This window comes from Ambystoma mexicanum, chromosome 5p (assembly GCF_040938575.1).
Source record: "Ambystoma mexicanum isolate Mex_15411 chromosome 5p, UKY_AmexF1_1, whole genome shotgun sequence".
Taxonomy (NCBI): domain Eukaryota; kingdom Metazoa; phylum Chordata; class Amphibia; order Caudata; family Ambystomatidae; genus Ambystoma; species Ambystoma mexicanum.
The window spans coordinates 934488661-934560749 of record NC_090930.1 but is presented as its reverse complement, the minus strand read 5'-3'; positions in this window follow the sequence as shown (position 1 = coordinate 934560749).

The window sequence follows — 72089 nt, the reverse complement described above, 5'->3', positions numbered from 1 at the left end:
GTTCCAACATGCTGTAGGTTGAACGCCGTTGGAGGGACCGAAGTCCTAAGTATGGGAAAGTTAGGAGGTTCTAATATGCGTGTGAGCGTAATGGCCATTAAAGGTTATGAGGTGCCAACACCTGCGTTAGCTGTAGTAAAACGCATTCTATAATCGTCTAGAAACCATTATTTGGTCGCCCTCATGAACTCACCTAAGTGCAGCACTCTGGTCCACTGCACAACCCTTCCAAGTGCTATACAAAGGCCATCACCTGAGACTCCATCTAAGTGGAAAACCACACTCACTATCAATATAAGTGCAAAATATTGGCTACCCTCAGTGTGCATCTAATTGTGGTACGCTGCCCACTCACATATGTAATGTAATGTAATATGGCATTGGCCTATTCCCATTGCTATGGTCCCGAAGTGCTCTAGGTGAACGCCCTCGGGGGACCGAAGTCCGTGGAATGGGAGATTCATCAGAGGAATATAGAATGCGTGTGTGCATTTTAGTCACTACAAAAGGTAGGCAGCGGAAGCCAATTCCCTGCTAGCGACCCATATCGAGATGGCTTGTGTATTGGTGCTGTCTGGTTATAAGGATAGCATGAGAGTCCAGGAGACTGATTTTGTGTATTGAATGATATTCTATGTTGTATTTAACAGAAATACTTTAATAGAGAATTCAGCATGGAGATGGTTTGTGGTTTGTAGTACACTGCTATATGTCTCTGGTGGGGATGGGTTGTGTCTTTACTTTGTGTTTTGATTGGGAAAAAGAAATGCTGCAGGTGCCAAGAGCGAATGCCCCCTTCTACAAATGGCTCTGTAGGAATAGTGTGCAGTTGGTATCAGTGTGACCGGAAGTGCTTGGTGCTGAAGGATTGAGCACTTGTTGCGAGTGTGATATTGCATGGTTAATGTTAATGTTAAAGGTACTTAATTATGGAAGGGAACTGTGGTCTTCATATTATTCATAAATGTATTGTGTATTGTGGTCTCCAGTATGTGGCAAAATATACCAGATGTGGCCTCCAGACAGTACAATAGCTGGGGGTGCTGTCTGAAGTTAACCACGCAACTGCAGATGTGGCCTTGGAGATAAATCCATTGCGTTAGTAGAAAGGGAGAAGAAAATAAAGACTTAATGCTCTCTGCTGAGCTCTCATAACGCTGTGCTTGCAATAATAATTCACAGAGCCATGCCAAAGCTATTTGATGTATCCTTGTTTCTCAAGTTGGTAGCTTTGTCCAGCCAACATCTCAAACGAACAGATATCCTGAGTTAAAAGCACAATATAGATAATTTAAGGACCAAAATTAAGGTTGTCTAGAATGTAACGTTCACGCCCAGGCTGGGGGGCAGACGTGGCGTTTAGTGGTCTGCTAGCTAGGCTTGTGGGCAGTTAAATGCCATGTCTGCCCCCAAGGCGGGGAGTTATAGCTGTTCACACTTTTGGGATTTCCCGTGGTGTGGATATTTTTCTTTTTTTTTTCTTCCGTCGGGTGATGAGCTCTGCATGAGATCACATCACTGGTCGGAGTAAAACTAAAATTTAAAAAAACTGTCCACCGCTATTAAAATCGGTTGTAGGCAGCCATGGAGAACAGGTTCCAAAATGGTCGCCGTCATCCAAAAAGGGACCTAGTCCCTTTTCTTTTTTTATGGCAGCCATTTTTAGTGACATTTATTTTTCTATCTCTCCGGACATCGAATGCACAATTGTACCTGGGAAAAGTCGGATTGTGATTGGTCAATCTGGCTTTTCCATGTGCAAATAGTAATAATGTCTTAACTGATAATAACTTAGCGGTTGAGGAAAAAATGTGTTAAAAAAGATCAAAACCGATTGACATTTTTTATGGAACAATCAGATGGGGTTTCCATTTCGATGGTTTTGAATGCAAACAAACATGTCTATGGGAGAAGAGAACATTCTATGAAAGTCTTCTAAATGCCTCCTGGAATCTTATGAGGGGATGACATTCAAGAGGTGTGCCAAACTGTATTCTGGCCTGGACAGTCAGAAGTATGATTTCTTCCTGCCAGCAAAAGTTACTTTAGTAGCTTGAATAATTGTTTTTTGCCCACAACATGTGCAGAACATACATGGCGATGACAACCAAAGTTCCATCCTAACTTTCATAAAGACTAAACAACTTGGTAGTCACCCATAGCATGATACGCCACAACACCACCAAACTGGAATGTAAAAGATGCCAGAAGGAAAGAACCAGAAAACAGGTTTTCTCCTGCTTCACACCTGGAATTACATACTGGTGCATATCAGAGTCCAACATCTCTCCTGCATGTCAGGAAGGAACTGAAAAAGCTGACCTTCAAGGAGCATATGATTTCTTGTTGATCCTCCGATATAACCTCTCCCCCATGGATATTACTTAACCTCAGATCAACTCAATCTGAGCCCTCGTTGAAGCATGACTAATTTGATAAAGATATTGGAGAGGCAGACGTAGGACACACAACTGCCCATTTGGTGCTGCTGGATTGCTCCTACCAGTTCTTCAGCAGGCAACTATTTAGAGCAAACTTCTCTCAGGTGCAAGTATTTTTTTAAGAGGGGTCTGTGAAAGGCAATATAATGTGGGATATATTGACCCACTCAACTGCATTACCCCACATCAATAAGCTGCATTTGCGCAAGAAACAGCAACCTAGCTGCGCTGGCTCCTGTGCGCACCAGGACCTCAAAACTGCGTTTTGGCAGCAACAAAAAAAATGGCTGCACCATCCTGCCAAGCCCACTTCAGGCAAGATGGAACCAGGGGACACACTGAACAAGTATGCCAGTGTGTTCTAAAACATACAAAGGTGATCAAGTGAACAGGCAGCACTGCATTGCTGCAAAAGCCAAAATCCCCTTCAAAATGAAACATTTTCACCCTTTCAAAATAATGTTTTGTCGCTAATTCCATCTGTTCATTCTGAAACCACTGTGAGTAAAAAGGCCCTGTAATGGCCAGGATATTCCCCTGTGCTTCACCAAAACCAGGCATAATTCCTGAGTGACAGGCCCAGTCAAACCAGCTCTCAGAGAAATCAAGAAGCAACTTCACTCACACGGGAACACACGTTTATTCCAAGGTTGGCGGGGCGGTAATTCCCTCTTTCTCCATGGCCCTTCCCCATTCCCATTTTTGCCCCATAGGGCCTAATGGGAATGGGGAAGGAGCTACTTACGGTACCGCAAATTGCGGTAGCGTAATTAGCGATACCGTAATTGCGGTACTGTAATTAGCACCAAGGTCCCTTTGCGGGTCCCAACTTTAACGGCTGGTCTACACCAGCTGTTAAGGTCGGGTCCCGCAAAGGGACCTCGTAGTAAGGCAGTAAGGGTTAACGGTCACCGGTACCCTTACCGGTGACCGTTAACCCTTACCGCCTTCCGTGTAATGAGGCCCTTAGGGTACAACTTCCAATATGTCAGTTATGAGCACATTTTATAACAAGCAAAATGCGTGATGACAAAGACCTGGTTGCTTATATTGAGGAGATTGAAGAAAAATGGCAGCTCAGAGACAATTGCCGTGCAGAGACAATTGAAACAGACAATGGCAATGGAAGCAAAGGCATGGGCAGAGATTCAGTTGACCATAGTTCACCACTGTCTGTTGAAACAAGAGAAAGACAGAAAGAAACTCGAGGAAAGAAAGTTGGAGGAAGAAATTAGTTCAGAAAAAATTATGAATATTTTCATTGGAAGGAGCAGTGTTAACCAGTGGAGAGGGGGTGAAGAAGCTCAACAGGTACAGCCAATGAATGGCTGGTGGAAACTTTGCAGGCAGAGGAGAATATCATTATTATTATTAATTACTGTGTTATATACAAAAATGACTACTTTTCAACACTCATTATCAACAGATGGCATTGATTCTTCATTGTCCTGCCATATCCAACAATACTCAGTAAAATCATAAAAAATATAGTAAATTCTCCCACCTCACACACATACTCAATGGAGACCATCAAACATAGCTGTTAATTTACTCCGCAGGATAGTAAAGAAAATGATGCAAGATTCATTATTGCTGTTGATGAACATCAGCCACAACTCCTAATTTGCCACATCCTGGATTCCTGCTGCCAAACAAGCAGCTGCCTGCAATGTCTCAACTGCTTCACAGCTCATTAAGAGATGTTTGGCAGTTTCAAGCTGGAGATCCCTGCAAAGCCTGTAAAAATGATGGGTCTGCGGAATGTTAGTCGAGGCTCCAGTTATTTCAAGAGTCTTGACAAGGTTAATTTTAGTTATTAGGTAGTCCCACAACAGAGCATTACAATATTAGTTTTAATTCTTAGGTAGTCCCACACAAGAGCCTTACCCACAAACTGATGGATATATTTGGGGTATTGCTCACGTTGGAGGATTTACTCATAAAACGATATGCAGTTGCTCTTCACAGAGAGCTTTACAAGCTGCATGTCAAGGTATTGTTGATGGATACTAGTTTTAATGCCAGGTTTTTGTCGATGGTATGCAGAACTCATGTAGTGGCCCAGTTCCATAGAGAGCCAGTGGTCCGCCACCACCCTTATGTTAGCCAAATTGCTATTAGGCATAAATCTTCCTTTTAGCCTCACCGCTTCAGAAATATAATAATTTAGGGAGCCAGGTGAGGCATTAGTCAATTTCTGATAAATGTTAACAAGTCACCTGGAAATTTGCCTCACAAGGAACCAAATTTAATTCAAGCTGAATCGAATCTGCCAAAGCGCGCAATGGTAGGTGAAACAGCTTCTTCAATAATATGGACTGCAGCCTGTTTGGAGCTGGTATATTACCAAACACCCAGTTTTCTACTGCATACAGGAGGATTGGGAGGATCTTTGCCGAATACAGTTGGGCCAAAATTGCCAATGAGCATCCCCCTCCTCTACGGGCCAGTTTTGACAATTCACCCAGGACCTGCAAGCATTTACGTTTTACTTGCTCGAGATGATGGGTGTCCAATAGCTTATTATCAAACAGGACACCTAGGTACTTGTATTCATCAACCACCTCCAACTTTTTCCCATCCAACCACCAGTCCATAGGTTGAGTTTTGGTGTGTGGTGTGAAAAAAACCTTAAAGTGGTTTTGTTGATGATACTAGTTAGGCAGTTTATATCAGAAAATTCCTTTAATTTAATTAAAGGTGCCTGTAGCCCATCGAGGCTAAGATCTAACAAGACAATGTTATATGCGTACCCCATCCATTGGAGCGGTAGATCCCACAGTTTAGGTAGAGTGGAAATAGGGTTGAGCAGTGCAATGCCCATATCGGCCATACACAGATTGTACAACAGGGGAGCAAGAATGCACTCCTGTTTGAATCCTTGATAAATTGGAATCCAGGATGACGGCCTGCCAAATTTGTCAAGCCGGACTTTAACTCCCAAGGTTCCATCATGAAGTGCGATTATCATGGGAGCAGACCATCAGTTATGTTCTAATTGACCAGTCTATTCCAGAGCCTCGTCCTGTTGACGAAGTCGAAGGCAGCGCTGTAGTCGATAAATGCCACATACACAGGCCTTCGACGTATACCACATGCCTGCTGGATGGTTGTTATCAAGGCAAGGTAGTTAGTGGACGTACTCAGTCCCTTTTGTCTTGTTAAAAGAAATAAGCAGGTACTTCCTGCCCAGTTCAACAATTTGTCCAATAGTCAATGGGAGAACATTTTAGACAGTGCATCCATCATCGCTAACATTCAATAATTACTGGGTTCTGAGTGTAAACCCTTCTTCCAAACGGGAAGAATAATGCTGTAACACCATGACGATGTAATTGATTGAGCTTCTTCAATCCAATGAAAGAGCCAATCAAGGGCACCAGCTCAGTGGATGCAGTCTGATTTAATCAGAGAACTGCATATACCATCAGGGCCCGAACCTGTAGAGGATTTACTGCTCTCAATCGGCTTCATTATGTCCCCAGGGCTTTTAGAGTACACCCGTTTATCTGTAGACGTTTTCCATATTGTGGTCACAGTGTCACCATTTCCCAAGAATCTAGTAATATACTCGATCCAGGTAGCCTCCGTTACACCAATTACATCACAAGTCAAAGTAGAGTCACTGTCAATGCACCTCCAGAACTGGGGAGTATTGTTGGGTAGAGCGTGGCTCACCAAGGTTCACCAGCGTAGGCACTCAAATTCATACCGACAATGCCTCAGCCATTTGCGGTAGTTGTTTTTCATCATGCTTACTCTAGAGGCAAGTTCAAGGGAATTCAGTGTCACTCGAGATAAGGCCACCAGGGAGGAGCGCAACTCCTTCCTCTTTTTGACTATTAATTCATCAAAAAAGGTGTCTATGAGGCCTCTCGGTGGTCACACGTGCATTGGAGTTTCTCTTAACAAAGCTCTTAAGGATAATTTCCTGGATAAAAGTTCCAAAGTCTTTAATAGCCTAAGCCGCTCGAGAGATTGAAGTTACGAGCAACCTCTCCTCACAATCCCTGACATATGAATTTAGTGCCATATGCATAGGAACCACGACCAATGACAACCTGCGATCATTCCATGTTATGCGATTCAGGGAGGAATTAACTCTCAGCTTCCCATCTCATTTCGGGAGCAAGTGGAGTGGGTAGCTATTCATGCTAATAAGGAGTGGTAAGTGATCACTCTCTAGTCTGTGGACCACACCCATGTAATTTACCGGAGTACTAGAATTAGCCACAAAGGCGTAATTCAAGATACTACACATATTTTGGCCAATTCGTGTATACTGGGGTGGCGAGTCCGAAGGAGTAGATCCATTAACCATCAAAAAGCCAAAAGAATACAAGAAGTTTGCCCACTCAAGTCTCCTCTTACAGTAGCAGGAGAGCAGATCTTCCTCCACCTGATCAACCGTGGAAGAAGCATCTCTATCATCAAGGACTAGTTCCCTAGGAATTCTGGAGTTAAAATCCCCGCAAGTAATGCACATCAAACATCCAAGTAGGAGTTGGAACAGAGCCTCTGTTTCCGACATTACCAACCTGTGAGGCAACCAATAAGGAGGATCATAAATATTTACTATAATACGCTCTTTAGGTCCTCCCCCTCTTTCAAAGCTGCAGGAAGGAAATAAGATTTTACCCACAAGTAAATTTGTGGCGGTGGTAGCCACCATAAATAAAGGGCTCTTGATGGCTAACAATAATTCACATTTAGGGCAGCCCCTAGGGTGCTGGGCAGCCAATTTGTGGAGAGTTTGCCAGCGATAAATAATCAATTCAGTGGTGAGCCAAGCCACCATAGAATATTCATCAATTGGCTCCATCAAACTACCACTCTCCAGGAGGTAGTGATGACTACAGGTATTCCAACTGATGAGTCTGGCCTCTGGTGGAACACATGGGGCTAAAGGCCTAATGTCCTATGCTGGGCCACCAACTTAGCCAACCAGGCCCATTGGCGCTCTTCTCCCTGGCTATCCTCCCTGTTTCCTTCTCTATGTTGAGGACCCAGTAGTTTTGTGCATAATTATTTCCCACAAGGAAGAGGAAGTGCACTGAGAGGCAGATGGTTCGGATTTCAGGCTCCACAGGGAAGAGCATTTAAAGGGGGACAATCAAGGTTCAGAGGACAAGCTCAGCAGTTTTGGACATGTGGAAAAATGGAACACATTTCCAGAGCATGTAGAATCAGAGGAGGTATGCAACAGAATTGGGAAGATCCAAGAGTGGGGACAGTATGTCCTCCACCGTATAGTGCAAAACAACCTGATTATTATGCCCAAGATCACACACAGTATCAAACACAAGCACCACAAATGGAACCTGCACAACAGGGATGACCAATGGAAATGCAACAAGCACCAATGCTAACACAACAAGCCCCCATGCAGACGCAGCAAATATTGATGCAATCACAAGCACCCAAACAACAGAATACAATGGCATCATGAAACGCAAACGTAGTGCCCAGACGCCTATGCGCAGAATAGGGAGTGAGGCCGTGGTGGTAGGGAACCCTTTCACCGGCACAGGGATGACATTATACCCACAATAGGACAGCCTACAGAGAGGAACCAAGAGTCGGGGTAACCATAGGTGACAAAACATTTTCCTTCCGTGTAGATACAGGGGCAACCAGGTCCTGTGTTAGGGAGGTGAAAATATCCAATGATAGGTATTGCCATGAATGCACAAGGTTTTTCTGGGCAACAAGTACGGTTCCTTCTACAGATGACTTACCTACTACTATAGTAGAATGTGACCTTTATATGCCATTATTGTACTGCCGCATGACACCAGTCAACATACTGGGGAGAGATTTGAGGAGCAAACTGAACATGACAATAGGCCTCATTATGAGTGTGGCGGAAAGGCAACAACGGCACCGGTAGTGCAACCGGCGCCGTTGTTACCTCTCCACCACACTACGAGTTCTGTTCGCCGGTGCCGGACTGCACACCTGGTCTGACCAGGCGTGCATAGCTGTACCCGCGAGCAGAACTCATGATTGCACCAGCACCGTTATAAACGGAGCCGGTGCAACCATGCACCCGACGCCCATTCTGCCCCATGGGAGGCCGGCCATAATGGCACCCGCGAATGGGCAATTACTGCACAATGCACAATATTTTATATCAGCATTTTATGGCCAGAAAGAACAATGGGGGATGCAATTAAACCTGGAAATCTTATTTTATGGAGTAGACATTTTGTTAGCATGGCTTTCCAGAATAAGAGGCAAAGATTGTGGCTACCCACAGAGTTTTTGTTCAGACCAGGAGTGCCTATGGATTAGAAAGCAGGGCAAGTGATTATATTAGATTTAGAAGCAGCAATAGCGAGAGAGGACAGGGTGATTCTTCATGGTTTTGATGAGGAGGGAATACATTGGACAACTGTGATAGCTATTGATGAGGAACACAGATTGACTGACTTGACAGATGAAGACTTGTTTACAGATGATGACTCAGATGACAAGGTATTGTTTAACATAAGCCTTACCTATCAGCTAAAAATTGAGAACAGAGGAGTGCTGCAGAGAATGTCATTAGTAAAAAAATATACCATATTTTCTCCAGGAAAATTCCCACGGTTATCAAACATATTGTGGACCATATGATGTTGGCCTATTGAAAGGAGTAGGGTCACTCAAAATTAAACTAAAACCAGGAGCTATTTTTCCATAAGTGAGACAGTACCCAATGTCAAGAGAATCTGCAAAAGGTATTTATGATACCATTTCTGCTCTAGTGCAAAAAGGAATGCAAGTACTGTCAAAATCCCCATTTAACACAGCAGTGTACCCAGTAAAAAAGGTGGGGGGTTGTGATATTTTTTTCAGGATCTGTGCCCCTTAAGCAATATTGTTGAAGCAGAGTTTACAGTGGTCCCAAACCCAGCTACAATATTGTGTAATAACCCACCCAGAGCTCAGAGCTCAATATTTCACTGTGATCAATTTAAAAAATACATTCTTTTCAATCCCATCTATAAATAGTCTCAATACTTGACTTTGCTTTCCTGTTGCTGGGCCAAGTGCAAACATACAAGGCTTCTTCAGGGGTACTGTGAGACAACCTCAATCTTCAACCGAGTGCTCCAGATGGACTTAGAAAACATAATGTAGATGACATTTTGGTGTGCAGTGAGACAGAGGAACAGTACAGGAAAGATTCAATACAGTTGATGGCAGTCTTAGCAGAGAAGGGGTACAAAGTAGACAAGGAGAAATTGCAATATTGCCAGCAAGGAGTCCTGTACATAGGTCAGTTAATATCTCAAGAAGGAAGACAAGTGACCACTGAGAGAGCAGAAGTGATTATAAAAACAGGCAGACCAAAAACAGTGAGGGAAATGCAACAATGTTTGGCCTTTGCAATAACTGCTGGTCATGGGTCTTTGACTGCAGTACATACGTCAGACCACTCTTAAAAAGACTGAAGGAAGCATAGAAAGATGACAGTGACATAGCCTGGACAGGTGAAACGGTTGCAGCCCTTGATCAGTTAAAAATGGAAACATACACAGCACTTGTGTTAGGAATCCCTGGTAACAATGCAGAAGTCTTTCTATTCTCCAATGCAAAGGGGATATTAATGACAGCAGTCCTCCCACAAAATAATACTACCCTGGGATACAAACCACTAGCATTTTACAGTGGTATTCTAGATCCAGTAATAAGACGTCATTATCTATGTGAGCAAGCATTGGCGGCAGCAGCCTTTGCAATTGAAAAATCTGCCAGTATTACAATGGGTTGTCTAGTAATTTTATATGTCGAGCATGCCCTGTTCGCAAGCATTTAAAAGTCTAAAAGCACACTGACCACACAGAGAGCCTATAGTTATGCGGTAATTATATCAAATCCAGTGATCAAAATTGTCTGGTGCAGAGCAGTGAATCCAGCAAGATTCATAGCAGAGTCAGTGGAGGAAGGAGATAACATGCATGATTGCACCAAGTATACTGTTCGCCATGAAAGAAAATGTCCTAGGTGGAGGATCAGCCCTCTTCATTGACGGGACATCGTCAATTGATCAAAGCACAGGTGAACTACACACAGGGACCACAGCGGTAAAAGTAAGACTGAATGGCAAGTTTGAGATGGTGGTAAGTGCAAGATTGCTCCTTCATTTTTTGGCACACACAGCAGAATTGGTAGCACTCATTTTGGCACTTGAAACACACAAAGAAGAGGTGGTAACAGTGTATTCTGACTCTGCCTACGTGACGTCAACAGTACATGCAGGATTGTCACGTTGGAAATGGCTTGGCTTCTTAAGCACAGACGCCACACCAGTGCAACATGCACCACTATTGGACAGGCTCATAAACGCACTACAGCTCCCATCGGCCATCGCCATGGTGAAGTGCACAGAACCCAATGAAGGTGCAGATTTGGTTCCTCGATGCACCAACACTGCTGATTTAGAAGCAAAAAAAGCAGCATATTTTCCCAAAATATTCAAATTTGATACTGTACCAAATGAATAAACAGGAGCGCAAAACATGATATTGAAAGGGGGTTTTAATACACTACCCATAGCCCAAATTATTGAGTTGCAGGGACGAGCCCTACCAGAGGAGCAAGAATTGTGGAATAGAAGGGGGTGCTCATTGTCCCCCAGAGGTGTAATGTGGCAACAGGACAGCACCAGGAAACCACTTATGCCTCTGGGATTACTTAAAGTAGCATTAGATCAACTACATCACCCAGCACAAACAATACAAGAGTGTCTTGCAGCTGTGATCTCGGAAGACTGGTTCATGCCCAATCTGGTGGAGCATGTTGCCGCCTCTATTATAAATTGCTTGACTTGCCAAAAGTATACAGTAGGGCACACACTGTGAACAGTGAGAGGAGTAATAACCCCTCCTTCTGGACCCTTCCAGCATTTGCATATCAACTATGTAGATATGCTCCAAGTTTCAATGGCTACAGATATACTCTAGTAGTTGTTTGTCCTTTTTCCCAATGGATCAAAGCCGGTCCTTGCACACATCCTGACGCCACATATGCTGTTAGATTCCTAGTATGTGAGATCTCCCATAAGTGGGGACTAGGGGGTGAAGTGCTCCGGTCTGACAATGGAGCACATTTTGTGAATGATGTCTTTGAGCACATCACAATCCTGTTGGGTATCAAGCACAAATTCTCTTCTGCTTACCACCAGCAAGCACATGGTATTTGTGAGCATCTCCATGTCCTCCTCAAAGAACGCATTACCAAATTAAAAGTGACCCTGAAAAAAGGATGGCTCCATTGCCTACCCTTAACCCTATTTGCATTAAGCCACTCGAGTGCAAACTGATGCCCATGGTTTGTCAAATATATTTGGAAACAAAATGCATGATTATTTAGCTGCTATGAAGGCGAGTGTTGCTTGTATGTCTCAACAGCTTTGTGCATGGCAGGGGAGATCGAAGAAGACTGATGAAGACAATGAACAAATTGATCCTGCAACAGTTTTAAAACCCCTATTGTTGTAAACTGGAGACAAAGTGCTCATTAATAATGTTGTGCAGTGCTGGCACAACCTGTATTTTGAGGGTCCGTTTGTTGTGGAGGAGGTGACACCAACGGCTGTGAAGGTACACGGAAGGCGTGCCTGGTTCCACCCTGTGGTCAAAGTGTACGAAAAGAAGTAGTGGAACTATGTTCCCTGCTGGCAAGCCCCCGCTTCCCACAAACCCTGTCGCCACATCCCCTCCCATGCGCAAATCCCCCAAACAAATACACCTGGTGTTTAAAGGAATGTAAACCATACCTGAACTGCTTCTTTTTAAAATAAAACTATTGGAACTGGTTACACCTTGGTGACGTCAAATCCTACAAGACTCCCCTGCCGCAACTTCCTGAATCCAAAGGTGAAGAAGAGATGACACACGTCCAAACAAGGTCAATATTTATTTTCTTGTTAATAACAACAGAAGGAGAATTTAGTGGACATTTTTTCTAAAATTCATACATGCGGCCTCATCATGAGTTCGGCGATATTCTGGCAGATTTCCCGCCGAGCGCTTTTTGGGCTAACGCCACACTCCCTGGAGGAAAGGCCACCAGATCACGAGTACGCGTGCATGCGCACAGGGACATGGCGTTAACGCAAATAGCGTCTGGCGTAGAAATTAGCCAGGAACCCGTAAATCCATTGCACTCTGTGCTACCGCCGAGCCGCGGCTCTAATAGCATGCGGGAAACACGTCACCGCTGGAACGAGAAATAAAGCGGTGGCCATTTTGGAAATCACAACCCGCCGAATATCACAGCCCCTGCAAGCCATCCACCCCTGTGAAGACTGAACAATGTCTCAGGAGCGCACCAGGGGCAAGTCAGCCGTGGGCAGGGTCAGGAAACCTAAATTCAATGACCAGGAGCTGGCCATACTTGTGAAGAAGGTAGTGACCCACCAGGAAGAGCTATACAGTGCACTGCAGCACAAGACAAGTGGGCAGCGCCGAGCGCAGATCTGGCGGGAAATCAGCCAGAGGGTGTCTGCAGTGGGGCGCGTGCCCCGGGATGGGGAAGACTGCCGCAAGTGCCTAAATGACTTTCGAGTACGTGGCCTACTCTCCCAGCACAGGAGTGTAAGCATGGGGACTGGAGGAGGGCCTGCACCACCACCACCCGAGTTCACACCCTGGGAGGAAAAGATGACTATGCTCATCGATAGGGCACCATAGAGGGAGTCGGAGGAGCAGAGGTTGGCACCGGTTCCCAGCAGGCTGCAGGTGAGCCCCCCTAAAAATACATGAACCTGTAAGGGCCACACATGCAGACCCTGAGTGAATGAATGTGCATGCAAAGTGTGTGAGACACCGCAGACACCCATAACTGACCCCTTGTACCACCGTACTGTAGCACACCCTAGAGTCCCCTGTACGTGCACTGCATCAATACATGGGCCAGGTGACAGACATCCATGGCCATGGCACAGCTACGTGATGTGTGAGTGTGCATGAATAAAACCCAGCAAGATGGGCACCATGCATCCCCAGCAGGCATATGAAGATGTCACGCAAACATGTCTGTGCAGTGTCCCTCCACAGTGACACGTACCACCAATCACAACATGGGGAGTGAACAAAATGCAATTGCAATGCATGATTGACACTGTGTACAAACCCACTTGAAGGTATGATATGCATGATACTTATCTAGGCTGCCCTGAACTGATACCACACCATATGTACCGCACTGGGACACAGCAGCACCACCACCCCGCAAAGGGGCCGGCCAGAAACAACACAATGCCAGACCCATCCCACGTCACCACATAGCCCAAACAGATGGGTGCAGCACCCACAAGGCCACAGGGGGGCAGCATCTCATTCACCACAAGCCACCATGCAAACAATGTTGAGTGAGCCACCAGTGGTCTGAGCCTGATGAGGGACACGCAGCAACAGCTGCATGACAACCTGAACTGTTGACCTCACCCAGCTGCAGTGACACACAAGGAATGGCCACACCTTAGGGAAGCTCAGAGCCAGTTGCAAAAGATGCACACACCCCAGGTGTGCGTGTGCATCATGTCTGCACACCAGAGCCAAACGTCGATACACTGACCTATGGTACCCCAGAGGATAGGCACTCAGACTGCAGCAGCCCCATCCAAGGTGGCAACATGTCCCCCTACAGCCCCCCTTCCAGGCAACGCATGGCTGTCAGCCCAGTCCCCGTCACACCCGAAGTCCCACTCATCACGGGAGCTGCCGTGATGGGGCATCTGGATGTTATTGAGGCCAAACAGGCGAAAATCGAATCCATGGCCAAAGTGCACAGCCGCCACATCAAGGACATCTAAGTCCATGGCCCGAAACAATGCACGGACCCGGAAATTGGTGGAAGGATGCACCACGGCCCTGACAGGTTTCAGGCAAAGGGTACAGGAGTTGTGCGAGGAACTATCTGCGTATGCAGAGCAGGCAAGGGAATCAAACAATCTTCTCCACCAGCAGCTGCAGGTCACCAGAGCCATCCCATCGACCTCTACTATGCCCACGGAGTGGTCCCTGGAGCCTTCACCTAGGCGCCGTTCAATGCACAACCTGAGAGCCCGCTCACCAGAGGGGCCCAGACTTGGAAAGCGCCCGCAACCATCATAGATGGACATGGCACAGTTTTTGCAGGCCCTGAAAACATGCACCTACCTGCACTGTTTTGGGGAGTTCACTGGGGGGCAGGGGGAATTGTATTTTGGGGGTTTCACTGGGGTCAGGGGGGATTGTGTGCTGGGGAGTTCACTGGGGGAGGGTTGTGTGCTGGGGAGTTCACTGGGGGCAAGGGGGATTGTCAAGCATATCATAAATCACATTCAAAATTCATACAAAGCATGGATAGTCATGATTGTGATAAAGTGCTCTTTAATGTTCAAGTGATATGTGTCAAATGTACCCATCACCCGTATCAAAAATAATTCTCAATCAAGCCCTGTCTGGCCAGCCTCCACTCCCTCACCCCATCCCTGTGTACACCTGCACCAGCTTCTGGCACATCATCATCTTCACTCCCATCCCCAGGTGGCTGCACATCAGCATAGGGGGGCAGTGGCACATTCCTGCGACAGCAAATGTTGTGCAGCATGGCACATGTAAGTACGATTTTGCCAATTTTTTCAGGTGCATACATCAATGCCCCTCCTGTACAGTCTAGGCACTGGAAGCGTGCCTTCAGCAGTCCAGTCCATGGGCAATGTTGTATGCCGGCTAAGCTGGAGTGTGTGGATGACACACAGGGGTCATGAGCCATGTTTACTGGTGATATCCAGAATCACCTGCAGGGCGGATAATGCAGGTATGAGGAGAAGGTTGGTTCAGTGGGTGCACAAGGCTCAGTCATCAGAGACATTGGCAGCAGAATCAAGTTTGTGTTGAAGAGGTCATGCCATCTCATTGCAATGTTGGCATACACCTTTCGCCTTCCGGGACATTCATGGTCTGAGGTTGCCATGTAGCTGTGTATCAATGTATATGTGAGTGCTTATGTGCATTATACTCATGTATTACATGTGCACTATTTATCATACGGTCACTTACATGGTGGTGTGTGCTTTGCTAGGGGCAGCCTTAATTCAATGGACTACTTACTACTAGCACCACCCCTGTTTCTAAATGGAGGAGGGGACCCTTAAATCTGGTTGTGCATGCAACATGTTGTTAGCCCATGTGTCATTGGCATTTCCTTTGGCTGCTGTTGCGTTTGCTGATTGGCACCATTATGTACAGTTCTCCAGGCATGTGATTGGCCAATCAGGAATGTACATTGTCGTGAATCAAACTACTTGTGTGTAGCGCTTTTGTGGATTTGCCTACTTTCGCACACCAATGGCATGACTGTCGGGTGGCCATGGTGGGATGTCTCTGCTGTGTCAGGGTGAGAAGCAATATTGTGACGCACACAGGAGGCTTTGTGGTAGTTGGGCTTCCATATGTGACTGTGCTCCCACATGTCTTTGCCATTCAGACTGGGTGTGTTCTGCTGTGTTGAACATGTCCGAGGGTTCTCGTGCGAGGTATATTAATGGGAATGTTGCAGTGCTGGTGCTGCCTATGTCTCCTGCTGGCATGCAGGGATTTCACTGTGTATGTCCACCCCCATCAGATGTAATTTAACATGCATTTCGGACTACATTTGTACTCACCTAGCATCCATGTGTTTTGGCCTCAGTGCCTTTCCATGTATGCTGGCAGGTTACTATTGTGCAGGACCATGGCGTCATGGGTGGATCCTGGGTAACGGGCACAGCAGTGGCTGAAGGTGAGGTCAGGGCTACATGTCATCTGCACATTCATGAAATGGAAATTCTTACGGTTTCTGTAGCCTGCCTCATGTGCCTGGCGTGGTACTAGTGCTACATGTGTGCAGTTCAGGGCTGCTATGACATTCAGGACTTGGGCAATGGCATGAAACCGACCCTTCAGCTGGTTCACCTGTGCCTGTGTGGCTGGCAATGCAATGTGCTCATTCACATGGAGCAGCAGTGCATCCAGCACCTGTCCCAGCACAGCATTGAAGGTGGACTGGGCCATGCCGTGCATCATGGCAATGGTGTGTTGGTAGCTGCCAGTACCGAGGTATTGTAGCATGGACACAAGCTTCACGAGCGGGGACACTGCAGTGCTGATAGCTATACAGCTGACCCAGGGTGTTGGCCTGAACCTGGGGATGGCTGGCCGCCTTGCTGGTGCTGCTCTCCTCCTCCTTCTCCTCACCCGCAACACCCCCCTGTGCTCCCAGGGCCCTGGCCTGGTTGGCTGGCCTCTGTAGCTCCAGGCACAGCAGGTAGATGTCCACATCAAGGCTCCCGGCTCCAAATGGCAGCATGGCGTTTGAAAGTGTGTGTGTATGGGTGGGTCTTTTGTAGGCCTCAGTGTGCATTGTTTTCACCTGGGCCCTTATTGCTGTCTCCTCCCGTCTCCTGCTGGTGTAATGGTGTTGGCGAGTGTGTGTTGTGGATGGGGGGGTCCTTTGTGGACCTCTTATTTGCATTGGTTTCACCTGGGTACTTTTTGCTGTCTCCTGAGTTCTTTTACCTCCAGCATTTGGCTAGGGGTATTTTCAGCAGATCTTCTGCTGGTTTTATGGTGCTAATAGTGCCTACCCCAGACTCATGATTGATCTATAATAGCGCAAATGGGTGCCGGCGCTGTACTTACGCCGGATGTAATAGTGCTGGTGGTATTTGTGCTTGTGATCCAGCAGAGCGGTATTGGCGGTGCTAATACCGTTACTGCTGGATTTAAGGGTTACGGCCCAACTCGTGATGAGGCCCAAAGTGTAGTGCTTTCACAAGAAGAAAAATATATACACTAAATGTTCCCTTTGCAAGTCCTACTGTTTATGTTCTTTTCTTATTTAGTGAACATTTACCCTGCTTTAAGAGTTAAAAATACATCCCTCGCTGTTATTTTAGTGAATCCCAAAACGTGTTTTATTTCCTGCCTATATTAGCACCATTTTAACTGTAAACACTGACATTTTTGAAGAAACGAAAGGTGACATTTGAAAAAGGAAAATGGGGCTTTTCAATTATGTCAGATATTCACTTTTATCTTTTAGAAGAAACTATACTCCTACATGTTTACAAACGGTGAGCACATTGGCTATCATGCTTATTGCAATATTTCTTACATTTTGTGGCCTTCATTTTTATTATTTTTCTGGCTATGAGAGAATTGATACATCACAATGTCAACACAACAGCATATCAAATGCGACTATGATCACAATGGAAAGTGATGCAGTGATGCAGTGACGGAAAACATTCCTATAATGAATACTCTGATCAAAAGAATCAAATAAAACATATTGGATGGCTCTATATATGCAAATAGTTATATGTCTTATGCTGACCACATCACTAATAATTTGTGGTACAAACACATGAGCAGAGTGGGGAGAGGAACATATGACAAGAGCTGCTATGTGTGTTCCCTTATCCCCTACAACATTGGTGCTTCCAGATAATTCATAGCCACAGAAATACCCACACACGCATCACATTGCCTGACATATCTTGCAACATGAATGACAAAAGGACAGTTTCAGGGCACAAAGGCATCGATGCTCTGGGTAACAGAAGAAGATTCTCCACAGGTGGATCATTTCATTAAAGCATTATCCACAACAAGCAATGTTAATGAAGAACACGAGGTAATAAAATATATATTATCGCGCCCGAAAAGAAAGGAAATAATAACTGAGGATCACCAATTTTTAAATTGCATTGACAAAAAAGCAAAAGAAATTCCTGGGTGTTGGGAAAGAGGCTGCTTACAAATAGAAGGACAAATAAAATATTTACTCAAGAAGGATGGGTCGACAGATTGATTGGCTGTAAAACAGAGGTGCTCACAGAGCAACCATGAGTGGTTATTTGCAGAGTAAATGACGAATATCCTAAGGACTGGGTTAAATACATTAAAATGCTAATGTGGGTAGAGGATGAAGAAGACCCATTACACATACTCCCAGTGAAAAACACTTCTTTATGTATAAGAAATACGGAAGCAGAAAACGTAGGAGAAAACAAAGGGTGTAAGAAAATTAATGATCTGCCTGGAATGAAAGTAGGAACAGCTGTATTAATTGGGCCTGTGATTCAAAAGCTTATGTGAAAGTCTCTCCGAGTAGGGGACGTATATGTTCCTTGGGGACAATTGGCACACCAGCCCTTGTTGTTCCACATAAAAATTGCTGACTTTCCCAGAATGGATACACATTTGAGGAAGAGGAGGTCCCTCACTCATATGCGCAACAAGAGGGAAAATTGTGTTTCAGTAGTCAGAGAAGTCCCTCATAGACATACCAGATGAACACAGATTGTTCAGTACAATAGCAATGATTCTCTCTGCTGTTTTGCTCCACAGATCGCAGACTACTACAAATCTGAAGTGGCTGCAAATCACAAAAGGGGAGTTGTTGCAAACAATCAATACAACAGTGAAATGCTTTAACACTATAAAAGAGGAATTAAGTGTCATAATACTTATGACCTTTCAGAATAGTTAGGTCATTGATCTGATAACTGCCGTTTAGAGTGGCATGTGTGCAAAAATTGGCCCATCTTGCTGCACATACACACCCACCGACGATGAGGAAAGTGGCATCCTCACAGAGGCCCTAACTCTGTTAACGGAATTACACACAAAAATGGCAGATAATGTGGAAGACAATGCAGATGATGACTGGGTTAGCTACCTGTTCTCATGGATACCCTCCTTATTGGCTAACAGCTTCAAAATACTAGTGGCTATACTGGTACTAGTACCACTGCGCTTCTGCACCATGAGAATAGGCATAATAGGAATTAAATTAGTGATAGACGTAGATGTTCAAGTACACAAATATACACAAACTGATAAACCCTCACATCCACATAAGAGAAAGCTCTATTGTCCCTCCAAGTTCAGAATTTACTTATCCCCAGGGCCCTCGTAACTACATTGGATGATGGGTATTTTGCAAACCTGGATGGGGAGTGCTGCTTTTTGATATGGAGTGTAGACAAATGCATAATACGTGCAGGTAACCTGAGAGTGGTGACTAAAATATGGATACCCAAGGCACCCTGTGCAGAGGAGGGCAAGAATGTGGGTGTGATCAAGGATTGTACCAGAGGGGGGAATGTAAAAAGACAGATGAATATGTCATTCATGGCTACTGCCCCACCCCAATATCGTAAAAGTGACAAACGTTATGCATTAAGGTGACCATAACGGCCTTATCCCAGATGGATACAGGAAGAAATTGACCTGATGTAACTGAAGATGGTGAGAATAAGCAAACTCACTGTTAACTGACACACGTGCATACAATGACACAAAGCAAATATGCACTCATCATGAAGAAACACAGACACTCGGTCAAAACATGAATTTAGACGAAAAGAATATCGCTTGCAAACATATAGACATGAAAAACATAACATGAGCAATGTATAAGGTGAAATGCAACATAAACAATATACATGCATAGCTTGCTAACATAGAAATGCAACAGTAATGGGTAACCATCTTTTCTAGAATGGAAGTCACAGTACGCATTAAAACGAATAAAGACCTCGAGGCTTCATGCAAACCTAAACTGCAGAATTGACTGAAATACAAATTTGGGCAGGGCGCAGGCAATAGCTGTGCAGCCCCTTGCAAGGTTGCTGAAAGATTAGGGAAGGTTTGGACGGTTTAGAAGAGAACATGAGATAACAACTCACAAGGCACAAGACATATTTCTTTTAGATTAATTGAAGAACAACCAGCCTTTGAAAGCCAAGTACTGACTAATTATAAGCTGAAACTCCATAAGGAACGGATCAACCAAGTCCCGTTTTTCAAAAAGTGATAACACTTGCGTTCACATTAGCTAAAATCTCAATAAATGCCAGATGAAATAATTCAGAGCATGGTTCTCTCATACATGACCCATAATTCAAGAACAGTGTCTATTCATTAGGGTCAGACACAGGCAAGCAGCTGCTTTTGACTCTCCACATATTCTCAGAAGCAAGGCACCTAGTAAGGTCAACTAAAAAGAAGATACTCTGGCTCGTTGCCTAGGAATAAGGGATGGTATCTTTTTTAATTGAATAGAAGCAGTTCCCAGACCTTTCTCCCCCTAGTCCCATTTTGGCTCCTGTGTTGATGACCTGTCAATTGCTCAAGGTTGGAATGTAAGGTGCCAACTAATAGAAACTCTCAATGTCATGCCCCCCCAGTATATGTTGCATTAACCAATGAACTACTTTAAAGATTACATGTATTCTCTATTATCAGTTTAGAGGTGGTCTCAGATATACAGTAGCCAATTAAAAGACTAAAACATGTATAATGTGTATATAGTGTATTCTATTTCAGCCCCTCAACCCCATAGGTTTTTGTAACCAAGATTGTGATGTGACATCAATGATGACATATTTTCTGTTTTTAAACCATTGTTATGCCCTAGAGGAGCTGCAAGCTTCAAGAGTGTATGTGCGTGTTTGCTGTCCCTGCTTTATGCAGATTATTAATAAAACAGGTTTTGCCATTTCCCTTGACTATATCTGTTTTTGAGTCTGGGGATTCCTGGCCTACCATTTTCGCTTAACCTGGGGTTTTCCAGGCAACTTTACCAGTACTATCTCAGAATTTGATGTCCAATTCCATGCCATGAGTGAACCGCATGGAAAATCTACATTTATCGCCACCCTCAATTTAACAATGGGTTTTGTGCAAGTGTCGTTACCCCTGGCTGATTAGAAAAAGACAATCCTTTCCAACCTGCAGGGTTTCATTCAATATACAGTCCTCCCCTTTGGCCTGCATTGAGCTGCAGGCATGTTTCCCATGCTAATGGTCTGCCTTCTAACAAAACATCAAAAATACTCAGTGGTGTATTTGGATGACTTAATTATTAATTTGCAATATGTGGGACATACATTAATTCCATATGTGCAACCAACAGCAGACACTGGTCTAAAAGCAACCACATATTAAATATCTTGGATATCAGGAGGGAAATGGTGTGATGTGACCACATGGCCCAAAAGCGCAACCCTTCTTGTACATACCCTTTCCGGAAAGGAAAATTGATTTAATATCATGTTTTTGGGCCTGATCAGATACTCCTGAAGATTTATTGCCAAATGTTCATCAAGGGTAAATCTGTTGACCGACATTCTGCCAAACAATATTCCAAATATACTACAATAGACAGAACCACTTTGTATACCCCTTCACACAATCTGAAAAATACTTTGTACTCAGAGTCTGTGTAGATAACTGCAGACTGTAGGATTTAATACCTCTGATTACCTTCACCCCTTGCAACAGCATGCAACAATGTGCCTAACCTTGGTTTGATAAAGCATGCAATTACAATATCGGGAATTAGCTTGCTATAATACTGCTTTTATTGGGGTCCTCTATGGATACAATTACCAGACTAAGGGCAGGGTGATGCACACTAATTTACCACAGACGGTATCAAATGCCCTCAAGCTTTACTCCAGAATAACCACAATAACCAGAATGTTTTATTTTTTTTATTTTTATTATGTTATAGTTCAATTAACTTTTCACAAATCGTATAACAAATCAATTAAAAGAAATAGGGCCTCATTACACGGAAGGCGGTAAGGGTTAACGGTCACCGGTAATGGTACCTGTGACCGCTAACCCTTACCGCCTTACTACGAGGTCCCTTTGCGGGTTGGTACTTTAACGTCTGCTTTTTAGCAGGTGTTAAAAACCAACCCGCAAAGGGACCAGGGTGCTAATTACGGTACCGCAATTTGCGGTACCGTTATTTGCACCTTCCCCATTCCCATTATGCCCTATGGGGCAAAATTGGGAATGGGGAAGAGCAATGGGGGAAGGGGGAATTACCGCCCCGCCAACCTTGGAATAGGGCGGTAATTCCCCTTTCCTCCAAGGCGGTGCCGGTATTTTACCGGCATGGACCAAGGTGCTAATAGCACCTTGGTCCACCGCCTACCGTGTAATGAGGCCCATAGAAATAGACATGCTGACAACAGTTAATTAAGCTCCAATAGTACAGTATTAAAATTATTTAAAAATCATTACAAAAATTACAATGGCATAGAACAGAACAGAACCACAAAGATACTTAGTGTAGGAACACTAATATTTCTCATTCAAGGACAGGAGAAAAAATAGCCGAAGTATGAACATTATACACCCACCAAAGAGAAAACACAGTGCAATTATAGCTCAGTTAATAGCTTCACATTTCATTCAAATTCCCTAAGGCGAGAATTTGCCACCTTCCAAATCTGGGTTTTTGCAATTATTAAGCTCCTATTCCATCCTGCTAAGCATCTCAACCAAAGACTTTCGCTGGCAATTTGTCAGATCATATTTATATTTTGCAAAATATTTCTAATATATAGAATTTATATTTTTACAGCAGGCAAGCACATGTCTGATGGTTTCCACCTCCATTTTGTTGCAGCACAATCTGCACATCCTCCTTTCCTCAGGGATTTTACCCCCAGCACATTGAGGCGGTTAAGCCTCATGTCCAGGAATATTTTCCAGTTTACCTTAGAGGGCATCAACTTTAGGTAGTACTGTGGTTTTTTATAAAAGAATGGTAATTTGGCAAATGTAGGAGCTGAATTCAGCAACCCTATCATTGCTGCAGGCCCAATCCCACTTTTCCAAAGAATGTTTCAAAGCCTTCAGTACCACCCCCTCACCATATTCGCATTTTGGAACAAAAGCAATTCTTTCAAAAGTATCCTGGATTTTCTTCTGGAAGGTATTCAGAGCCACCATGTTTCCACCCTTCAATCCATCACGTAGGATATGTAACAGTGTACCTTGATGTGCATACATTATTTTAATATATAACTTTGCCCTGTTTTATTCAATTTGAGATTATAAAGAGATCAGCCCCATTTGTAACCGAATGGCCTGTATCGGCGTATAGTTAGAGAGACCAAGTAGTCTCCTCCAGATCACACCCTCTGTCACGTCTGCCCAGTCAGACCAATCAGAAAAGGAGGCTTACAGTGCATACAGGAATATAGCAACCAACATTTGCTTATATATGTTGATAATTCCCAGTAAACTAAAACCAGCAGTTTTCTTGGAGAAGCTCATAACAGCTGTTAGAGTTGCCATTATCTCGGTTCTTTTGCTAAATTGAACTAACAGATTCATTTTCTTTCTCTCACCACATATTTCCTGACCCAGGTATTTATGGCTGTTAACTTTCTTTATAGTTCACAGGGAGCAAAGTATGGTAGTTTTTTTGCAACAATGTGAACAAAAGTCCATACATTGTGTTTTTTTTTTTCAAATTAATAGTAAGGCCATTTGTTTTAGCATACTCACACAGGGCTGCAGCACTATTACAAATACCCACATATGTATTGTCAATAATTATGATATCATCTGCGTAGCAGATCCATCCCAATTTATGTGGGCCGATTTTGGGAAAAGCATTCATTTTATCTTTAAAGATATGGCCAGAATCAGACATGAACAAATTATATAATGTGGGAGCTAATACACATCCCTGTCTTACACCTTTAGGGATATAGATCGATTCAGATAGAGTGCCCCGATTATCCAAACGTATCCTAGCCCTGCTGTCATCCTAAATCATCATACAAAAGTACAACAAATTCGCCAGCATACAACAGGCTTTGAGTTTCATCCATAATCTCCCCCGCTCAACCGAGTCGAAGGCGGAGGTGAAGTCGACGAATAATACATATAGTGGTACATTTTTATCACAATAAGCCTGTTCTATTAGTGCATTTAATGTGAAGATATTATCAATCGTTTCCGAAAGCCGATCTGAGCTTTATCCAAGATGTTGTCCTTCACAATCCACTTATGGATTTCCTGTAAGATTATAGTACAGAAAATCTTGTTGGGGACATCAGTAAGGGCTAATAGCCTGTAGTTCTCAGGAAGATTACGCGGGCCACTCTTGAAGAAGGGTATAATATTAGAAGTCTTCCAAGAGTCGGGCATCCTCCCTGTATCAATAACCTTTTGAAACAGTATTAATAGGATGTCGGCCCAAATTTCAGGATTTTCTTTTAGGATGATATTACAGAGACCATCAGGTCCAGGGGCTCGAGAACACTTTAGCTTCTTAATTGTTAGCAAAATATCATCCCTACATTTGGTCATATTAGCTATAGGGCATATATTAAGCTTTAAAGGTTTCCCTTTAAATGTTTCTGTTAGGAAATTGTCCCAGGTGCAGCTGGGGATCAGGAGCTCTGGACTACCAGCATTATTGATGGTTCTAAAGCAGGCCCAAAACTTCCTGGAGTCACCTTCATTAAGCAGCCGAACCATACGTTGCCAACTGATGTTCTTTCCAGAGGCACAGTAGTATTTGATCTCATTAGAATACTTATTCCAAATCACCCTTCTAGCCCTATGAAATGCTTGAGGGCTCAGACAAAGCTTACTACATTGTTGCATTTTACTTTTCATCTCCCTTTTCATATCCCTTATGTTTTTATTATATATAACCATAACCATAATCACACAATAACCACCTATGCACATCTTTTGTGATTCTGTAATTTACTTTATCCATTTTCTGCAGATCAGAATAAAAACACACAAAGAGTAACACAATGCACGTTAATTGGATACATGTAACACATTGGAAACAAAACAAAAAAACACAAACATATTCCAGTTTAGCAGATCATACTGTTTTCACAACCTGTCAATGAAATGCAAAGTGCTTATATCAGCAGCTATTTCAGTATCAATCCCTGACTTCTTTCACACCAGGCAAAAAGCTCTCCTCCATGCCTAATGAAGCAGGCTTCTTCTTTTGCAAGCTTGGCAAAGCACACATTCTATTTTTTATAATCAACCTTGAGATATAACTGTTGCTTTGGGAGTGTGGTAACATCCCCTTTTAGAAGTGGCTATCTCCATACAGGAAAATACATTTGTTCTGAAGTGAATGAAGAAGAAAGGGATTTTCCTCTTTCGTGCCTAATTTGACTTTTAGCTAATTAGTGTAAGGTTATATCTAACACATGTAAGAATCTCTCTTTATGTGACACTTAATAGTTACCAAGTGATCAATGTCACATTTTCAGCATTACAGGTCAAATGCTGTCTCTGCCTTCTCACTGCCTGCCAGCATCCAGCAAGGATGTCGCCCGTCCCCCTCCTTACTGCACGGAAATCAGCTGCTGTCTCCAAGCAGCTCAGCTCAGCACACAGACAGCCAGCATACAGCACCCCTTCAATGTTCTCCTTCTCGCCTCTTTTTCCTTCTTTCATCCAACCTCGCTTTGTCAGCCTCTGACACTCCTCCTCCTCAGCCCTTTGAATCATGTTTTGCTTCCCTCCCGTTTACTTATATATGCATAAAGAAAACATATGTTTTCACCAGCAATTTCACACCACATTTTGTGATGTTATGCATCAGTCAAACCTCCCCTCCTAAACCAGCCCAGAAATTCCCGAAAAAGTCTCTACTTCTTCACAGTGAACTTTAAACAGTGCTGGGCTCGGTTGCCCCAAAAAGATATTTGAAACACGTTCATTCTAATTTCCTGCGCTGGAAGCTCTAAACAATGGCTGCTTTAGGCAGCATGATTCGGCAAATTCATCTTGTTCAGAGCTTCACGTCCACACTGTGGGTCGGTCTGCATTTTGTGCACTTTATTTTCTAAGCCATTATCCAAAGTCTGCACCTACAGTTTGCACCAACAGTTTGCAACATGGGCTAGGCTACTCCACTCTTATCACTAATTAGATGAGTTGGGTTAGAGTTAGTAAGTTATGCATGTTAGATATGTTAAAAGCATTAATGGTTAGTCCCTGCCATACTACACTACACTGTCATGTTGTCTAATGCTATTCTATTCAATCAATTAAACCTATACTATGCTCTCACCTTTCTTTGGTTTGTATGAATTCTCATCAGTGTCTCACATCAGTGTTAAGCCACATACACTGGCTGCAGTCTGCAACACCATCATACACTTGTACACTGGCATACCATTTCTCTAGGTGTCTGGGGTAGCTCCAAAATTCATACCTGGCTAAAATACTGGACTACTTGTTCCTGCAAGGCATTGCGAAACATTTATTTTTAAAGACATATGTTTCCCAAGTTGGCACACTTGTCTCAAAACAGAAATAGCAACAAATGATAAGTAGTGCATATCTGTCACACATTGTTTTATGATAGAAGTACCCCAGTAGCACCATGATGCATTGGTTTGTGACTGCACGCTCTATAACTATATTATAACATAACATAACATACCACATCACTGAAGTGGGTGGCAAACAAGTGGGGCACTGAAGCCCTGCATTATTATTTATCGTGAGGAATGTCCCACCACCCTGCCCAACTAACCATGCCTCTTTGGTTGTGCTGTAAAGGAACAGAGATAGTAGTTCCGCAATGATTCCATGCATTATAGCCAGACTGCCCCAGTGGGTGGGACAAAGACTGATATGCAAATGGGTATTTCTCCTCTGTGATGGGTGCAGTGAGCTAAAACATGGTTGTAGACCATCCTGAGTGGAAGCAATTTCATAGGACACAGTGTTTGACCCTTGTTCGTTCTCAGTAGAGGGGCGCCCACACTCCTGTCCTGGAGGCCTTAGTTCAGTCATACTTCAGAAAAGCCTTATCAGACAAGGGGATCTGTACACACAGCAATGTTTATTTTCAGTCAGCTGGAAGCCATCAGCAGCCACAGTTGGTCAGTCAAAAATACTGGAACTGCAGCCTGCTCATTTTAAACACAACTTTTATAACAAATACAGGATTGCACAATATTTACATGCAAATATGGACCTTACATTTAATACATTTTTAATTGGTCCTGCTTAGGATGACTTGATATTTCCCAAATTAGAAAATGGCAGCTTTAAACACATGACTACTTATGAAAATTAGCAAATCTAGGTACTTTCCCAAGTTTCCATTAAACATGAGACATTTCACAACTTTGAGAACTGGTTTCAAAGCAGTTTGGAATTATGAAGGCCTTCAGACTCCTACTGTACCTAGAACATAGATAAGTTATCCGGCTTTCTATCAGGTAATCCTGCTTTTATCTCCTTTTAACCCACTGCCAATTTTATTTATAGAGAATATCTCCACCCCAATGTTTAGAAAATGTATATTTCTACCCCTTTAAACTGCTGAATCACCTCATACTGGCTTCTGTTCAAATACACTCCCTGTTTACACACAACACTTCATTTCTGTGTTTCTCAATTTTTTATAAACACTTTGTGGGAATCTGAGATTTGCAGCCATTTAAACTGAGTATCCATAAAAGAATGGATTATCTGTCAACATCCTATCCTTCATATCTAAACATTTTCTAGCCTAGTGTATGTGTTATGTATGTTTGTGTGTAATGTAAGCACATTGCTAATATCCTATGCTATCCCAGACAAGTGTGTGCAGTGACTTCTTTTTCCAATGTACTTTTACCTTATATAAGGGCAACCTAACTCACCTAAACAGACACAAATCCGGATTTCTACAATGTTGAACAGGAGAGTGAAATATTCCTTGCTCACTGTGCCTTAGAGAGACTCAGATTCACCTCACTGAGGAGGCCCAACAAGACCGAAACACTTGTCTGAGGTTGCTGATGGTACTCTTGTTCCGAGGAGAATTGCCTACCATTTCGGTGCTGGACTGCCCTTGTGGGTGAGTCAAAGACTGATATGCAAATGGTTATTTGACCTGTGTGTAGGGTGCATTGAGCTAAAATGTGGTTGTGGACCCTCCTGAGTTGAAGAAATTCCATAGAACAGGGATCTGAGCTATGTTTGTTTTCAGTAGAGGGGCTCCCACATTCCTTTTTGCTTTAGCTTTATGTTGCTCATTCACCAACCTCTTCCTTACTTCAGCTACTGTCACCACTTGCCTATTCTCTCCAAACTTGTTCATCCACTCAGGATGCAGTCTCGTGTTTGGCTTCCTTCTCCTCAACACCTCAAGAGGGGAATCCCTGGTCACTTGGTGAGCCGCCAGCCTGACTACAAAACCCTCTCCATGACTGCATGTACCCAATCCCCACCCGTCACAGCCACGATTCTTATGGCATTCATTAATGTCCAGTTGAACCTTTCTACCACAACAGTCCCTTTTGGATTGCATAATGCCGTTGTTGCATGGGGCTCACCATTCTCTCCCAGGAATTCTTCCATCTCCCAAGCCACACGCTGCAGACCATTATTTAAGATAATCTTTCTCAGAAATCCCTCTCTCAAAAATACAGATTCCAGGAATCTCACTATACTGCGCACATTAATATCCCTAATCACACACACTTTGATAGCCTAATGGGTATATGATTCGGGAATGATGACAGATTCTATATCTACCTGGAATGGCCTAAAGCAGGCCTGCCCTTTGGCAGCGACACTTTTTAATCTTATTACATCTGACTTCAAAAAAAGAATACAAATACCTGAACTAAACCCTCCGAGATTAAATGTGATACCGCTATCCTGTATAACCTATGCAGATGATATTGTCTTACTTTGGCAAAACAAGAGAGGACTACAAACGGCCTTGACAATCCTTGAAACTTATATGGAAATGAATAAACTGAAAGTCAACGTCCATAAAACTAAAGTAATGAATTTGACATCTAAAAAACCGACCAAGGCAAACAGCAAAGCATTATTCCTGTATAAAGAAAAAAATCATACAGGTGAAGTCTGTTAAATATCTAGGAATCTGGATGAACCAATCCGCAACAGAAAATGAATGGATGTTACACCTAAGAAACAAAGCCCTCTCTCTTGCAAGACAAGGCCGAATTCTGCATTGGAAATATGGGAAATTTTCTATGAAACCAATCGTAACCTTCTATCATCAAAAGGTAACAGCTATATTGACATATGGAGGCGAGAAAGTGTTGAATCTAAATCCGGATATCTGGTATAAACTGGAAGGGATCTTCTGGAGGAAAGTTCAGTCCCTCCCAAATTCGCTACCTATAGCAAGTATAAGATTTGAGCCAGCCCTACAATCAATGCAATCACTCATAACATGGAAGAAATTGGACCTATTCAGAAAAATCACTACAGAGCAAACAATTCCACCGCTGCAGATATTCAACACAGAATCTACTAATTCCAATGCAACCGTATTTGAAATTTGGAAAATTCACTTCGAAACAATCCAACTTGAAGCTGATATCTCAAAGGATATGCTACTAAGAAGAGCTCAAAAAGCCAAGAAGAAACTAATCAGCAACGACTGGATTGAAACAATTAAACAAAAGTCTAAATATCAGGCAAACTTAAACTGCAATTCCGACAACAGACCGGCGAATATTCTACCAAAATATTTGCTACTGTTTCCAGACAGACACATAAGGGACACCTATTTAAGACCCTGTTTAAATATTCTCCCGACGAGAGAACTTATGGCAAAGAGGAAATTAATACCCAGCGATTTGAACTTCTGCCATTTTTGCAAAGAAAAGACTGTTGTGGAAACACTAGAACATATTTTTATGCAATGCCCAGCTCTAGCAGGAAAAAGATCTACTTATAGAACGTTTTATATGAAAACTTCAACAGAACTATCGCCTGAAGAAATATGAGCAAAATTTCTTTCGGGTGATAACAAAAAAGACATTTGCATGCTTGTGAAATTTTGGGAAAGTATTACTGACTTGAAGCAATGATCTCATTTATAAACCAAGATGAAAGGTTTTGGAAACAAAACCAAACTGTCAAAAAAAAAAAAAAGATAGCATATCCACCCCAATAACTACATAGTTTACTTGTCCTCCTCACACAGCATTCAGGCTTAGAATATCTACTGGGACAACATCCCACACTGACACGGGTGGTTCCAACACACACATGGAAGGAACCCTGGTAATCAAAACCTTGTCACTAGTCGCACATCTCTCGCAGCCCTTGAAAAGTTGCTATATATCCATGTTCATACATGTTAACAGTAATCGTGCTGAATAAAACCCTTCAAATTACATACACCCAAGTGACCACACCCATGATGTCTTCTCTCATTCCCTCCAGCACCACCAACGTGGTGCGTGGACTAACAAACATTTCTCTATACTCAACTCTGATTTCACTGTTCTATACATTTTGTATTCATCGCCCAACTCCTCTGTGGGCCACCCACTTCGAACAAATTCACCACTTTTTTGTGAACCTAATCCTATCACACTGTGCTTTCATTCCTCTTCACCTCCAACATGCACATTTGCAATGACCTCTCCTTCCAACTCGATCTTCTGGCCAATTCGGTCTGAGTCATCCTCACCAGTCTTCAGCATCACATTATGCAATAAAGCATCTGCAACCACATTTTGTCCTCCACTAATATATATTGAACCTCATAGTCCAAACCTTGCATGCCTGTCATCCACCTGATGGTCGTTCTAGACACTCCTAACAGTCCCTTCTTGTTGAAGATAGCCACCAACGGTTTATAATCCATCTTAATTAAAAATGTTCTTACCTACACATATTTCTTGCACTTTTCCACGGCCCACACACAACCCAAGACCTCCCTTCCAAATAGTGAATACCTTGCTTCAGTGTCCCACAGCACCTTTTATGTGAAAGCCAGAGTTTGTAACTCATTGCCTTTCCATTGAATGAGCACACATCCCAATCCTCTCTCCTTGGCATCAGTATACAAATGCACCTCCCAATCTTCCTTAAAACCCTTCAGAATGGGAGCATTTACCAAGCATTGCCAAACATCTTCATATTCAGAGCAACATTTTTCACTCCACACAAACTTGACATTCTTTTTTGTGAGTTTTCTCGTATCCTTTGTTCTCTCTCCCAGATTCTTAACAAACTTCCCATAATACTCTATCATCACTAAATATGAAGATAACTCTGCCTTCTTCTTCAGTTCCTTCATGTGTTCAATGGCTTCAATCACACTGGCTTTGAGTTTAATCCCCTGCACAGACAATTTATGTCCCAAATATTGTACCTTATCCATGCAAAATCTGCACTTCTCTAACGAAATTGTCCAGCCGACCTCACACAGTCTTTTCAGTCCTCCTTTCAACCTCCCATCATACTCCTGTTCATCATTACCCCAGACCTGTATGTCATCTTGGTAACAGCATACGGTCTTCAAGCCATAGAACAATGTGCTTGTTACCCTCTGAAACACACTTGTGGCCGAAATCAATTCGAAGGGCATCCTCTTGTACCTGTATAACCTAAAAGGCATAATAAATGTTGTCAAAGCCATTGAGGCAGGGTGCAACTACACCTGATGATATGCCACCTTCAAGTCAATAGTTGAAAATGTGCTGCCCCTGAAATGTCCATTCAAATGTCATTTATCTTTGGCAAAGGAAATCGGTCAGGTATAACATTTTTGTTGAGACCCTTCAAATCTATGCACAGCCTCACACTGTCATTTGGCTTTCTCACTGCTAATACTGGGCTAATCCATTTCCTCAGCCTTAGCATCTTCCATGATACTCTCCTTCATCATACAGTTTTTCTATTTCCTTTTTTTTTAAACGTATTTTATTGGTTTTACAACAAAAACAAGAATGGCTCCATACACATGTTTACATCACAAAGGCAATGGTCTTGGGATCATAAACAATGTACAAGTTGAAAAAAGAAAAAATAATTATACTCTCCCTTTCTTTCCATCTAGCGTCTACATGGCCCACATGGAACTCTCAGATATATTTCACCTGACGGTTTTGGCCGATGCTATCCCCGAACAGGTGTTGTTCTGCATCAGCAGTCATCTACCTCTTACCTTCCCTTTCCCCTCCCTCCATCCCTCGCACATCAGAGTAATATCCAAAAGTACATTATTCACATTGTTAACCTCAACACCTCGCAGTACCAATCGACCTACGCACTTGAGTAGCCGTCATATACAATTTTGACTTCATGTTGTTCCACCCCACCCAGGCCCGGTCGAAAAACAAAACAAAACCCACAGACACTTTGATGAGCATTAGAATTACTGATGGGCTCCCTCTTGTTTACCTCTCACCCTCCCCTTTCAATGCATTTCTACATTCAGTATAGTGTTCCAAAAAGAGAAGCCAAATCATATCTATGTGGGAGTGGGATTCTAGCAGGGCCACTGTAATACTTTCCATTTGATATATAGCATGTGCCTTCATGAGGCATTTCCCCTTTGTTGCCAGAGTGTTGCATTTCCATTTAACTGTTAAACATACTCATGCTGCTAATAACAAATTCCTAGGCATGTGGAAAAGAATTGTATTTGTCCCCTCCCCATCCGTCTCTATACCGAACAAAATCAATAGTGGGGTCAACCTCCTAAGAATACCATCTTTGGCCTGTATCCAACCCAGGACTTCCTTCCAGAACATCTGCACCTTTACACACCTCCCCCATTTATGCCAGTAATCACTTATTTCTCCGCACCCCCTCCAACACTACAGTGTTATCCCTGGAGACATTTTCGATAGACTTTGTGGAGTCCGGTGCCATCTCATCAATAGCCTTTCATTGTGCATATTGTATTGCATAGATATTGATGTATTCCATACTGCCCTAAATATTACTGCCCATTTGTCTGGCTGGTCTGCAGCTCCAGTTCCTCATCCAACTTGGTTTGTGTACTGGGTTGTGCAAGGTGGCCCCTAGTAAGCATTGCTCTATATTGTTGGGCTATCAATCCCATTGTGCCCTGGAGTACACTCAAGATACACTCAAATACCATAAGATGCCTCCAAAGGGAGTCTCCCCAGCACAGATCTTGCAGAACACTCCTCAACTGCAGATAGTGTAGTGGTGCTATCATGCTACCTTGTTGTGCCTCCTCTAACTCTGCCTTTGACATGTAGGAACCTTCCCTCCACATCTGTCCTGCTCTCACCAAGCCTTCTTTGTATTGGGGCTGAAAGCTACTTACATGTATTAATAGGCCCCTAATAGGAGAGGCCCATATGCAACTGAGGGGTGATGGCCAAGATGTCACCCCATTCATGGTTTGTGTGGTACGCCAAAAAGACCACAGAGCTGCTAAGACCGGGTGCTCATGGATCTTACGTGGCATGTTTTGGTATGGGACCCATAGCCATTCACGCAGGGTTACTGGTTTAAATAACTCATTTTCTAGTTCCACCCATTGTTTCTCAGTGTTTTCCCACAGGTGATCTGCTAAAATGCGGGATTGAGAAGACCTATAATATTCAAAGAGATCAGGGTATCCCATACCCCCTTTATTCTTTGGAGTGATCAAGGTTGAGTACGCTACCCAGGGCTTCATGTTTGCCCACAAATACGCCAGGAGGGACCGCTTAACTTCTGCAAGGAATACTTCCAGAATAATCACTGGGAGGGACTCAAAAAGGAACAAGAATCTGGGGAGAATATTAATGGACGTGAACCTAGCAGGCCAGAAGACCACCAATTTGGACCATCTCGCTAAATCAGCTTTAATGGTGTGCCAAAGAAGCCTATAGTTTGCATCAAATAGGCTAGTTAAATATTTTGCGATATTTGCGCCTAGGTATTTTATACCCTCTCTCTGTATTTGGAAGCCCCACTCTGCAACTAATTGTCCTGGGAGGACTGCATTCGGCTGGAGCGTTAACGTGTCTGTTTTATTCAGGTTTGCTCAAAATCCTGATGGACTGCCGTATTCCTTCAAGGTTGTAAAAAGGGCGGGAACCTATTCCAATGGTCAGGAAATATATGCTAAAATATTGTCCGCAAAAAGCGCCAACTTATGTTACTTCCCACCTCTCTCGACCCTGTGAATTTGAGCATTTATTCTAATTGCCTACGCCAAAGGCTCCGCTACCAGGGCATACAAGAGAGGACACAAGGGACAGCCCTTGCGTCAGGTTAAAAAGCTCAGATGGAATGCCATTGACTAAAACATTTGCAGTAACGTTTTGGTATAGATCTAATGCCCCCGATATCCATAACTCACCCAATCCTGTCCACCTCATAACCGTGCGCAGAAAAGACTTTCTCCGTGTAGATAGAGATTAAAATGGGTTAAAATGGGGCAGTCTTCCCTCTCATCAATGGTGGCTATAATGTCGCGAGTTTTGCGAACATTGCTGCGCCCCACCTTCCCCTTACATAACCAACCTGGTCTGTGTGAACTAACTGGGATAGAATTTGAGCTAAACGGCTAGCGAGAATGCTTGCATAGATCTTTGCATCTACATTTATAAGTGATATAGGGTGGTAGGAGGCACATTCTGTAATATCTTGGCGTTCTTTGGGTATTACTATGATTCTCGATTCTGTGAATGACTGCGGGACCTGGCTAGTATCTAAAATCAAGTTAAAGAGTTTAACTAGGAAGGGAGTTAGTGAATTGCTGTTTTCTTTATAAAAGGCTGGTGTTTACCCATCCTGTCCTGGTGTTGTACCTACCTTCATCTTGGAGATGGCCGTTTGAATATCTTCAGCTGTGATTGGGGCATTTAACATGTCTCATGTCTCAATTAGCCTGTGGTAGCACTTTACGGGGGAATTTTGTTAAATAGCGCACAATATCGTTCTCCGTCCCCTCCCCCTCAGCTGTATATAGGGTAGTGTAGAACCTTGAGAAGCGCTTTGTGATTTCATGAGGGTCCAATAATTCAATTCCTGCTTCATTTTTAATTTCGAGAATCACACTATTTGCCCTCTGTTTTCGCAGGTGGTTGGCCAACATTGTGTGGGCTTTGTCACCTCTTCTGTGATATTTCTGCTTTAAATATCGTAATTGTGTCATTGCTTTGCCTTGCCAAATGTCCCTTGGTTCTTTTCGAAGCACCCCAATTTGTGCAGTAATTTCCACACCGTCTGAAGGCTGTGTGCAGAGTTCCAACTCCTTGCGTGTAATCTCAGTTTTCACATCTTTCTCCCTTTTCAACCTGATCCTATTTCTATGCGAGCCCTCCGCGATTAGGATACCCCAAATTGTGGCTTTTGCCGCCTCCCAGACCGTGTTGAGTGGCAGTTCACTCGTGTCATTTATAGTAAAGTAGTCTTGTAAAGGAGGTCCCAGATATGGCCTGCACTCCAGCCACCCATTTTGAAATACCAGGAACATACTCGCCGAGATATGTGACGTGTGATGAGCAAATAAACCAGAAGAGAGCCGCGCTAGGCTTTGTCCAGTGCCCATTGGAAGAGCATTACCTGTTGAAGTGCCAATTACCAGACAACCATGGGCAGCACGGTACCCATTGAGACAACCGTACCAACAGCTGACACGACATGAAGACTACTTTCAAACTGTCCCAGAAGAGACCCAAAGGGCCTTAATCGAAGGCGAATGGTGACAACACGAGGGCCCGGACAGACGTACAGATGAACAAACAACAACCGAAAGATGACACACTAAGACGAAACACCATGGATAAAGATATCACAGACATAGAAGAGTCGATGTCGAAACATAAAGAAACGTAACCATAAAGCAGGATTAAAGTATGCAACCAGCTAATGCCTGCACATAGGCTTGTAACGCAAGAAGCTAAGAAAACAGTGCGGCTTGCTATGCTTAAGTAGAAGAATAGAGCGCCAACTATATATATCTACCTCAATGAAGCAGATTATATAAGTGCAGTCCACTCTACATGAAAGAAGAATTAAGCCCAGGATGGTAGGGGCCAAACGGGCCAGGATTCATATTCCAGCACAAAGCCAGATGAAAGAGCAGAATCAAAACTTAGCAAGAAGCAGCTCATGCCTAGGAATTCGAGGTCAACCCAAGGAAGGGAGGAGAGCGGCAACTCTGAAGAATTGAAACTTAAGAGCATAGCAGCCTGCCCGTGAAGGTTGAGATAAGGAGGCCCAGGCAGGTGGCAAGGCCGAAGAGAGAATCAAATACGCAAATAGATGGAAAATGAAGCAGCTTCACGGTGTACAGACACGTGACCAGCCAACTACGAAGAGGTACCAACGTCTGATGTCTCCCAAAACCAGAGGATGCCATACCTTTCCCTGATAAGAAGTTACAGTTTCGAGGCCATCCTCAGCCAACTAAATGACGCATAGCCCTAAAGTACTGATTGATGGAAGGAAGGCAGGGTGAATCTTGGGGCATGCCACATCTGGGTGAGCATTCTGCATGCTGATAATTAAAGTGGAGATTTATGCTTGGGGGTGTAACTGACCCAATCACAATGGACCAAGTAAGCTAGGGTCCTATAGTTAGTAGAACCAATGAGAAGTCGTACTTGTAGTGACGTCTAGCACGAGTGATGTAGAGGGATGGGCGTAGACGCCCACCCGATAAGAGTTATTCAATTCCCACAACCCGTTACCATATACAGTTATGGTACATATTCTTAAGTTACCTTTTCCAACCAATAGACTTGCATGACAAGCTTTCGAGTGTTACAGGTCAATGATGACGACTTTTGCTTATATGAATTGCTGTCTGAATGAAGATTGTGGAAGTTGAAGCGAGACGGGCGATTGCATCACTGATGATTTCCTAATGTTTCCCCATTTTTTGTACTTGTCATTAAACTGACTTCCCTTTGCCAAAACATTTGAGTAGTCCTTATTGATTGTTGTTGGAGTAAGAGAATCCTGCACCCCATCCACCTCAAAGTGCAGCTATCTCGTCTAAAGGCACTCGAGGGTGAGCTCTGATCCCATGGGCCCGTCAGAGGTCGTTCCGCCCTCTTGTACACTTGGTAGCAGAGGATGGTTTTGACCATCGATTATTGATTATTGATTAAAATAAGACACCTATTGACCGTCGACACGAAGTAACTCTAGGTCTTCGGCAATATCACGAGTGCTTCGCCATTTGGCCGAGTAGACTGTGAAGCTTCCCGTGGAGAATGATAGTTTAAATCTGTCCTAAAAACTGCAGTGGGTCTGAAGGGACCCGTTTTATAAACATAAACTCTTCCATTCTTACGGGCAGCGGAACAGACGAAAGACTAAAGGAGGTGGTAACGGAAGCGGTGATCCCGAGGATCCAGAGAGGAAACATGCGAGCAGTGAGTGAAACAAAAAATGTTATGCTTTGGCAAATGTCTTAGGCATTAGAACAAGCAAGGGGAAAGGTAACAGAGGGAGGTGGGAAAAAACAAAATAGTCAGAAGTAGAGAAGACTGTATATATAAGGGGATAATGACTCGAGAATAATTGAGATATTATAGAATATCAGGGTGGACACCTGAGATAGTAAAGAATACTAGGGTGGACACCTGAGATATTAAAGAATACCAGGGTAGACACCTGAGACATTAAAGAATACCGGGGTAGACACCCGAGAAGAGAGAGGATTCCAGGGCGGACACCTGAGGAGAGAGAGGATTTGTCTTGTTCCTGCGCTTGAATATAGCGGGCAGAAGAACGTGAACTCAGAGCCCACATAATAGGGGACAACTAGGCTACTACCATGCTTATAGACGTCGTAAAAGGAGTTCGTTTAAACTCCATGTCGGGGTACAAATCAGAGGCAGAGATATTTGTGTCCAGCTGGTGTTTGTCTAGTCTGTCAAGTGTCTGTCATTCGTGTTATGTTGTATGTCACATGTAAGAAATTTTGTCATGTGTTGTTGAAATCAAATAGGGTTTTATGCGATTCTATAGCTGAGAGGCAATCACACATGGATTGATATTTTTGGGTAAATTGGTGATAAAAAGTTTTGGTGGAAAAAAAATTGGATTGGAGCTTGCAGTGTTTGGTGCTCGCTCATATTGTTGATAGTGTTAAATTGCATGGAAGCATTGAAAAGTGGTGTTTGAGAGGAAAGTAGAACAGATTTAAGCATGGAAGAAATTACACCATTGGCACACTTATGTAAGCAACTGCCGAAACATGCACCCAAGCTTAAGAAATATAGCACTGAGTGGGTTAAGGGTACCACCCACAAGATGTTTATGCCGTGGCCACAAAATGGGTCCTTATCCAAAGCCGTCTTACAGCACATGACAACTTACTTGCATGCCACATATGGAGGAAAAAAACTAGAGAAATGCCTTCCTGTTCTAGAACTTTGGAAAATGTTCGAACAGTCGAAGGAAGAAGAGCCACCTGCTGACTGGATATTAAACGTATGCATGGAGAGGGTGAGACACTACCGCACCACCTGCCCCCCGAAACAGAAACCGAGGGAAGTAAGCCTGAGGGACTATACCCATTAAGAGAGCTTAAAGCACCCAGAGGGTACAGCAACCCTGCATATGAGTCACTTACTTACAGTAGTGATGAAAACCGAGGGAAGGATCAGGACAATATTCTTACCTCCTCAGTCCCGAGGGAAAAGGAGAGACAAGATGATGAGAGGGTCAGGCACAGATTAGTGCATCTCTCGATAAGGAGAGAGAGGGAAAGAAATGGAAAGAAGGTGAAAGCAGAACTGATGAGATAGCATTCGCAAAGGACGAATGGATGGGAGGACAGATATTGTTGAAACACGATGGGAAAGGAAGTGATGATGTGAGACCTAAAGAGAGGTTAGACGAGGTGCAGAAAAAAGAGAAAGACAAGGAGCCAAGGGATGAAAGGATAAGACGGAAGGATAAACTGAGGCGTCAACAGCTATATCGCAAAGAGCAAGGGAAACAGCTCAATAGCAAACAGAGAGCAGTCTATGCCGTGGACAGACAGAAACAGCAAGGTTTAGAAGAAGAGCAAAGAGTATGTGACAAGATAAGGAGATGGAGGGATGAGGAAGTTCAAAGGGAAAATGAACGTATAAATGAAAAGAGAAGAGAAGAAGATAAGGTCAGAGAAGAGGCGAGGAAGCGCAAAGAATGTGATGATGTCATAGAACGTAAGCGTAGACAGAGGGCACGCAACCTTGAATATTTGGAGCGGGAAGTTAAAAAACCCAATCCTGTTGTAGAATGGGAAGACATTGAAGAATTCTTTCCTGCGCACGACTCAGTACCAGGCACCATTGGGGCAAATATTGAAGATGACTTCGACACCAGAAGCATCGGGGAAGCGATCGATAAGATATATGATGAAATGGGACTAGAACAAACATCCCAAAGGGAAAGGGAAGACAAGCGCTTGGAAAGCACTCAACTGTATGACACTGAGGATGTCACCCGAAGTAGTGGGAGCAGGAGACTGTCCCTGGACAGACTAGAAATCAGTAAAAACGATGATGACACAAGGAGTTGCGTGAATTGGGAACAATCAATGTCTGACTCCGGAGAGGAAACAGAGTGCGAGACAAATGAAGAAGGGAGATGGCACGAAAAGCGGCATCCAAGGGAAAAAGGGGTACAATGGTCGGGTGCTAGTGAGTCCGCACCAAGGACATCAGAGTCTGCCACACAATCAGACTGGCATGATGGAACACCTCATGGTCAGAGGGGAGTGTCGGCACCCGCCTATGTTGATAGGTTGAGGACATTGCCAGGCAGACGACGATGCAGGAATATAACACCTGCAATAGATGGGAGAGCTATGAGAGAAGAGAAGGAAGGCTGCGCATTCCAATTTCTGCTACTAGAAAAAGGGGGAGCAAGACCGCAATATATTCCTTGGCCACATATTGATCGAGAAAACCTGAAAAACAAGTTTCCAATGCTGACATCGGGAGCCGGGAAGTGGATACATGTATTAGAAAAAAATACAGAGGGTGTCACGTTAGCTATAGGGGCCATTAAAGGTCTCCTGATTACCATACTTGGTGAGAGAGCAGACGATGTGTGGACACGGGTAGGATACCCTGGTGTAACCATAATTAACACTGCTCACGATGGAGCGCCATTTAATAATTGCAGAGCAGCAGTATGGAAAGCGCTACGAGTGCTTTATCCGGACACTTCCGATATGGGAGCTATAATGACTCGAAAAATGAAGGAGTCAGAAGATCAGTTGATTTATATCCAAAATTTCCAAAACGTGTGGTGCTTGAAACGCATGAATCCTGGACGAAATCTATACTGGTGTTTTACCACATATTGTGCCAAGGGTTGCCAGAACCGGTGCAGAAACAGCTCAAGAAATTGGTAGGGGTTGAGGCTAAACCTTGGGCTGAAATACAGTTAACTATCGCACATTACTGTAGATTGTTGCAAGAAAAGAATCAGAAAAAGGAGGCAACACAAAAGAGTGAGGACGAGAACCTGGTGCAAAATAAATTATCAAAGTATGCTCTCGAAGGAGCCATGCTAACTAGCCCAGCTGAACAGAACTTACAACAGGTGGCTAACCCACAGCAGAACAACCAGGGTAATGTAGGACTGTACCCGAGGGGAAGGGGATTTAGAGGAAGAGGATGTCAAAGTAATCAAGGAGGTTTCCAGAGTAATGAAGGGGGTTTCAAAACGTGCAAATGGGAAACCCAGATATGTCAAACGGACAAATAATCTGACCACCGCCAGTATGTTGGCTGTGTGGAATGACGGGGCATTTGGCGTGCAGGTGCAGAAGTCAAGACGTGTGGCAGAATAGCCAAGGAATGGGAGCAGGCACGGCAAATCCACCTGCGATCTCACAACAGGGCAATGCACAGAATCACACAGTGCAGCAGCAAGCACAAGGCGTGCAGCAAGGTGTGCAACAATGGGTTCCACCCCCGAACATGGGGAAATTGCCACAAGGGCAATTTCAACAGGTACCACCGTAGTCGTCTCAGGGCACAAACTCCGGAAGGGGAGGTAGCCCAGAGAGTGGAGGGAATCCACAAGTGTACGGTGGGCCGAACTTATATATGAACTAGGACACCTCACTGGGAACCCTGATGTGCTCTAGCCTATCAGTGACATGAGACCCTAATAGGGAACCTAGGGTGAATGTCGTCATAGGGGGTAAAGAATATTCCTTCTATGTTGACACGGGGTAACACGCTCGTGCATACATGAAGGCAAGTTTTCCTTGAGCGGCGAGGCCATAGATACTCAGAGTTTTACAGGAGCTCACAGTCGAGTTCCCTTCACAGACACACTCCCAGTCTCCGTAGGAGAGTGCGAAATGAATGTACCTTCATTGTATTCACATCAGACCCAAGTAAACATTTTGGGTCGAGACTTAATGACAAAGTTGAACGTGACAGTTTCGTTCACGGAGGAGGGCATAGTATGCTCCACTCCAGGAATGCATTATTCAAACGTGTGCGAAATGATCAGGGCATACTCAGGGAACATAGCCATGAGAGCTATACCATTAGAGCCAGACGTTTTCGCATATGGCATGCGTGTGGTCATGGCAGGATTTCAAGGCCTTGCAGATAGGACCATGAGAACCCCCGATTAATTTTTATTCAGACCAAGAATACCGATGCATGAAGAGGAGGGACAAGTATTTCCCGTGATGATACATACCGTAGCTCTGCGAGGAAAGGTAGCATTGGTTGAAGGCTACGATAATGAAGGCAGACAATGGTGCGCAATTATCGTAATTGAAGAAGGGTGTCGAGTGACTGACGTCACTGATGACAATCTGTTTGAAGAACAACCACACTCAGAAGAGACAAGAGTGGAAGTGAGTCTCATATTTTGGGTAAAAATTATTAAAAGAGAAGTGCCTCAGAGAATGATGTTGGCACTGACACATCCGGAATACTTTGATGGAGACATGGCCTAGGTGCCTGTCTCAGTATGGACTACAGGACCATATGACGTAGGCCTCCTGAAGGGGGTGGGAGAAGTGAAAATTAAGCTGAAACCAGGAGCAATTTTGCAGAGAGCGCGACAATACTCCATGTCCAGAGAGGCAGATGAAGGGATTGAGAACACAATTTCCTCCATAATGGACCAGGGCATCTTGGTGACGTCAGAGTCACCATGTAATACAGTGATTTATCCTGTCAAGAAATCAAAGGGAGGGTCTTGGCATTTAATTCAAGATTTAAGAGCATTAAACAATATTATTGAAGCCGAGTTACCTCTGGTCCCTAATCCATCTACAATCTTATGTAATATACCCACCAAGGCAAAATATTTTATGGTGATTGACTTGAAAAATGCTTTCTTCTCAATCCCGTTGCACCGTGACTCTCAAGATCTGACGTCATTCACATTCAAACAAATGCGTCTGAAAAGCACGAGGTTGCCACAGGTGTATTGTGAGTCCCTGTCCATCTTCAACAAAGTCCTACAGATGGACCTAAGCAATATTGCATTAGAAAGTGTTGTCTTGCAATATGTGGACGACATCTTGATCTGCAGCTCCACGGAAGAACAATGCAGACGCGATTCTATTCAGCCATTGACTGTACTGGCTGAGAAAGATTATAAGGTTGACAAGGAAAATTTGCACTTTTGTCAACAGGAGGTGCTATACATAGGCCAGCTAATCTCACATGAAGGTAAAAAGATGACCCCAGAAATGGCTGAAGCCATCATGAACACGGCTAAGCCACACACGATAAAGCAAATACAGAGCTTTCTAGGCCTATGCAATTATGTTAGAGCATGGGTCTTCGATTACAGTTCATATACCAAGCCCTTGCTCCTGAAGAAGGCCCAGGTGACAAAGGAAAAGATTGAATGGTCTGAGACAATGGAAAAAGGGTTTGCTGAACTCAAGAGAGCGATTTGTACAGCACCAGTTCTCAGGATTCCTAATTATGCAGAGGAATTCTACCTATTCTCGCACACGGATGGCAACGTTATGACGGCAGTGCTTGCTCAAAAAACTTTGTTGGGATACAAGCCCCTCGCATATTACAGCGGGATCCTGGACCCAGTAATGAGAGGCCACTTCCCATGCAAACAAAGTTTAGCTGCCACAGCGTTCACCATAAAAAAGGCAACCACTATTGTGATGGGATGTTCCATGACGTTATACGTCGAACATTCACTATTCGCTATTTTAGAGAAACGTAAAGGCACGTTGATGTCTCAGAGAGCTTCTGCATATGAAGTAATCATATCAAATCCATTGATCAAAGCAGTTTGATGTAAAACAGTGAACCCAGCTACATTCATAGCAGAGCCAGTCACTGAAGGAGAGCCGATACACATCTGTGCAAACTATGAAGAATTCTATGATGAAATCCCCCGGGTGAAAGAAAATGTCCTGGCCCGAGGAGAGATCGTTTTTATTGTCAGATCTTTGAGAATCGACCAAGAAGACAGACAATGATATACAGGTGTTGCCGTAATGAAACACATAGCAAATGGAGAATTCCGAGTACTCGTCAGCGCACAAGTACCATCTCATTATTCAGCGCAGGCTGCAGAACTATTGGCATTGATACTTGCCATAGAGAATCATGCAGACCAGGAAGTAACCATGTACAGTGACTCCGCTTATGTGATGTCCACAGTGCACGCAGGACTAGCGTGCTGGAAAAGGAGGGGCTACCTCCGAGCAGACGGCACGCCAGTGCAGCATGCAGCCTTATAGGACAGGCTGATTAAGGCACTCAATCTCCAAGTGGGCATAGCAGTTGTGAAATTCGCTGCCCACATCGAAGGGACAGATTTTGTGTCACGCGGAAACCACGCAGCAGACACAGAAGCCAAGCGCATGGCCTCCCAAAGCGAAATGGTCATGGAAGTGGAAGTGGCGTGCACCCATGAGAGAATGATGGTGGCACTTACCACACCTGAAGCCTATAGTAATCTGGGGCAGACGCAACTAATGGAGCTTCAAGGGGAGGCACCACAGGATGAGAAGAACCTTTGGAAACGTCAAGGGTGTTCTTTAAACCCCTCTAATGGATTGTGGCGGCAAGACAGCACTGGTAAACCAGTAATGCCTGTAGCCCTACTAAAAATAGCATTGGAGCAATTGCATAACCCACTACACATGTCAAAAGAGAATCTAGCAGCAACGCTTGCAGAAGACTGGTTTATACCGAATTTAGCTGAGCATGTTGCATTCTTTAAGGTGAACTGCATAATCTGCCAGTAATTCACTGCTGGGCACACATTAAAAGTAGTGAGAGGAGTCATCCCCCAGTCAAATGGGCCTTTTCAGCACTTACATATCGACTATGTCGACATGATTCAAGTGTGCAACGGGTACAGATACTTAATTGTAGTGGTGTGTCCATTCTCTAGATGGGTAGAAGCAGGTCCATGTACACACCCAGACTCCACCTGTGAAGCCAAATTCCTAGTGAGGGAAGTGTTTCCTAGATGGGGGATATGTGAAGTGATGAGATCAGATAATGGGGCTCATTTTGTAAAATCAGCCTTTGAACAGATTAGCTTGTTTCTTGGTATGAAGCACAAGTTCCCGTCGGCGTATCATCCGGAAGGTAATGGTATATGTGAGAGGCTCAACGGCTTGTTAAAGGAAAGGATAGCCAAGTTGAAGCTTACTCTAAAGAGTGGATGGTTGCACTTACTTCCAGTGGCATTGTATGCTCTTCGGAACCAACCAAGCTCCGACCATCATCTTACGCTACACGAGTCACAGGAAGGAGAGCCCCTCGAGACACAGCTAGATGTGATGCACAGCCAAAATGAGAGGTCCTGGGATCCGAATTGAAAAATTACCTGAACTGCCTAACATCCAGTCTTACTGTAATTTCAGACCAACTGCAACAATGACGTAAAGGGTGTAGCACTGCACAAAACACATCAGGAGACACTGAAACAGACGAAGTTCAAGGTCTACGTGTTCCACTCGTCTTTCCTGGAGATGCGGTATTAGTAAAAAACAACACGAGGAAGAGGTGGGACGAGCCAAGATTCAATGGCCCTTTCATTGTAGAGGACTGCACTCCTTCAGCTGTAAAACTGCAGGGCAGGAGAGCATGGATTTTTCTCAATGACTTTAAGCCCTATATCGGAGAAAGCCCTCTAGCTGCACCCCAACACGAAGAACCCAAAGACAATGGGGAAGAACCTCAGCACATGCAGACGAGATCTATGACGAGGAAGAAGGATGCATGAGCTGCAAAGCCAAGACAAAGAACCCCTTGTGCAAGTTATTGCTTAAACCAGGCATTTCCTCTAAGCAAAAAGGGGGATAAGGACATAAAACGGACACTCTGTGCATCCTAGTTGCAGGGTGAAGAAGAAAATTGCACATTTAAGCCACAACACGTTTTGTTGATACGAACTTGTAAACCTAACCACACTTAAGCATTGGTGAGAAACAAGACTCTAACAGACATTGATCAAGGACTTTTACATTAAGAGCTAAACACAGTATCCTGAATCATCAAATATCAAGACCTTGTTTGGCAGCATTTATGGTGTCCCCCAGCAGAAACATCACAGAGGACGTATTCACTTACTTCCAGTTAGTGTTGGCATCATATGCGTCACTGGCAGGGAGGGTTACCAGTGCCACAGACTTTATCCAGGATCCTGCTAAGAAAGTAATCTGGCAACTACTTACCTTCATCGTGGAAGCCTTCATTGGACTGCCTGACTACAGTGATAAGGACACAAATGCTTCCACCACAGACAATTATAGATCAACTTGTCAATACGCTTTTCTTTCGCATCATAGAGGAGTGCCCAGCTATTGTCAGGAGAATCACAGACACTCTCACGTTTATTCGAAATTCAGCAAACTCTGAACTCTTGAGCCAGCTGTGGACCAAGCTAAGTTATTTGGCCGCAATCCACGCGTCAGGAAAGTGCAAGCATTGTTCACGTCAAGGGAAGAGCCTATAATCCTGAACCCAGCCAGGCAGGACACATGTCCCTGCCACCTGAGGACAGCCGACTGGCGCACAACGTCCTCTTTCGCCTAGTAACTGACTTTTCGGAAATGGTGGGGAGACCTGTCGAGGTTGACGTCCTCACCTTCATTAGAGATCCAGCTAACGTCGCACAGATGGGAACGCTCCTCCATGGCATCATGCTGCAAGTGGAACTGTCCAACTTTCAGAGAGATTACATGAGGAGATTCCAGTTAAACCCTCCACCGAGGGACAGATCGAGGGAGCAGAGACAGGAACTTCATCTTTATGTCTTTTTATTGCCATTTTTCCCATTTCTTCACATTGAACAGTGTCCAGCATGTCCTCAGGACTAGAGCAGATTCAGGGGGTGGATTGGGAACTCACCTACTTTTAATATACACAGTAAAAGTGACTTATCGAAGTGTTAGTCTAATCTATTTTTCCATAGTCTAGCAAGGACACTCCATCCTGTATCACGAGACAATCGTCACCCGCAAGAGGGGGGACACTTGCGAAGCACCAGACACTTTATGATACAAACTATTCTAGAACAATATTGAATTGGGGGAAAAGAATAAACATTGACATTTTGTTATGATCAAGATGGGGGCCCAGAACAGTAACCTGGTCCTCCCACAAGCAGAGGGGCACCCCCGCTTCTCTGGAAGGAAATGCTGCCGGTTTACCTACCACGCTATCATGTATCTATGCATTGTGTTTATCATTATTTTGCTGTCATTAACGATCAGACTGCATTTGGTGCACGAAGCATTCCAATTTCAGTGCACCCACCTGATGATGTACACATGAGTCCCACAAAAGCACCCAGAACCTATATAGTTATTCCAGTCCCGAGAAAATCTGACGGTAAAGTGAATGCACTGGAAATGAATGTAATCAACAGTGACACATACACACTTGAGGTAACGAATGAGGAGAAGAGCTGGAGACAGGGTCAGCACGGAATGAATGAAAACATAGCACTGACAACTACACGTATCCACACACTGAATGCACATGAACCAGGGCATGTGTCAATGGCCACAGGACCTCAAGCGAAGGCAATCGAGAGCATGAGATTGCCTACCGATCAATCAGTCCCAGAAAATAATGAAAGAGACCGAAAGGGATCGAGAGAAAGGCCAACGAAAGAAGACTTAACAAAACCCCTTAAAAAGACAGAAGCGGCTGTAGGAGAATTCACTGCAAAGACACAAATGTTAATAGATCATTTATTCCCGTTTATAGCTAGAGCAAAGAAACGGCATGAGGAACTGAAAAATAAAACCGCAGAGACTTGACTGACAATCACACAAGTTCCAACACAAGGAACAAGTACCAGGCCCACAATGCAGCCATACACTGGGCCGGTGGCAGGCTGGTGGCTATAAAAGCACTTATAGAGGGCAGGAAAAGAATGCAAGTAGAGAAGGAGAGAGTTGCAAAACTTCCACGTACCACCTCGATGCAGATAAAGAAACCTGCTCCATCGACCAGCATGTCCGAGAGTCCTCCAGCAAGGAAAAGCCACACAGACGCGTTTAGAGATGTAGTTATAGCGAACTACAGGAACACACTAAGAATCAAGAGAAGCCTTCATGAAGATAACAGTGAACTGAACGACTAGCTGGACAGCACAGCACATCTAGGAAACAACATTTGGTACCAGCAGATGAAAGAAGTTGGAAGAAGGAAATCAAAAGGAGAATGCTTCGTTTGTGCATTCCTATCTTCGTGGCTGTAGAAATCGATTGCCGATAGCACACTGTCTTTCACACATAGCAATGTGCAACACTAGAGGGCAGTTTATGGGGAGGAATGCCTCATTGATATGGGCAACCGAGACAAACTACCCCGATGAAGATGATTATACACAGGACATTAAGACGAGAAACAGAGCCCATACAAAGAATCATGTGATCAGGTACGAGAAGCCTGGAATTAAAGGAGCAGCAACCAGATGGGAAGTGAACCCAAAGCTAAATGTCCAAGGAAAAACTCCAGATGAGGCAAAAAACTGGAAGAACAGAGGCCAAATGCAGATTTGGGGAACAGTGCTTTTACCAAACGGATGGGAAGAAGGGGTGGATATCTACCGAGTATGAATGGTCTTTGGAGCATATAAAGAAGCAATAGTGAACTCTCAGAGGTTGAGCAAAACTTTATGGCCGAAACTCACAAAATTACTAACATGGGTCGAAGACAGAGGAGGACCCCTGCAGATAGTGCCACTGGAAAACCTGAAATTGTGCTTCAGGAAAAATGGCACAAGGAAGATGGGAGAGAATCAGAAATGCGGACAAATCTTTGAAGCTCCAGGAATGACTCACGGAACCGCAGTAATTATGGATCATTACTGGGCGTGTGGATCCAAAGCATACAGAACACTGCCGAAAAACTGGGGAGGCATATGCACAATAGTGAACGTCCACGTTCCTGCACTAGTGATCCCAAAAAGCGACCTGAAGATTGACAGTTTCCCGAAAGCAGATGCTCACCTGAGGAAAAGGAGATCTGTTGAGCTGGTATCCCGAAGGAAGAGAGAAAATTATTTTTCGGCCAAATCAGTAGAAGCATTCCATGCAATCCCGTATGAGCACGGGCTCTTCAGCCTCACCTCATCTGTGTTCACAACGATCATCATGCCAAGATTCCAGGTTGGAGCAAATACTATGTGGTTGCAAATCACCAGATGGGAATTACTGCAAATCATCAACTCGACAATAAAAGGATTCAACGCAATCAGGGAAGAGTTAAGAGCAATCCTACTGATGACTCTACAGAACAGATATGTGCTTGACATGATCACAGTGATGGGTGGAGGAGTTTGTGCAAAAATCAGAGAATCATGTTGCACATTTATACCTTCTCATGATGAAGAAAATGGAACTTTAGCAGAAGCCATAAGTATACTGACAAACCTACAGAACCAGATGATTGATGAAAGTGACGAAGTTGATGATGACAGCTGGTTTGGAACACTATTCTCATGGGTCCCACAATGGATGGCAGACATATTCAAGTTCCTGGGAGCCCTGCTACTGATGATACTATTAGGATTTTGTGTTATCAAGATAATTATCTCACAATGTCGGAAAACTGCTAAGAAAGCCATATGGATGAAGATCATGATCGATGTCAAACCAGGATGGAAGCCCAGAGACCTGACTGATGAAGAAATAAGAGAATTTGTGAAGGCCAGCGAATAAGCGCCAGAAGGAACAAAATGTGTGTATCCCAGGAAATGAAGAAAGTACAAAGGAACATGGATTTATTGTAGCCCAAATGGACAATGCCAGCTAATGACCTGGAACAAAGACGAACATGTAAAAACAGCAGGAAGTTTGAAAGGAGTGATATAAATTTGGACTCCAAAGAGACACTCCTTCACACCATCATGTACAAACCCAGAAGATGAAGAAGAAATGAATACAGAAGAACTAAGTAAGGTGAACCCAAAGGAGGAAGCAGAAGTGGTCGATGAACCGACCGGAGGAGGGAGTGTAGAGTGGGTCCCAGATATGGCCTGCACTCTAGCCACGCATTTGGAAATACCAGGAACATACTCACCAAGATATGGGACGTGTGATGAGCAAATAAAACAACAGAGAGCAACGCTAGGGCTTTGTCCAGTGCCCATCGGAAGAGCAATACTTGTTCGAAGTGCCAATTACCAGACAACCATGGGCAGCACGGTACCCATTGAGACAACCGTACCAACAGCTGACACAACATGAAGACTACTTTCAAACTGTCCCAGAAGAGACCCAAAGGGCCTTAATCGAAGGAGAATGGTGACGACACAAGGGCCCCGATAGACGTACAGATGAACGAACAACAACTGAAAGATGACACACTAAGACGAAACACCATGGATAAAGATATCACAGACATAGAAGAAGAGACGATGTCGAAACTTAAAGAAACGCAACCATAAAGCAGGATGAAAGTATGCAACCAGCTAACTCCTGTACATAGGCTTGTAACGCAAGAAGCTAAGAAAACAGTGCGGCTTGCTATGCTTAAGTAAAAGAATAGAGCGGCAAGCGCCAACTATATATATCTACCTCAATGAAGCACATTATATAAGTGCAGTCCACTCTACATGAAAGCAGAATTAAGCCCAGGACGGTAGGGGCCAAACGGGCCAGGATTCATATACCAGCACAAAGCCAGATGAAAGAGCAGAATCGTAATTTAGCAAGAGGCAGCTCATGCCTAGAAATTCGAGGTCAACCAAAGGAAGGGAGGAGAGCGGCAACTCCGAAGAATTGAAACTTAAGAGCATAGCAGCCTACCCGTGAAGGGCGAGATAAGGAGGCCCAGGCAGGTGGCAAGGCCGAAGAGAGAATCAAATACGCAAATAGATGGAAAATGAAGCAGCTTCACGGTGTACAGACATGTGACCAGGCAAGCGCGAAGAGGTACCAACGGCTGATGTCACCTAAAACCAGAGGATGCCATAACTTTCCCTGATAAGAAGCTACAGTTTCGAGGCCATCCTCAGCCAACTAATTGACACATAGCCCTAAAGTACTGATTGATGGAAGGGAGGCAGGGTGAATCTTGGGGCATGCTGCATCTGGGTGAACATTCTGCATGCTGCTAATTAAAGTGGAGATTTATGCTTGGGAGTGTAACTGACCCAATCACAATGGACCAAGTAATCTAGGGTCCTATAGTTAGTAGAACCAATGAGACGTCGTACTTGTAGTGACGTCTAGCACGAGTGATGTAGAGGGATGGGCGTAGACGCCCACCCTTTAAGAGTTATCCAATCCCCACACCCCATTACCATATACAGATATGGTACCTATACTTAAGTTACCTTTTCCAACCAATAGACTTGCATGACAAACTTTCGAGTGTTACACGTCAATGATGACGACTTTTGCCTATAAGAATTGCTGTCTGAATGAAGATTGTGGAAGTTGAAGCGAGACGGGCGATCGCATCACTGATGATTTCCTAATGTTTCCCCGTTTTTTGTACTTGTCATTAAACGGACTTCCCTTTGCCAAACTATTTGAGTTGTCCTTATTGATTCGGGTTGGAGTAAGAGAATCCTGCACCCCATCCACCTCAAGGTGCAGCTTTCTCGTCAAAAGGTACTCGAGGTTGAGCTCTGATCCCATGGACCCGTCAGAGGTCGCTCCGCCTTCTTGTACAGTCTTTTATTTCTTCTGTGAAAATATCTTTGAATAATGAGTCTTTATAGAGGGTATCATTACAGACCCATCTGTGCTATCTGTAGAATGAAGGGCCAAGGTCTAATTCTAACACAAATAGTTTGTGATCCGACCAGGGTACTCAATGGTTGCAGTTAAAATTGTGCCTTCATTCTCGGCTTTGATCAAGAGGAAATCTATTCGACAATAGGTGAGGTGGGGGGGGATAAAAAGAGAATGCCCTCGCCTTAGGGTGCGCTGTGCACCAGGTGTCAATTATATGGTTTGCTTGTAGTAAGCCTAGATATTTCTTCCCCATTGGGCCACACAGTGCATTTGCCCCCTGTCACATGGAATCCCAATCTAAGCTAGGGCCTGATACAATATTCAGATCGCCGCCACACACTAATGTGCCTTCTTTCCAACTGTCTAAGAAGTCACAAGAGACTCGCAGAAATGTAGCTGGTTCTGGATAGGTGCATAAGCGGAACAAAGTGTGACTGTGCATGATCTTATTCTCCTTTTTAATACTAGGCACCTCCCTTCCTCTTCCCTATGTATTTGTTCTATTTGCAGGCCTACTCATTTGAGTGTCCCCCGACAACAAATTACCACCTTTACTAGTCACCCTCACTACACCTGAAGCAATGCACTGCTTAAACCCAAACCTTGCCTCAAACTGATCAAATCAAACAGTACTTCACCATAAGCGTTTTCTGAAACAGTCACCTCCTGCAATTTACAGCAGTCACATGTGCTTCTCCATGTACCCGTAGTCATCAAGGTATAATCTGCAGTGCTATTCACCAAAAATCTTACAGGCATGTCATTAATCTCAACCTTAGCATGCAGCTTGACCCTCTAAGGCCTCACATCTACTGCATTTACCACACACACATTTTCATCATCCAGCTCATTCCACCCACTCAGAGAAGAAACCATATCCTGCACATTCTCCACTGTCCCATACCTGGTCGACGCCTGGTTGCACCAACGTGACAGAAGCCCTTTTCCTGTACATTCTCTACATATCACATGCTATGCACAGCACTCCTTGTCAGTGGCAAAATGTTCAGTGATCTCACATCAGAAGCTCCTCTTCCCACTAAACCTACCTTCAACTTCTGCTTTTCTTCCACCCTCTTCTTGTCCAGTTGTTTATTCCCCTCCTTCTCCTTTACTTCCTTGTGTTTTCCTACACACTCAACTTGGTTTGCCAATCCCCAGATGCCTTGTGTGAGTCTGCTTCCAGCTTCATCATACACTTTTCAGTACGTTTGGCCATGTTTGACACTTCAATAGCCCTCTCCAGACATATGTCCCCTTCTTGCCAGAGTGGTTCCCTCACTTTGCGAGTACTACATCAAATCATGAGTTGGTCCCTCAAATGGTCATCCTTGCAATGCTCAAAGCCGTCAGCCCATGAAGCGCCATGATAACTTCTTCAATTGTTTCATGCTTTTTTTGGTCCCTGGTAGCAAAGTGGTATCTTGCCAAGATTTCATTTTCTTTGACGATAGAATGCTGATCCAGCTTGGCAACACTAATCTCAAAAACATTTAGGCCTTCAGCATCAGCAGCCGAAAGATCTGGCAACCTTCTACAGATAACTTGAACCTCCTGCCCTAGGCAGTGATACAACAGGGAGTCTTTTCTGTCAGCGTGAAATTGACACATACACATACACACTGTCCCCTTACTATTATTGATCCAACACATAATTTCCACACATGCACTACCCACACACACTGCTGCATGTATTCCAACATGCCGGAAATTGTGACACCGGCACCACAGAAACAACGTGGAAATGGGCAGACTCTGGTTGCACCGTCACTAAGAGTACCAGTGCAACCATTTCCGGCATGGCCATGATGGACGCAGCAGCACCGGAAAAATCGCACTGCAAATACTGTGACCGGAAACACAGTGACCGGAAATAAAGTGACATTCGGAACAAGAAACTGGCTGGTGGCTATTTTTGAAAACACAATCCACTTAAAATCTGCATGTTCTACTAGCCATCCATTCCTCCTGACTCTGGAATCCCATCCCTGCTAATAACATCCTGGATCCCTCAGATTCGCCAGAGCAAGCCACGCTTTACAGAGGCGGAGCTCAACATGCTCACAGACATCTTTGTACTGCACGCTGGGGAGCTGTTTGCCACTGACCAGTGCTGCAGAACCCAGCTGAGAAAGAAGGAGATCTGGGAGGGAGTGGCCCAAAAGGACTTAGCGGTGGGAACTACCCCACACACAGTTTGCGACTGCCACAAGCAGTGGGACGACCTCTGTCTGAGGGTGAAGAACCTCCTGCCTGCCCACCACAGGCAATGCATGGACACAGGTGGGGAATCCTCCTCACCAATCTGGCTCATGCCCTCGGAGGAGAAGTGCAGCAGCATGCTGCACATGGAGGGCATAGAAGGAGTAGGTGCTGCAGTGGTGTAGCTGGAGCACCTGTCGAGTGTGGTAAGCACATAAAGCACAATATAAACATCACACCTGACTGCCAGGCAGCCACCCCCCTTGCCACTGTGGAGTGGGCACCCACCACGCACCGCGTTCACACTACCTGCAACCACATTCCCACAGGGACTGCAGCAGCCCCTGTGGCCTGTGATGTCATGCACCTCAAAACTCAAGTCCACCCACCCGTGGAGGCACACAGGAAACAATGTCCCTGGGTGCACGTAAACACTGCCACCATCTGCAACCATCAACACTCCCATACCCAGTGCAGCAGCCCTGTACAGTGTCCCATGGCAATGCACAACACCACCCCTAACCCATACACAAGTCCTACCCCCCACTGGTGTGCCATGACCAGGTGCAATGTGCACTGAGCAGCCACCCATGCCAAGCCAAGTGGGGACGCACACTTGCCATACATACATCGCCAAGTGCATTGCGTCCCTACCCAGTGCACAACACCACCCCCATATTTGCTGGGACACATGGGCTATCCCCCAAATCTCAACCAGCACCAGCACTGTCTCCCCTGCCCACCATGTCAAAATGCTACCTACCAAGTTACATGCCCTGTCTCCCATGCCGGACCCATTCCCACCCACTTGACAAGTTGTGTCACCTGCATACTGTGACACACCCACACCCTGCAGATACACTCACACACACCTGAAGAAACACCTAGGGCACTGGTGGTGGCATACATCCAGGCTCCCTGATATCAATCCATGCCTAAAGTCCCTGATGAACATTGCACAGGCACCTGTACAGCCAAGTGAAAATGCAAGTCCCCCAGACACATACAAAAGGCACCCTGGCACTGCGTCCTGCTTGTGTGCCTGCCATGCCACAGCTTCCACTAAAATACAACAATTCCAGCCATCACCTGCACCCACACATGGCCATCCTCCCATGCAATGGGGATGGCATGGACCTTCCATGTACCTGCCAGACTTACCACAAACCCCCATTCATATAGTGGACCTGTAACTGGTCAGTCATCAACATGTGCTTTGCCCCTCCCCCCTCCCTTGATACCCCTCCCTTCACATCACAATACACCACTCCGGACAGACCCGCATGCCACCGCCCACAGCAAATGCTACATCACCATGCCAGTAGTCCCACTAGAGGTGTATTGCATGTGCCAACATCCCACAACTTGCAGCTGAGGCCCTGCAACACATGCATGAGGTAATCATGCAATGCACCACAGCATGTCACCTCAACATCACGTCACACAATAACCATATTGCATGTATCAGGGCATTTGGAAGCCACGCTGGTCCCTAACGGCATGCCTTTCTTCCACCCTCAGGCACATCATCTGACAGCAACGGAGGCCGAATAGGCACCTGAAGGGGCACCAAAAGTGGAAAACGGGCAACTCGATGCACCACCAGTCATGACACGGCAGCACCACCTATTCAGGCCACTGGCCCAGGGACAGGGCTGCCTGCCCAAGACACCGCTCCTGCAGCATCCCATGTGGCACAACCTGCAGCTCCAGTCAGAGCAGCTCCCGCCACCATCCAGGCTACACCCGCAGTGCCTGCAACAGCTGCTTCCACCCCAGCCTGGCACCATTGCAGGGCTCATAACAGCTGCTTCCACACCCAGCCAGGCACCACCTGCAGTGCCCATAACAGCTGCTTCCACCCCCAGCCAGGCACCACCCGCAGTGCCCATAACAGTTGCTTCCACCCGCAGCCATGCACCACCCGCAGCCCCTTACATGGTGCAAATGGCAACAAGGGTGTCAGCAGGAGGACAGCCACCCCCCCCACACACACACCAGCCTCCACCATATGTGCATGACTCCACTGATAATGATGCTGCACAGGATGCAGGTGACTCCACGGGGGAAACAACAGACTACACCCCATATGAGCAACCAGACTTCAGCCACAGTAACTTGCACAGCCCCCCATGCCCATCCTTCCCCAGTGTCAGGGACATGGACGTCTGTGCTGTCTGGAGGAACAGCATGAGCAATTGACAGGCCTGGTGCAGCAGCACCTGGAGGAGTCCCATCTGATGCAGGAGGACGCGGCTCTGTTGTGTACTGAGGCCCAGCAAATCCGAGAGAGTGTGCAGGCCACTGGGTGCCACAGTGCACGTACCCTGGGATGTGCAATGTCAGCCATTGTCCACCTGGCTCAGAGGGTCCGCGAAGGGAACAGTGCCATTTCGGCCATGGCTAAGTCCCTATCGATGCCCCCATCAATGTCCCTGCAGGCGGCCATTGACTCGTCCCGCATGCCCTCACCCAGTTCCACGTCTGCTTGCTCAATGCAGAGCAGCCTGAGTCGCTGGTCCATGCACCTGTCTGCAACTCACCACAAGGATGGGCCATGTGGCAAGAGGGAACATAAATAGACACTGGACTCACGTTTAGCATTTGAGTATCTAGAACTTTGGTATTGACATTGTTACACAAGTTGGGGAGGGTGTGTGGGGAGGGATAGTTGGGGAGGGTTTGTGGGGAGAGGTAGTTGGGGAGGGGGTGCGGGGAGGGATAACTTGGAAGGGGGTGTTGCTCCACCAGTTAAATTCTACAAATACATTTGAAATATACCGGGTGTTGCATTGCAAATCATGACTGGACATTATTTTTGTGCAAGTGTTCTTTATTTCCTGTGCATTGTCAAATGTGGTGAATGGCCTAGGCCATGTGCTTGTGCTCTCTGGCTAGAAGTAATTCCAGACTAGTTCATAGCGGGCTTCCCACCCATCCATGTCATACCTGTGATGGGGCAATAGCATCTCAGCCTCACTGTCACTGCCGTCGTCCACCTCCGCTGGAGGCATGTCCATGTCCGGGGGTAGGGGAATGTTACGCCTGATGCACATGTTATGTAACATGGCACAGGCCAGGATGACCTTGCCCACTTTCACGGGACTGTACACACCCTGATCTATTTAGGCAGTGGAACCTTGCCTTCAGGACTCCGAAGGTCTGCTCTATAGTGCATCTTATCCGGATGTGCGCACAGTTGTATGCATGCTTGTGCTGCATCTGTGGGTGCCTGAAGGTGTCATTAGCCATGGCATCAAGGGGTATCCAGAATCACTTGCATGGGAGGGACACAAGGAGGGCACAGTCATTGGGGTGGTAGTGGAAATGAAGCCATGTGCAGATGTTGGTCTGTGTCACAGGGGATTACCACAAGAGGTAGCGAATGGCACAGATTACCCTATTTTTTCACTTTTCTATTGTGTTGGTGGAGGGTTGGCCTGCATTCCCCACCCCATATGACCCCCACCTTGGCCATTACCCTTACCCTATATTCAATGGGCGCCATGTTTCATTGGGTTTGCATGATGTACATCGGTCTTCTCTCCCATTCGTAATTCTGTGGTCATTCATTGTTCAGATTCCTGTAACATACATATGTGTGCTTGTGACAGCCAAATCACCTAGCTTCATGCTATGACACACATTGCTGATTGGGAGGTTGCTCTGATTTGTCTGACATGGTTGTGGCGCAGGCAGTGGGGGATGTGCACAGCGTGGACATGCTGAGGTAGGTGGCATTCTGGTACCTGTAGCGCATGTGATATGACTGTCCATCTGTGCCCAGATTGTGATGATGTGTCCTTCCATTCCACATTTCCACATGCTCCACATCCCGCTTATGCATGCAGTCTGTGTACATACTGTTGCCTAACGCACATGCACTGGTGACAGTGGACAACCCTCTCCTCTTCCACAGTGCACATGCTATGTGTGGTGTGTGTAGGTATTTTCACTCACCCAACAGCCAGGCCCACTCTCCGCTGTATCATGCCATGTACACTGGGAGCGTGGTATTCTGCCCACCATGGAGTTGTGCGTGGATCCAGGGAAACGTGCACTGACTTGTGTAATTATGAGGTCTGCATCACTCACAAACTGTACATTCAGCGAGTGGAAAAGTTTCCTGTTGTGGTATACTTCCTAATTTACATGTCAGGCCACCTGCTCAATGTGCATGTAGTCCAGCGCACCAAGTACATTGGGCATGCCAGCCAGGGTATGGCAATGTACTTTGGTGGCATTGACCTGAGCCAGTGTTCTGGGGAGGACAATGTGCTCAGACACGTGACGCAGGAGGGCATCAAGGACCTGAACTAGCACCTTTGAGAAACCGGGCTGGGAAATCCCATGCAGCTCCCCCACAGTATGTTCGTATGTGCCGGTGACCAGAAAATTCAGCACAGATGCAACCTTCAGCAAGGTATGTTTGGTGGTCCGGATGCCAATTAGGCTCCAGATGTTGTCCTAGATTAGGTCGACAATGCTGTTGATGGTCTCTCTGTCCAGGCAATACAGGTTGTGTATCTGTGTATCTTTCAAGGTCCAGGGTGTGACCCTTTATGCAGGATATGGGTGGTTGCCTGTGGGGTGATACCTGCTGCCCATTGTTCCTCTGCATTGCCATTATCCTCCTCCCCCTCCTCCTCCTCCTCCTCAGTCTGTCAGCCTCTTCCAACTCTTGCTCATGAATGTGCATCCCTGCATGCAGGGCCCCCAGCTCTATAACTGCTGCTGCAACTGCCAGCATGGTTGTGTTGGAAGGTGTGTGGTCCTTTTCATCATTCACAGTGCTCATGGCCAGTTGCTGCACACCTGAGACTGCTTAACGCCTGCTCCGCGATGGCGGTGTTTACAGAGCGGTTATCATGGTGGCACCGGCATTTTGTTGCCGGTGTTTCTGTGATGACAGCAGTTGGACTGCAGCCTTTCTACCATTGCGCCGGTGTTTATGGCACGGCCTTCGGTGGTTGCTGGTGTTGGCTTTCAAGGTGCTGCCAGCAAAGGCAGCACTTTGGCCCATGTTAGCGGCAATGTAGTTTCCAGCATCGCGGGTCATACTGTACCAGTTTGGAAACCGTGCCAGTAATCAGTGTTACTGGCACAGTATTTCCAGATCCGACACAGTTGTAATGAGGCCCTGTGTCTTGTGGATAACCGGTTCTGAGAAAGAGACTGCAGACATGTAATGAGGAATAAAATATATTTAAAGTGTCTCTTGTTCGACATAACAAACTGCAAACAATATGGTCAGCCAGAGCAGAGCGCTCAGCTACCAAGTTGTGAACAGCTTGTGAAGCCAGAGTGGATCGGAGGTAAAATTGATACTGCAAGACAAAGTGAGTCGCTGTTGGTGCCCCGGTAAGTAGCACATAGCCAGAATGAATGTCACCCGTGTTGGTCCATAGAGTGAAAATGCTCATGTCCACTTTGCTAAGGATGGGAGAAAATGGGATCCAATCCGGTATGAGGGCTTAAGGTAGTATCTGTGCCCTCGTTTCATCTAAGCAATGGCACGCCTTGTCTTTCGTGCACCAGCTGGAGGGCGAAAGAGGAACCAAAACGATAAACAAGAAATTAGGCGTGCGCATAGCATGTCATAGATAATACGGTCTGCACGTAAGGGTGAATGAATTCTTACCTAATTACTCATTAGACTCGCCTGCTGCGGAGTCTGAAAAGATGTGTCAGTGCGAGCACGACTGGCGAGGGGCAAGCACGGCCTTACTCTGGTGGTCATGGAAACAGGGCTTGGACGTCCATTGGCTCCCGTCATGTGGATGCAGTGACGTCACTGCGCAATCTCAATGGAGATTGGACACTGTGCGCAGAGCCCGGCATTGTGCATATGAAACATAATGCTCAGAGCAGACCAGTGTCACATCCATGCTCTCACCATGGGAACACAAAAGGCTGGTAGAATTTGCTGTGCAAGACTCAAAATGACCAACTCTAAAGGTAGAGTCTCTCTGCAACCACATGGACTTCCATGTTATGCTAGGCCCTCTGTGCGTCTTCCCATATTCATACATGATCATACATGTAATTTACTTTGTTAGAATATGGGTCGTCCATGTATAATAACATTGTGGGACAATTCTCTTAAACTTATGCAGAAGAATATGCTAGAAAATAAAGTGGGACATGTTGTTAATGTGGGTCCTTTTAGTCATATGAAAAACTGCACAAGCCTCCACTGGCTGCTTGCTATTTAGGTGGGTGTATGGATGACATCTTAAGAGAACAACAAACCTAGCCGTACATAATCCATGCAAAACACACAAGAACCAATGCAAGAAGTCAGACAACTGATCCAAGATTATCTGATGGCTGCTCAAGACAAAAAGACTATAGCTTGATTGAGAACAATTCAAATGGGGAATATTGTGTTATTCCTAACAAACTTGTTTTACAATGGCATGGGGCTTTTAAAAAGCTATCTATGAACTGAATTGCCAAGTGAACCAGTCTGACATGCAGAAAACAAATCTTGATCTACAATTGTTAACTGGTTGACTACGTGGAAGGAAAGAGAACCAGAAAAATTGCCAACAATGGCATGTATCAGTGGATTGGAGCAGGATTGCAAAACGTTGTGGGCCACAAAGAGAGAAAAGAGAGAAGACCTAACTTAGATTACCAATAAAATACCCTTGTCTTATGTACGAGACAGAATGGGTTTCCTAAAAGTATATCAAAAATTCTTCTCTGACCAAGTAGAGCATATGAAGACAATCGAGCAATGTATAAGGACGGCGCTCAATGTTGTGATTTGAAGAAAAAAAAACATGCAGGTGACCGAAGAAGGAATTAAGTGAACTAAAAGTTGAAAATGAAAGTTATTGAACAATCATGCGACCATCTCTATCTCCGAGCATCCTTGTGCCAAAGCCCAAAAGCCCCTTGAGGTTTCGCATTGATTACAGAAGATTAAACAGCGCACTGTATCAGAATTCGGTGTCTAATTCCATGCCAAGGATAGATGAGTGAACCACATGGAAAATCTACATTCATCGCCACCCTCGATTTAACAATGGCTTAGTGGCAAGTGCCTTTGCACCTCGCTGATAAGAAAAAGACCGTCCTTTCCAACCTGCAGGGTTTATTTCATTGTACTGCCCTCCTCTTTGGCCTGCATTGAGCGGCGGCCATGTCTCCCATGCTAATGGACTGCCTTTTAACAAAACATCAAGAAGACACAGTGGTGCATTTGGATGACTTAATTATTAATTTGCAATATGCGGGACAGACATCCATTCCATATGTGCAAAGGTGAAAGCAGACAGTGATCTACAAGCAAATTGCAAGTCAACCATAAATTAAATATCTTGGATATCAGGTGCGAAATAGCGTGATGCGACCACATGTCCCAAAAATGCAAACCTTCTCGTAAATTCCCTTTGCCTGAAAGGAAAATGGATTTAATAGCATTTGTGGTGCGGATCTCCTGCAGAGTTATTGCCACATTTTCATGAAGGGTACATCTACTTACCTACATGCTGCCAAACAATATTCCAAATATACTACAATAGACAGAACCAGCTCGTTTACCCTTTCACACAATCTGAAAAATACAAAAAAGGTAGCAGGCGCCCCTCTCTCGAAAGAACACGGCATCATAACCTGTTCAGTGGTTATTAACCACATTGAGAGTTCGCAGCCACTGCTTTTTGCTCACTGTACCTTTCACAGGTGGGAAATATCCATTTGCATATCAGTCTTTGCCCCGCCCACAAGGGCAGTCCAGCACCGAAATGCTATGGCAATTCCCCTCTGAACAAGAGTACCAACAGCAACCCCATACACGTGTTTCAGCCTTGTTGGGCCTCATCAGTGAGCTGAAGCTGCACCTCGCTGAGCACAGTGAGCAGCAAGTCCACGTCTGGTTGCCCCCAGGTAACTCAGGGAGAGCAACCCCAGGTTCCTTACAAATATGTCAAAAACGGTAGCAGGTGCTCCTCTCCAGAAGGAGCATGGCGTGTGACCAGTTCTGATTTCAGAGTTTGCAGCACACGCTTTTTGCTCACTGTACCTTTCACAGATGGGAAATAAACATTTGCATATCAGTCTATGTCCCGCCCACATGGGAAGTCCAGCACCGAAATGCTATGGCAATTCCTCTCTGAACAAGAGTACCAACAGCAACCCCATACACGTGTTTCAGCCTTGTTGGGCCTCATCAGTGAGCTGAAGCTGCACCTCGCTGAGCACAGTGAGCAGGAAGTCCACGTCTGGTTGCCCCCAGGTAACTCAGGGAGAGCAACCCCAGGTTCCTTACAAATATGTCAAAAACGGTAGTAGGTGCTCCTCTCCAGAAGGAGCATGGCATGTTAACCAGTTCTGAGATGAGAGTTTGCAGCACACGCTTTTTGCTCACTGTACCTTTCACAGATGGGAAATATCCATTTGCATATCAGTCTTTGTCCCGCCCACATGGGAAGTCCAGCACCGAAATGCTATGGCAATTGCTCTCTGAACAAGAGTACCAACAGCAACCCTATTCACGTGTTTCAGCCTTGTTGGGCCTCATCTGTGAGAAGAAGCTGCGCCTGGTTGCCCCCAGGTAACTTGGGGTGACCAACCCCAAGTTCCTTGCAAATATTTTTTTGAAAGGTAGCAGGCACTCCTCTCTAGAAATAACATGGCATGATAACCTGTTCTGTGGCTTTTTTCCCACTTTGAGAGTCCACAACCATCACTTTTTGCTCACTGTACCTTTCACAGATGGGAAATATCCATTTTCATATCATTCTTTGTCCCGCCCACAAGGGCAGTCCAGCACCGAAATGCTATCTGAAAAATACTTTCTACTCTGAGTCTGTGTAGATAACTGTAGGCATTGCGAAACATTTATTTTTAAAGACAGATGCTTCCCAAATGTGGCCTAGGGGCACACTTGTCTCAAAACAGAAACAGCAAAGAATGAGAAGTAGTGCACGTCTGTCACAAATTGTTTTAGGATAGAAGTACCCCAGTAGCGCCATGATGCCTTGGCTGGTGACTGCACACTCTATATATATATATATATATATATAATGCAATGAAAAAACTTTGTTAAAGGGATGTTATGGTTAAGTTGCACTAATAAAAACCTATCAAATTCAATTAAAAACCTTTGTTGGGACTGGAACGGTGGATACCAGCCTGGCAGCTCAAGTTATCAGCCCAAGCGAAGCGAGGGTGGATAACGAGGTCTCTGGACTATTATCCCCCCCACTCCAGCCCTTGGAATGGGGGATGAAGGACTTTAGCACCCTAGGTTCCCAAAGCGGGAATCCGGGGTGCTAAAAAAAAGGATTTTTCTTCCTACACCGGGATGCCGGCCACCATGGAAAGGGGAGGTGGGGTTCCATACAGGGCCCTTCTTCGCTTTCCATGGCAGCCTGCAGAAGGCAAAAAGAGAAATCTGTGACCATATTACCCCCCTGGACCAAACCTCACCAAACTTTGCAAAAACATTCAGAGTGGGCCATATATGTTTTTTTGCGAAATGTGGTGAGGATTCATCCAGGGGGAGCAAAGTTATACGCCGCTCAAAAAGTGCTCTTCCTTTGGGTTTAGCAACTTAACCATAACTACATGGCCGCTATCGCAGGCCATGTAATAACATAACATAACATAACCATATATCACTGAAGTGGGTGGCAAACGAGTGGGGCACTGAATCCCTGTTTTATTATTTATCATGAGGAATGTCCCCAAGAACCCAGTCAACCATGCTTCTTCGGTTGTGCTGTACAGGAACAAAGACAATTCCTCAATGATTCCGTGCATTATAGCCAGAGAAACCAGAGACTTTCCAAAAAGACATCTTGTTTCTATTAATCCCTTTAAAGACTGTTGCTGACAAAGCCTGATGAACAAGTCAGAGATGGAAAGACTTTTGAAAATACTGAGAACCTGTGGAAATAAGAAAAACAATAAAACATTGTATATGTTTCTAAGTCTGTTGTCAATGACCATAATTACCAAATTTCAGTGTGCATACTTCTAATCTTGCAGCCTTAGCAGTGGGTGTCCTCAGAAAAATGAGCTACACAGAATATGAGTATTTGTGCTGGGTGTGTTTAAGTCTTGTGAGCTTGGCTCAACAGTGACGTCTGATTAAATTATGAGGAGCGTCCAGGGTGCAAATTCTACGGGACCTTCTTAAACAATGACAGACTCAGTGCAGCCCTCTGTTGCTTGTCTGGGAGTTACAGAAATGAGAATCACGAGATCTGCTGGAGTTTCCTACACTGCAAGAAAGGAGGTTGTAGCAGGGACCTAATGAGAGTCCAATTTGTGTAGGCATTCAGGGCATTTCCATGAAGGCTTTGTAGACTGTGCAGAGTTTCTGTGTCTTCATTCATTTGGTACCAGAAGCCATTGTATTTCCATTAATGGTGATGTATAATGACTTTCAGATTTAGGAAAGTCTGTTAGCTTGATTTTGGATTCTCTGGAGTTTTTGTAACATTTTAGTCGGGGCATCCACATAACTTATGTTGAATAATCTAGTTCATATAGTACCTGGTAGGTAGAGAGTTGAATACAATATTTAGATTGCAGATGTTGGATGACCCTTATTAACAACATGAGATGTAAGAAAATTGATTAAATATGTCAATTGACGTAGGGAGATGGTAAACTCTTTCAAATGATGGCATAGCTAAACAGGTCCACTCCTAGATCATCTGAAGCCTATTGACAGCAAGCACTAACTTGTGCTGGCCCTTCTTGGACTTGGCTATGCATTGGTACCCAGGAGTTAAATCAAGGGCAGTAAATACTTCTTCGCACTTAATTTGATCCAAACTGTGGCCGTCGTATGAGATCAGCGACTATGGGTTATGGGCGCATGTGTTGCTTGCTCAGAGGTTTCGATCCCATTCATAACCAATACCAGGGGCTCACATGAACATGTGTAAACCAATGAGTGGTGATTGGTAGCAATATAATATACTATTGGACAAACACAGGCCTGGTTACTCTTCCTGCTGCATTTCAATCTGACATGTGAATGTCTTATTTAATGATTGATTTCAGCATATGTGAAGGTATGTGAAGGTAGCACGATAAACTGGACACAATCAACTTGAAATTGGTAAACAGGCATTGTTTTCTGTCATGGTTAGTCTACATGGATCTGTTGATGATAGCCGCACACTATCTGAAACAACAAATTCGTGTTTGGGGGCCCAATGGTGGGTCTAGAATCTAAATGGAAACATGGAAACATTGAAGTAATAGGTTACGTACCAATGTTGGTTGAATTTCAATTAACACAAATATTAGGACTGACCTAACATGTTGGAATCAACGTTTTCTGTTGTGCTGCATAAACATGTAAATGTATTTTACTGGAATAGCCCACACACTTCCTGCAGGTTTGTTTTTTCTGTGCAGAACCCAACAGGTAAGCATTATAATTAAATCAATATCTAAACAAAATGAAGTGAGCTGCAGCAATAACATACTCAAGTAGCTCTCTGCATAAACGAGAGCGAGCTACAATCACGGTAATAAAGCTCAGTGGCAATGCCCTCGTCTTGGAAGCAAGATGACCAGAGTAACACAGGTTCGAATTTCGGGTCCACGGTTAGACATGTTATAAGAATACAATTATAATAATAATCCCAATTATTCTGACTCTATTCTTAGCTGATAAACAGTTTGGGCCTCATTACGACTCGGTAAGGGTTTTACGGCGGCGTAAACAGCGCCGACCCTTACCGCCTGAGTGCGAGGTCCCTTAGCGCCATGGAGGTTTTAACACCTGCTTTTAGCAGGTGTTAAAATCCATGGCGCTAAGGGACCATGGAGTTAATTACGCCACCGTAATTTACGGTGGCGTAATTAACGCCTTCCCCACTCCCATTATGCCCTAAGGGCGAAATGGGAATGGGGAAGGGTAAATGGGAAAATGGGGATTTACCGCCCCGCCAAGGTTGGAATGGGGCGGTAAATCCGCCAACCACCATGGCGTAAACATAGTTTATGCCATGGTGGTAAAGTCACGGCCCAGGCGGTAACTTACCGCCTGGGTCGTAATGAGGCCCTTTGACTTAATATGCGTTAAACAACAATTCTCACCTATAAAAAAAACTAACAGTGTAAAAACATAACCTTTGGGGCGTATCTCCTATTACATGGCACTACTGTTATTGGATTGTCCCAAGAAGCGTTCAGTACATGTTCGAAACATGACATTCAAATAACACTGTCTGCAGCCTAGTTCAAGTCAAAGGGATGCAGTGAAGACAAATATTCTACCCTGAAGGCATCCCTAGGTGAGAGTAGGGACATTTCATCTTTGGGGTTTTTATGACTTCAAGTACAGCCAAGTGAATTTGTGTTGTACTGTGATCTTTTCAATGAAGTGCTTCACCACTGAGCAGGGGTGTTGCTAGGTCTGGAAAAGATCTGGGGCTACGCTAATGATTGGGACTGGTGGGACTCGGGGCTAGCTAGGCTTTTGGTTGTAGCCCTCTGTGGAAATCGAAATAATATTGTACCTCCTATCACATTGTTTGAATGTATGTTGGCCTACGCCAAGTTGTCTAAAAACATCGTGTACATAGATTCCGCGGCAAGGTCTTGACCTTAATGTATTGTGTAAATCGCCATCTTGGATTTAGCCGCCATTTTAGGTTCTCTTGTAGTGTGGAAGTCACCCTGAACAAATGGAGGGCGAATGACATTTCGAGTGGGATTCTGGCCGATGTGACCTCCGCACACGTGAATAAATAATATGCCCGCAGGCCACTTGTTAGGGTCGCGAACTGAGACCTTGTCCTATCCCTGACCTATGTGTAACTGAACAACTGTATCAGCGGAACTGATCAAAATGCATACATTATGGGATTGACCTGGCTACGAACCCTAGGTTTGGTTCTGAGAATGGTTAACTTGCGAGGGGGTTGGCCAGAGCTGGATAAAAAGTATAAAAACCCGAGTATCCCAATGTTCGGTCTCTCACACTAACACGGCGAACTACAGTTGATGGTTCGTCCTGTTACTCTGAGGGCCGAATAGCTATCCGTATGTCAATTGACTTTTGGTAATTGTTGTATCTTTGAATAAAGCGCTTTGTATGTCCTTTGTAACCTGTGTTGGTGTGTTTCCTTTGGGCTTTCCGGCCTCATATCAATTTTTCTGTTTCCACAGTTGGTGCCCGAATAGGGACCCTCAAGATTGATGCTGGATCATTGAAGGTTGACGCAGACTATCGAACCGGGATCGGACGGTGTGATTCTGCGGGCCCGACCAATCGAGACGCAATACCTCGGCAGCGCTGCACGATCCGATCCTTGGACGATAGTCGTGTGGTCTGACACGGCATCTTGACGAGGGTCCAATTTTGAGGCGGGCAGATTTGCCGAAACCACCAAACACAAGGTAAAATTCGTTAGGTAAGTTCTTTGGTAAACCGTACGGTCCTCCATAGGTTTGGTCAGGTGCAGTCGTGACCCGGCTCTTAATTTAACCCCGACACTTTGAATTTGGCGTATTGTATCTGCAGACACAATTATTGGACCAGGTAACACCAATTTTTTGAGAAATGCCTGGTAAATTGTCTAGCTGTTTTAGGGCTCTGTTCCGCAGCGATCGACAATCTTTGGAATTTAGCCGCCCGGCACCACAGGAGGGGTCGCCGGCGTGTACTATGTACTGTAAGTATGGCATTGGAAGTATCGTATTTAATGATATTTGGCACAGACAGACCAGACATGCCTCCGAATTTCAGTGGCCAATCAATGGTAGTTTTGAGATCCCCCGTATTGAATACTTAGAATCGATCTTGTTAAAGAAAAAGGCTAGACCAGCAGCCTTTGATGTGTTACAAAATTGGAAGAAAGAAGCATTGCAGCAGCTTAAAAGTAGGAATAAACATGCACGTCGTCATAAAACAAACGCTGAAAAAGCATTATTATATGATATTATTTACCCCTCTAAAGATTTCCATGTTTCTGAGGAATTTATTGAGAAATTATTAAATGAACGCAGGCCCGATGCCTCAGCGCCCCCTCCGTATGCTCCTATTTTGGGCGCTCTGCCAATTCCTGTTGTCGCGCCTGTTGTTATTCCTGTTCCCCCTGTACAGCCTATTGTTCCTAGTCCTTTGGTTGTTGTTCCTCCGCCTATCGCACCGCCCCTTCCTCCTGCACCGATAGTTGCACCTTTGCTAAATTTACCTATACCTCTGCTCCCAAGTGGCCCCGTATTGATTGAAGTTGATCCAGGTGCAGGGTCAAAGGTTGTGACTCGTAGTACTGTTTCTGCAGATAGGAAACAGGAATTGTTTGCATGGGCTAAGCATTGCATGGAGAAAGGTGATCAAGCTAATGTTTTTTCTACATTATCTAATTTGAATAGTTTTCCCGAGAAAAATGTCTTTATTGAAGGTTTGGGGACTCATTTGTGTGTGATGTGGGGTAGGTTACAAAATTCGGATCTTCCACAAGGGGTGAGAGATCTGAATACTTTGGCACTTTCGAGGGACACAGAGCAGAAAGTATATGGGCATGTTGAAAGATTGTTTGAGTTTAGGAAAGCCTTTGAAAAATCACGAGATGAGGTTGATGAGGACGATAGAATATATGTACAGAAATGGTTCCTTCCGTGCCGAAGAACAGCACCTGAGGAAGTACCAATTTGTACCAAAGATGCGGTTCGATGGATCTCGGATTCATCGATACCGCCAGACGAAGTGTACGACACGTATAGTCAGTATACAGTAGAGATGCAAAGAAAAGTAATTCAGGTGATGGTACAGCACCTGCAAGAGGAATGTGTAAGGAAGAGGGTTAGTTGCCCCATAGAATTATTGGGGATTTGTAAAAGGGCTTTTTCGCCCGACACTTCTACAGCTGCCTTAGCGCTCGACCTGGCTCTATTGCTTAGTAAGCGGCCGGAGGTACCTATATCTCAGTTGCCTATGAGAGAGGTTCCTCCGACCTTTGTCCCAAAAGTTGAGATCCCCGCCAACGCTGGGACTGGTGCCCCCGCGGTGGATATCCCTGCACATTATGTATCGCAATTTGTTCACGTCCCGTTTTCACGACAGGAAGTGAACACAATTAGACAATCAGTTCCCGATATTAGGAAAAACCCGACGGGGTTTTACAAAGAAATAGAGTCCGTTCTACAGTCCTCTGTGTTCACCTTGAGTGACATTGACTTGTTATTCCCTGTACTCCTACCCGTAGATGTATGGAAACAGGTTCGGATAATAGATGATGTGCCGGGGTTGGGAGGTACGTGGGCAAATATGAGTAGAATTGATGGAGAAAGACCAGCTGGTGAGAAACCGCCACAGGTAATACTTACTTTACCTGATAGGATTGTCACTAAACTAAAAACTATAATTACAGAGAAAAGGATTATTTGGGACAAGCTTACGGCCTGTGTCCAAGGGAAAACTGAAGGCACCACCGAATTTTTTAATAGATTCGAGCAGGTATTTTCTGACTTCAGTGGACAGGATTTAGGTACAGAGTCGGGAAAAAGGTTGTTCGTGGACAAATTTGTACGTGGATTGTTACCTGACATCCAGTCACAAATTATGTCCTCAGAGAGCGCTTGGCAGGCAAAATCTCAATCTGAGGTTTTGAACATGGCTCAGTATTATGAGAACCGTGTTAATAATGAAAAGGAGAAAATCGAAAAGAGAAAGGGTGATTTGAAAACCAAAGTATTATTGCAGCAAATTGTTAGAAACCCCAGAGGAGGTACGACACAGACTAGAGGTCAGTACGTTCCAAAAGGAAATGCTCCTCTGAGTACTGTGAATGTTAATCAATGTGCTTATTGCCGCCAGGAAGGTCATTGGCGAGCACAGTGCCCTGTCCTTCGCCAGAGGTCAAACAGTGCGTTTGGAGGTATGGGTAGACGACCTAGGGGCCGCCCTGGAGCAGGGGGCCCCGACAGAGGTCAGCTTTCACAAGATTCTCAGCAACCTTTTTCACGGGAAAATCAGACCTCGAGTATGGACTCGAGAAACATATTTGATCACCCTTCTGCTGCTTACCTTTCTGAAGAGCTTCCCTCTGACGAGGCTCCGTATTATTAGGATTGCCCGAAGCAGGGTTTGGAACCTTTGCCTATTCCCGTTAATCAAAAAGGCCCCTACGTTGAATTATTAGTAGGGAATAGGAAACACCAGTTTTTGATTGACACTGGAGCACAGAAGTGCTCCATTGATCATTCTCGGGTTCCAAACATCCCACTGTCAGGGCAAACAAATGTTTCCGTAGGGTTTTCTGGTGTACCAACTGTCTGTCCGGTTTCTGCGCCGGTATCCGTTTCTTTGGGTCCCTTTACGGACCATTGCCCCTTTCTTCTCTCTTCGAACTGTGGAGAGAATTTGCTGGGGTTGAATTTGTTAAAGAAATTGAATGCAGTTATTCATTGTTCTTCGGATCGAGTACGGCTAACGGTTTCACCACAGCAACTTCCTAATTCTCAGTTCTTGATTCGACCTTTACCTCCCGAGTTTAGCATTGTTCCGGAATGTTTGTGGGAGGTGGACGACAATGATGTCGGAGTGTTACATATTGAGCCCGTTAAAATAGTCCTGAAACATGGGGTGAAACTGCAATGCATTCCGCAGTATAAAATATCAGCTGAAGGCGAACGTGCTTTGAAATGCATTGTCTCCGATTTTGTACATCATGGGGTGATCGAAGAGATTACAGGTAGTTTGTGTAACAGTCCGATCTTACCCGTATATAAGAAAGGCGACAATGCAATTCCATACCGGTTTATAATTGATCTTCGTGCTATTAACTGAGTGGTCGCCCCACAATTTCCAATTGTGCCTGATGTGACGACGATATTAACAATGATCCCTGCTACGGCTACGCACTTTAGTTTTGTGGATCTGAAAAACGCCTTCTTTAGTATCCCGATACATTAAGAAAGCAGATATCTGTTTGCGTTCACCTTGGGGGGACGCTCATTTACATTTACAAGGGCACCTCAAGGGTATACTGAAAGTCCTAGTATTTATAGTAGAGCCTTGAAAGAGCAGCTCAACACCCTTGAATTGCCACCTACTTGCACGCTGCTTCAATATGTTGACGATTTGCTTTTGGCTGCAGATTCTGAGAATGCCTGTAAAGAAGGCACTATACTGTTGCTTGTTCATCTAGCTAAAAATGGTCACAAAGCTTTGCTTAAAAAATTTCAATATTGTTGTCAGGAGGTTGCCTCTCTAGGCTACCTCCTGTCAAAGGAGGGGAAAAGATTGACACCTGAAAGAATAAAACACATTTCTGGCATGTCTGTTCCAAATACGCAGAAGGAAGTCAGAGCCCTGATAGGTATGGCTTCCTACTGTAGGTTGTGGATCCCGAATTTCGCACTAGTGGTAAAACCGATGTTGGCTTTGACGAAGAAGGGCATTTCTCTGCCACTGCCATGGGAATCGGAGCATCAATGATCATTTGAGCTTCTCAAAACCGCGCTATGTTCGGCACCGGTTCTGGGTACTCCAAATTATGACAAGGCCTTTGTGTTGTTTGTGCATGAATGTGATGGATGTGCTTTGGCTGTGTTAACACAGGAACACGGAGGGAAGAATAGGCCGTGCGGCTACTACTCCTCCGCTCTTGATCCTGTCGCATGCGCTTTGCCAAGATGTTTGCGTGCTGTTGCTGCTGCTGCCGCGTCTGTAAAACAGAGTGAGGGAATGGTCCTAGGCCATGATTTGATTTTGATGGTACCTCACTCTGTTGATATCCTATTGAACAAAACCCAAACGCAACACCTCACCTCTGCACGGTTAACAAGGTATGAACTCATTCTGTTTGCCCCTCATATTCAAATTAAGAGGTGCTGAGTTCTCAATCCGGCTGAACTCTTACCTTTCCCGCAAAACACTGTTTGCGGTGACGAAGAATCACATGACTGCCTGTACACCACCGAACAAGAAACGAAGGGCAGGATAGATCTCATAGATACTCCTTTGGATAATGCAGAAGGGGAGCTGTTTTGCGATGGCTCGGGCTTCAAACTTTCGAATGGTACATCTACAGCTGCTTATGCAGTTACTACATTGAACAAAATTGTCGAAGCTAAGAGAATTTCGCATAACTCCGCGCAGGCCGCAGGGATTATAGCGTTGACCCGAGCTTGTGAACTTTCCCAAGGGCGAAGAGCAAATATATATACTGATAGCCAGTACGCATTTGGGGTGGCTCACAACTTCGGAAAACTTTGGTCGGAAAGGGGGTCCCTGACCTCACATGGGACCAAGATTCAGCATGGCCCTTTGATAGTGCAATTACTTTTGGCGCTCTCACTCCCTAAACGGTTAGCGATCATGAAATGTGCAGTACATCGCAAGGTCATAGATGATGTGGGCAAAGGGAACGCTTTTGCGGATTTGATAGCCAGACAAACGGCCACAGACCTTAGCACGGACATGTATACCTCGAGGGAACTGAGAGATGTTTGCATAATGGATGAAGGTATTGGGTCTGTGCGAGATATTCAGACTGATGCCACGATGGAAGAATCTAGAAAGTGGGCTGAAGGAATGGGGAAACTGGATGACGAAGGGGGTTGGGTGGATACATCCGAAGGGAAATGGTTGCTTCCTGATTCTTATGTATTGGCGATGGTTACGATGGCACACGGTCCTACGCATGTGTGTGCCCAGCAGATCACGAGAATGCTAGAACAGGTCTGGGTGAATGAAAAAATTCTGGACAC